This window comes from Suncus etruscus, chromosome 9 (genome assembly GCF_024139225.1).
Source record: "Suncus etruscus isolate mSunEtr1 chromosome 9, mSunEtr1.pri.cur, whole genome shotgun sequence".
Classification (NCBI taxonomy): domain Eukaryota; kingdom Metazoa; phylum Chordata; class Mammalia; order Eulipotyphla; family Soricidae; genus Suncus; species Suncus etruscus.
In genome coordinates this window covers 98,098,947-98,171,035 of record NC_064856.1, presented here as the reverse complement: position 1 = coordinate 98,171,035, position 72,089 = coordinate 98,098,947, and the positions used below count along the sequence as shown (strand labels likewise).

Here is a 72,089-nt window from a genome sequence, read left to right as displayed (position 1 = left end):
GAAAGAAAGAAAGAAAGAAAGAAAAGAAAGAAAGAAAGAAAGAGAAAGAAAGAAAGAAAGAAAGAAAGAAAGAAAGAAAGAAAGAAAGAAAGAAAGAAAGAAAGAAGAAAGAAAAGAAAGAAAGAGAAAAGAAGAAAGAAAGAAAAAGAAAGAAAGAAAGAAAGAAAGAAAGAAAGAAAAAGAAAAGAAAGAAAGAAAGAAAGAAAGAGAAAGAAAAAGAAGGAAGAAGAAAGAAAGAAAGAAAGAAAGAAAAGAAAGAAAGAAAGAAAGAGAAAGAAAGAAAGAAAGAAGAAAGAAAGAGAAAGAGAGAGAGAAAGAGAGAAAGAGAGAAAGAGAGAAAGAAAGAAAGAAAGAAAGAAAGAAAGAAAGAAAGAAAGAAAGAAGAAAGAAAGAAAGAAAGAAAGAAAGAAAGAAGAAGAAAGAAAGAAAGAAAGAAGAAAGAAAGAAAGAAGAAGAAGAAAGAAGGAAGAAAGAAGGAAGGAAGGAAGGAAGAAGGAAGGAAGGAAGGAAGGAAGGAAGGAAGAAGAAGAAGGAAAGAAAGAAAGAAAAAAGAAAGAAAGAAAGAAAGAAAGAAAGAAAGAAAAGAAAGAAAGAAAGAAAGAAAGAAAGAAAGAAAGAAAGAGAAAGAAAGAAAGAAAGAAAGAAAGAAAGAAAGAAATAAAGAAAGAAGAAAGAAAGAAAGAAAGAAGAAAGAAAGAAAGTAAAGAAAGTAAAAAAAAAAAATACATTGGATTAAAAGACATACTGAAGAGTCGTGGCTTTGAAGAATCATATCATAAATCATATCCTGGATTAATAATTATTTCATAAATTTTAATTTCAACAGATTAGTGGTTATCTATGAAACATTGTTTCCCTTGATTTATAATGTGAGTTCATGTTTTTAATTTTAGTCATTGGTCCATTTTGAATTGACTTTTGTGTATGGTATATTTAACTTGGCATATTGTCAATCAGTGTTGCCAATGAAATTATTTATTGGATATCCTTTCCTTAATATAATCAATATTCAAAAGCTTTGGTAATGTATTATTATAAATTTGGGTATTTATTTCCTTTTTTATGGGACTTTTTGGGCTACATCTGACAGTGCTGAGTGTTCAGTGCTCAATGTTCACTCCTGGCTCTGCACTCAGGAAAATTACTTTTGCAGTTATTTTTGTGGGGGTGTCACACCTGGCAGCACTCAGGGGTTTTATTTCTGGCTCTATGCTGAGGAATCGCTCCTGGCAGGCTTGGGGGACTATATGAAATGCTGGGATTCGAACCACCATCCTTCTGCATGCAGGCAAATGCTCTACCTCCATGCTATCTTTCCAGCCCCTGAAGTAAATAGAGGAAAGAACACAATAAAAATTGGAGCAGAGATAAACAGTATAAAATTATAAAAACAATGCATAATATTTGATGTATAAACACTATTATTATATTTAATATAACACAATATACTATAAATGATATCATATTATATATAGTATATCATATTTTGTATATATTTTGTATATAATTAATATATATTCTGTGCTCCAGTGAGCACAAATTTGGTGATTAAATATCTTAGTAGACAATTGTTCATTACAGGTAATGTTGGAATTATAATTTTAAAAAAGTATCTTACAGAAACTTTACTGTCTCATTTACTTCTCAGGTATATATCCTTTTCACTTCCATTTCCCAGCAAAGCTTCTGAACCACCTGGGAAGGAAGAACCCCATTACAACCCCCTATTTTTCTTGAGTTCCCCCAAAAGAGCCTTGCTTCATCATACTACTCTGCTTCAGATCGCACATGAAACACACTTGGGGCTCCTGCTTTGACCTTACAGACTCTGGAGTAGCCTACTTGTTCCTAACCACCTCATGCTAATCATAACTTAAACCTTGGTCCACCAACCACTTGTTTTCTCAAAAATTTACAAAATCAACCCTAGTAATAAGAAAATATAAAACCCTAAATTATACCTGGAGAAAGGAGAGGGAGGACCAATGATATTGAAAGTTGCTCAAGAGCCCTCATACTCCAAATAATTAAAAACTACAAAGTTGGCTCTGATTATTCTGACAAAGAGGAAGAGAGCAATATTTATCTGAGTCCCTGAGAGGTCTCCCTGTCTAGGGGCATGCATTGTGAATGAGAAAGACTTTCCCCCAGACTACAGCAGATGTAATGGAGAAGCAAAAAAGCACTGCAAGGAGCTTAGTGAGTGAAGGCAGTGGCCTACAAGACTTGATCAGAAGACTTCTAACCAGCACTATAATTTATCAGATAAGGACTTTAGAGAGAACATATTGAGGATGTTACTATGCCCAAAGAAGTAATTATATACAGGAATAAGAAAGCATGGCGGGGCCGGAGAGATAGCATGGAGGTAAGGCATTTGCCTCTCATGCAGAAGGTCATCGGTTTGAATCCCGGCGTCCCATATGGTCCCCCGTGCTTGCTAAGAGCAACTTCTAAGCATGGAGCCAGGAGTAACTCCTGAGCAACTGCCGGGTGAGACCCAAAAAAAAAAAAAAAAAAAAAAAAAAAAAAAAAAAAGAAAGCATGGGGCCAGAAATGAAAAAAAAAATGATAGAGAAATGACAAAGCTTATTAGGTGAAATTAAAAAAAAAAATCCCGTGGACAGTCCTGAGAAGCAGAGTAATAGCAGTAAAGATAAAATCAGGATAAAATCAATAATCTCCAAGATGGGATTCAGGAAACATCTAGAAAGCATCAAATAATGATAAAGACCCAAAATAAATGATGGCACATAAGAAGACTATTGGCTAAGTTAAGGACGAGTAACATCAAAAGCATATTACATTAAAAAAACTCTTCTTGGTACCATAATAAGATATTTTTATTGCTGTGCTATAAATACTTTTTAAAATTCAGTAACAAAGCAAAATTGTGACCTTAAAGATTATTTCCCTTTTTTCATTTTTTAAAAAATTTCTGGGCCAAACCCAATGGAGTTCAAGAATGTGCTACTGGGAGTCAAATTTGGGTTGGATACATACAAAATAAGGTCCTATATCTCTGTCCTATATCTACAGCCTCATATTTTCCTATTGATTTATACATTATTTATTTTTGTTTTTGGGTTATATCCTGCAGTGCTCAGGAGTTAGTCCTGGGTTTATATGCAAGAATCACTCCTGGTGATATTCAGGGAACCATATGGAATGATGGGTATAGAGCCCAGGTGGGCCATGGGTTCTATATCAAAGGTGAGGCAAATGCCCTAGTTACCTAAATACCTTTTTGTTTTGTTTTGTTTTTGTTTTTTGTTTTTTCTGCCACACCCAGGCAGGGGTTACTCCTGGCTAAGCGCTCAGAAATTGCCCCTGGCTTGTGGGGACCATACAAGACTCCAGGGGATCGAACCATGGTGCTTCCTTGGCTAGTACTTGCAAGGCAGACACCTTAACTCTAGCTGCACCTTGCCGGCCCCCCTAAATACTTTTTTTTGAGCCAAGGTAATTTTCCTTTAAAAATTAATTCTAGATAATATTAATCTAGGTATTAATTTATTAGAGTGTTCAACAGGATGGGTATTCAATGGTTTCTTATCCATATGAAAACAGTGTTTATTATGAGTCCTTGGTAGTTTACTCAAGTAGGTTATTTAATCCTAATACATAATATTGAAAATTATACTTTATGACCATATTTACAAAAAGATAGCTATAACCTAACTTGAATAAGATGTGGGCATATTTTTCTTATTATTTTAAAGAAATTAACTCATTTCAGTGTCTCCAAAAATTGTCCTAGACACTAACACTAACAGCTCTTGGCCCAATTCTGTGATTCTAAAGAAAATTAATAAAGCAAAGAAATCTCTCATTAATATCACTAGTTTGTCTATTCTTTCTTCAGTCAACAGATTTATATTCTGAAGTTCACATTACATTCCCCCAGAGTTTCTTTGCAGTGTTTTTTATTTCTTTATTTCTAAGGGTGTAGATTAGAGGATTCAGCATAGCAGTTATTAATTACAAAACACAGTCACAGCTTTGTCAGTGAGGAAGGAGGTCATAGGTCTTAGATACAAATGTGAACACGGTACAAAGAATAAGATGACAACAGTGATATGAGCAGCACAAGTAAACAGAGCTTTGTGGCACCCTTCAGCACTATGGTTCCTTAAGGAGTACACAATGATGATATAGGAAGTAACCAGCATGGAAAAAATCAGGAAGCACAGAGACCCACTGTTGGCAGCAATCAGGGGCCCCAATGTGTGAGTGTCTGTGCAAGCTAATTCCAAGAGAGGATCAAGTCACACATGAAATGGTCAATGACATTGGAGCCACAAAATGGTAACTATAGCATGCATATAAGCTGGATTCCTGCTTGTATAAACCCCAAGATTCCAGCCATTACCACCAGGAAACTACACACAAGGTGGTTCATGATAGTCATATAGTGCAAGGGCTTACAGATGGCCACATAACAGTCATAGGCCCTGGCCATTAACAAGATAATTTTATCTTCAGCAAAAAATGTTCAGCAAAGAGTTGCGTCATGTAGCCATTGAAGGATATTGTGTTCTTTTGAGATATCAAGTCAAAGATCATTTTGGTTGCTATGGAAGAATAGAAACCACAGGTAATAGACTAATAGCACTGAAAAAAGTACATGGGAGAACCCAGGGTTGGGCTGATGAAGATGATGATTGAAATGTGAATAAGAAAGTTATTAGAAATACAGTAAACAAGAATTTCTGTAGTTCTGGATTCTGAGTTAGGCCCAGTAGGATGAATTCAATGTAATTGTTCATCATTTCTATAGGTTCAGCTTGTGTCTTGAGAATGTGGTTGATCTGGAAAGATCATACTTATTTTAAGTGATGCATTTAGTTAATCTAGTACTAAAATATTTACAATCACTTTAGTCCTGGTCTGTGAGATTGGTTGGATAGTATCTTCCTTTCAACCCTGCCATTTTGTTAGTAATTGTAGAAGATAATGCAAATGGATCAGTTTTTTTATTCATTTGAATAGACTAGTGATAATATCTTACCAACATCATAATAAAGCCAGGTATTTATGAATAGTTTCTTATTGTTGATACCAAACATTCTATATCTAAACATCTCTGAAACATGTTTCTTTGATTTGAAGTTTTTTCAATATTAATTATTTTGAGGGGCCAGAGCGATAGCACAGATGTAGGACATTTGCTTTGCATTCGACTGACCCATGACAGAACTGGGTTCGATCCCCGGTGTCCCATATGGTCCCCTAAGCCAGGAGCCATTTCTGAATGCATGGCGAGGATTATCCACTTTGCATCACCAGGTGTGGTTCAAACCCCCAAAAACAAACTAAGTATTTTGAAATTATAATTGCATTGTAGCTCATATTATAAGATTCTAGCTCAATTTTTAATTTTCATTTTATTCATTAGTTTTTTGGGCTATACCTGGCAGTGCTTGGGGTTTTCTCATGCTTCTACACTTTGGAATCTCTTCTGTCACCTTTCTTTTCAGCTAGAAGCTCAGTTTTTTTAAAATAAAGTCAATGATGAAGACCACAATTATACTACAGTGGGTAGTGTGCTTGACTTTCATGACCAAAATTCTATCCTCAACATTCCATATGGCCTCCCTAGCCCACTAGGAGTAATTCCTGGGTGCAGATTTTGAGCATAGCTAGGTGTGCCTTATCTTCAAAAATTAAAAAATAAAAAAACAACAAAAACCCTGGTGTATAATGTACAAATGTGTCATGCATTAACATATAATTCTCAGAAAATTTTCTAAACACATGTAAAGATAGTGTGCAACAATATTCTGCTTCAAAATCAAATGGTACTGACAGTATTATAGTCAATGACAAATATTTACTCAGAAGCCCATATAATGTGTTATGTTCAATAAGATACTCCTTTCAGCACTTAAACCATATCTAAACATATATTTAGTACAAAATTCCCTGAAAAGTACTGAACATTTATCAAGATGATAGTTTATAAATCCATCAAAGGATATGTACAGAAGAGTTACATTAATTAGGGGTCTCCAAAGAAACAGGAATTTGGATTGATGATTATATTGATTTATTATAATAGATAGATTGGCTAGTTCCAAGGCTGATAAGTTTCAAAGTCTGTAGTCAGTAATATAGATATCCAAGATGGTTGATGTGGTAGTTACAATTGTACTGAACATTCTTAAATTAATCTTTTGCACAATTGTCAAATATAGAATTTCAGAGATTTTTATACAACTAATCATATATAGATATTGTTATAAATGAAATATATAATACTACTAATTTTACAAATAAAGGTAATAATGATCATGATGTTTTCCTGAGTTTTTTAACTGAACAGAAATATTAGGATCACCTAAGATAATACAATTATTATTTTTGACATGTGTCTAATCAAATAATTAAAATAAATATGACCTTTTAAGTACTAATTGGTATAATATAAATATACAAAATGTTTTGAATTAGTTTATAGACTTTATATAGATAGCACATGTTGCATAGATAATATTTTAATTTATTCTCTTCTATTACTTCTTTTTTATTATTATATAAATATAACCTGACATTTTTACTCAAAAAACCTGTACACAAAGGCCAATATAATGACTTTTCAACTTCAATTATGGCAATAATAGAAGCTTTAGTTTTCTGTAATATTCAGTACCATGTTTTCATCTTTACTAAATACTAATAAAATGTGAATAGAATCTGAGTATACAAATTTTTGTCTTTGTGATTAGTAATAATAAATTAAGTTTCCCAGTTTTAATCTCACTGTGGTGATTTCAAAGCTATTAAATGAGAAAGAATTTCAAATAATTACAAACAATCAAAATTAATATCAACAACAAGATTTAGTAGTTTCCAATAGACTTTTATATGGAGATGTTATAAACAATATTATCTACTGATTTTTTATGACTTTTGTCCAAAATCATTTTCAGCCACAGAAGTACATATTATATGTACAGAAAAATAATTCAGTGAAAATAAATTGTTTAAACGCATTTATTCTTCTTTGAATTTGCGGGTTAAGATTTAGTTATGAATGACCTGGATCTAGTTGACTGTGGATTCCTCATATTTTATGTTGAGCCCAGTCATTATTGGCAGGGATCCCATAGCTCAAATAGTCTCCATAAAGTTTGAGCAGAGCAGTTGAATTTTTGTCTCTCCGGACAACTCTTCCAGTCTTGGACATTTAAGTTTCTAAAATACATAGTATAACTCTAAGCAGTGCTTCTCAATTATTTTCTGTCATGCCCCCCTAGGAAGAAAACATTTTTTGCACCCCCAGCGCGACTGTAAATAGTATCTTTATTAAAAAAAAAAACTTTAACCTGCAAACCAAAAATATATAAAATAATTTGAGCTGATTTTTCAATCAGAGGTGATGTCTGGATTAATGGCTACAATGAGCACGTTTTGCAATGCATAGCTTTTCGAAGCAGGGTTTGAAGCAGGGCACAGCAACTCTCAGCTCCAGAGACACACAGAAACATAAACACTGGGCTTAGCTTGTTATGACAGTGTTTGCCAAGGTCAAACGCACCCCCCTTTATGGAGCCTCGGCCCCCCCCCCGGGGGGGCATGCCCCACTACTTGAGAAGCACTGCACTAATGACTTTATACATGATCATTACCGCACCATAGGTCTTTTTTGCGGTGCCAGGAAACTTTCCGCTTAGTTGTGGATGATAAAATCAGGCCCATGTAGCTAGAGACCTTGTGTTTGCACAGGTCTAGGATAGTCTTTACGGTTCTAGTAGTTCTGTTTCATCATTGATGTAGTCAGTCTTCTGTAATAAGTGGACATGTTTTTTTTTCTTTATTATGGTTCCAGAAGTTCTGCTCAGTCGCAGTTGTCAAAGTCGGACCTCTAAGATCTGGATTTTTGCACAAGTCCTAGGCTAAAGCCTAGGGTAGAGTTTTTCTTATTGGACCCAGGATAAGTTCTGCCCAGTCATGGTTGTCAAAGTCAATCTTCTGTAGTCAGAGCTCCCGGTTTTTGCATAGATCAAAGGATAACATATTTTCTGATTTCATCTCACCATTAGGTGATGTGATAGGACAACCTATTCTCAGATCAAGTTGATATCGTTTATTCATTGTCTGGGTGTTGTATCAGAACTGGTGCAAGTTGGTGCCAGAGTGGTGTTAGAAATTTCCCAAGGGAGATTTGTTGTTGCAGGGAACTATATCAGTTCCACGTCTGGGATCTGGGGTTCAGAGTTGTCCAAACACAGTCCAACCTCATGGAGACTGATTTGTGTCCACCTGACACATGTTCAGGATGGGAGGGGCCCCTGCATCATAAAAAGTATGAGTCCTTATCCCAAGAAGACAAGATCTTGTTTCTGTGCACAAGGTTTCCCCTTTTTTACTGTGCCTATACAAAATCATAAGGTGATATATTGCTGGTGCATTTGGGAGTAAGAATGACAGGCTATACAGTCTCTGTGCTCTGGTTTTTGCCTGAGACTTTATCCTAGGAAAGACTTTTTTCTTCTTGGTTTTTTGTATCAGGCAGAACCAAAACCAGTAAGGTTAAAGAAATTATGTATAAGTATATATACTTATATATACATATAAAATAGAAGAAATAAGTAAACTGAATTTAAAAAAGTAGTTAAAGAAAAAAGTGATAGAGAAGGCTACCTTTACATTTGGGATACACACCCTAAGATGCATTATTAAAGATATAATGGAAATATAAGCATCCCAGTTAAGTCATTTGAGACATTCTTGTGGGGATGAAATCCAAGGCACATTTTCATCACAGATCGTGGTCTTGAGTTTGAGAAATGATTTATAGCATTACAGTATCAGGTAATGTACTTGAGCTGGGGGTCTTTCTGAAGCTGAATCTGATACCATGCAACAGTCCACATTTTGAGAGGGGTGAGAAGGCCACATAGGATGAGTCAGCAGGTGTGTGACTGTAGTTTCTTGCCAGGGCACAAGAATTGGGTTGAGAGGGTGTCTTTTCGTTATGGAGATCAGTGGTGGTTTGCTGGGCAGGAAGTCATTTTCATGGCTAATGAGTTAAGAACTGAGGGTAAAGAGGGTTAAATAAGAAGAGATAACAGATCAGGATATAGTAATGAGTGGATAAAAGGGTGTATAAAGAGGGAAGAGGGATACTATAAAAGAAAGGCTATATACACTATATACATGGATTGTTTACAGTTTAGGTTTGGCAATCAGAGAGGAACAACTGTAAAGAAACTCAGGCCCGCATATAGACAGATTTTAGAGATCTCTTCAAGTATTATTCTGCAGATATTCAGCATTCTATTTCCCTTAAAAATATGAACATTGGGCCAAAGAGATAACATGAAGGTAAGGCATTTGCCTTGCATGCGGAAGAACTGTGGTTTGAATCCTGGCATATCATATGGTCCCCCGAGCTGCCAGGAGCAATTTCTGAGCACCACTGGGTGTAGTCCAAAAAACAAAAACCAAGAGCCAATGAGAACAAAAAGACTCAAACTGCGAATAAAACTGAAAATTCAGAGACAGACCCACAGGTACACGGTCAATTTGTCTTCAAAAAATAGAGCAAAAAGTATGAAGTAAAGCAAGGAAAACCTCTTCAATAACTAGTTTGGAAAAACTAGTTAGTCACATGCAAAATAATAAATTAATCATCACAGAGAGATGCAAATCCAAATAACAATGAGATATCATCTCAAACCACAGAAACTGACACAAAGAAACAAGAACAACGTGTGCTGGCATAAATGGCGGGGAGCAGAAGGACTCTCATTTACTTTTGATGAAAATGTAGATTGATCCAGCCTTTTTGTATATCAATATAAGTATTCCTAAAAATCTAGAAATTAAACTCCTATATGATACAGCACTACCACTACTAGGAGTATAATTTATGAGCACAAAAACAATACAAATATTCCCTCTGCAGGAAATTTTTTTATCGCAGCACTATTTACAAATAGTCTGAATCTGGAAGCCAGAACCCAGGTGCCCAAATGAGGAATGGCTAAAGAAATTGTGGCACAGCTACACAATGTAATACAATGTTAGAAAAATTGTAGTAATGAAATTTGCTTATATATGGATAGATGTGAAGTTTATTATGCTGAGTAAAATGAGTTCAGTGAGAGAGGGATAGACATAGAATAATCTCACTCATTTGTGGGATATAAAAAAAAAAAGTATGTTAATAATATCCAGAGACAATAGAGATGAGGTCTGCAGGGCCAGTACATGGTGGGAAGCTTGCTACAAAGAGTGTTGAGTGTAGTTGAAGTAGACTATGGACCACATTGTCAACAATAATTAGAACTGATCACTCTGAACAATTTCTGGATGTTGAAAGGAGATATTGTGAGATGCATAACACCCCTTCATTAACAATAGTACAAACCACAGTGTCATAAAGAAAAGATAAAAGAGGGAGAGAGAAGAAAGATGCCTGCCCCAGAAATTGGTGGGGCTGAGTGGAAGTTGAAGGGAACCAGAGGCATGGTAGTGGGAAAAGTGCACTGATGAATGAGGGTGCATATTTATGACTGAAACCCAACTATGAACAACTTTGTATCCACGGTACTTAAATAAAGCAATAAAAAAAAAAACAGAGAACTAGTTTAGCCTGATAGACTTTTAGTACCTTTCATGCTCTCAGTTTTGAAAAGAATAAAAAATCTTGTACATCACAACCGTAAGCATTAATACTTTTGGTTCACAGTGAGGCCTGGCCTTAGTAACTATTCCTAAGAAGGAATGACTTCTATGACTTCTGGATGACTTTCATTTGATTTGTTAATGAAAAGTCAAATTTGTTGGAGGGAGGGAGTGAGAGAGAGAGAGAGGTGGGGAGGGAAGGAGGAAGGGTGGGGAAAGGGAGAGAGAAAGAGAGAGAGAGAGAGAGAGAGAGAGAGAGAGATCTAAGGTGGCCAAAAAGAAATAGTTCTTTGAGTCTTTCTGTGGTTCAATACAAAGAATGCGTAAAAACTTGTGCCACTTCCGGTCTTTCTCTTCCTGTCTTCTCAAGAGCCTCATCCTCCACTGTTTAGTAACCTAAGTTCTGCAGTTTAGGGAATAGTTTCACTAGATACTGTTCACAGGAATATGTTTTAACGAAGCTCTCTGTTCAAATATTGGTGAGTAGGTTATAACTTTTCAGCTTCTTGGTACAATCGAGCACTTCAAGAAACTTCCATTACTTATTTATCTTATTATATCTATATATTTGATTATATATACATATAAATACTTGATTATATATATATAATACATTCTAATGGGCACTTCCCTAATAAGTTTAATATAGGACCTGGTATATAGCACCCAGTTACCAATTGTTTTTATCAAATAATCCAGTACCTGGTAAATTGTAGGTATTCAGAATTTTTTTTTTTTTTTTTTTTTGGTTTTTGGGCCACACCCGGCAGTGCTCAGGGGTTACTCCTGGCTGTGTGCTCAGAAATAGCTCCTGGCAGGCACGGGGGACCATATGGGACACCGGGATTCGAACCAACCACCTTTGGTCCTTGGATCGGCTGCTTGCAAGGCAAATGCCACTGTGCTATCTCTCCGGGCCCAGGTATTCAGAATTTTAAAGACGAATAGATAATCAAGTTCTGATCATGGCCCCAAGATTATCCCCCCAAGCCAGGAGCTATTTCTGAGTGCATAGCCATGAGTAACATCTGAGCATCAAAGGTTGTGACCCCCAAAAGCAAATTAAATAAAAGATTATCTAAGATCTAGATGAAGTTTACACTTTGTCAGAAATGCCATTCTCTGACCAGAGGGAACAACAGTAGAAAGGGAGAATGTTGGTTGCCAGTTGGGCCATTTTCTAAGTGTAATTGCTCTTCCCTTGAGAGGACAGCAGAAGTGAATTGCCCATACAATTACAAATAAAACTCGTATCCATGTACACTGAAAAGTGGAGGAGTTGAGAGGTGAAATTAAAAGATTTTCTTGGTAGAGTCAATCATAGAGGTAAAATCTCAGTCTGAACCCTATGTGTGATTAGATCTCATGTTCTAGTGAAAGAATATGCATCTTTACTGACTGAACACACTCAGAAAAGGCTGGGAACAATTGACTTAAAGAAAGTCCTCTTTCAGGAGATCTTTAATCATTGTGGATATTCTGGTAATTTGATTTGTTTTACTGGTTTAAAATAAATGGCTATCATATTCTTATAGCCCCTATTGAGGCCATCAAGCCAATATTTATACAAAGAACTAATAATTTACCCTTAAAGGTTTGTGTGTTTCGTAGGAAGGGAGATGTGCTAGGACTGCTAAAATCTTCAGCTTCCCCCAAATCCAATTTTTTTAAAAAGTACAAAGTGATGCATCAATAACATGGAATAATTTGATACTTGAAAAAGTGAGTTAAGGGCAGAGAACTGGATATAGGTGGGTTGAATGTAAGGTTCTTATTTTTTATTTGTTTGCAAAGTTATTTTTTTTAAGTTTTCTTTAGGACTTAATTTTCTGTAAGTACTATTTTTTCTGACTTGATCTGCATAGTAAATGAATATAAACATTGTTTCTGTTTGCCCACGTTTTGGATTGATTAAAATATAAGAGACTTTAAGTATTATTGAATATGCAAAGAATTTGATAACAACAATTGATAACAATTCTTGAAAACAATTGATAAAAATTGATAAAGAATTGATAACAAGTCAGTAGTTTAATACTTTCAAGCCTGAATTGGAAAAATTACCTTTTTACTTAACTTTTTTTTTTTTGTAAAAATAACCTACAATTTATTTTCTATTAATTTTTTCTCTGATGTTGGTTTTAAGTAACATAATTACAATAAACTTGATAATAAGTTTATATTTCAGTGGAAGCACTTGAAGGAAATATTATGACAACCCACTTTAAAAAGGCCTTTCTTGTTTGATTGCATAATGTTAAGCTTTTTTTTCCCCCTTTACTTACCTTTATTTCACATTTTGTCCTTTTCCATTTCATTTCTCTCCTTCCTACTTCCTTTTCCTTTCTCTTTTCTCCATTTTTCTTTCTCCTCTTTTTTACGTATTATTTTGTATTTTACATACATAATATTTTACATATTATTTTGTCCCTTCAAACAATTACTCAGAGGAGCACTTCTGGCAATGTGTCTTAACTCCTGTATTGTCTATCTGAACTTTCTCTTTAATATTTAAAATTGTTTCCCAGGTTCTATTTCTCTTTACTTAATTTAGCTTAACATATCAGAATATTTTCCTGAGATGTTCAAAGACGATGTTAGAAAAATTTAATGATATTCCTATAAAGTAAATTAATATCATAACAACAGTATTTGTTTGAAACTCAGTATTATCATTATAGATATGAATAGCTCATAATGCAACATTCAAGTGTTCTATAATGTTCTACAAAGCATTTAAAGTTTTCTGAAAGATCCCATTACTCAGACATCAGAATCAAATTAGTAAATAATAACTTTATAAAAATTTTATTTTATTTTATTTTATTTATTTTGAGTTTGGGGACACACCTGGTGGTGCTCAAGGGTTATTCCTGGCTCTACACTAAGAAATTACTCCTGGCAGGCAACAGGGATCTTAGGGGATGCTGAAAATCTAACCCAGGACCATCCCAGATTGGCTGAGTGAGAGGCAAATGCTCTACCACTGTGCTATCACTCTGGCCTCAGGAATAACTTTTTTAATAATTTACATTGGATTATGGCTTTAGCAAAGTGGATGGGTAAATTAAACCAAGTGGTAATAAATCACACAAACAAATGTGGGCAAATTGACTATTTTAAGAATTTTCATTTTAGTTTATTTTAAGGATTTTTAAAGCTTTTAAAAATAACAATAATTTTTCTCTTTTATTAGTGTGTGTGGCTTTTTTATTTTTTAGAGGCCATCCCAAATAGTACTCAGATGGCTCAGAGGAGCACTTCTGGCAATGTGTCTTAACTCCTGTATTGTCTATCTGAACTTTCTCTTTAATATTTAAAATTGTTTCCCAGGTTCTATATCTCTTTACTTAATTTAGCTTAACATATCAGAATATTTTCCTAACTGAGATGTTCAAAGACAATGTTAGAAAAATTTAATGATATTCCTATAAAGTAAATTAATATCATAACAACAGTATTTGTTTGAAACTCAGTATTATCATTATAGATATGAATAGCTCATAATGCAACATTCAAGTGTTCTATAATGTTCTACAAAGCATTTAAAGTTTTCTGAAAGATCCCATTACTCAGACATCAGAATCAAATTAGTAAATAATAACTTTATAAAAATTTTATTTTATTTTATTTTATTTATTTTGAGTTTGGGGACACACCTGGTGGTGCTCAAGGGTTATTCCTGGCTCTACACTAAGAAATTACTCCTGGCAGGCAACAGGGATCTTAGGGGATGCTGAAAATCTAACCCAGGACCATCCCAGATTGGCTGAGTGAGAGGCAAATGCTCTACCACTGTGCTATCACTCTGGCCTCAGGAATAACTTTTTTAATAATTTACATTGGATTATGGCTTTAGCAAAGTGGATGGGTAAATTAAACCAAGTGGTAATAAATCACACAAACAAATGTGGGCAAATTGACTATTTTAAGAATTTTCATTTTAGTTTATTTTAAGGATTTTTAAAGCTTTTAAAAATAACAATAATTTTTCTCTTTTATTAGTGTGTGTGGCTTTTTTATTTTTTAGAGGCCATCCCAAATAGTACTCAGATGGCTCAGAGGAGCACTTCTGGCAATGTGTCTTAACTCCTGTATTGTCTATCTGAACTTTCTCATTAATATTTAAAATTGTTTCCCAGGTTCTATATCTCTTTACTTAATTTAGCTTAACATATCAGAATATTTTCCTGAGATGTTCAAAGACAATGTTAGAAAAATTTAATGATATTCCTATAAAGTAAATTAATATCATAACAGCAGTTAATAGTAAGTTTAAAATCATTTAATTTTCATTATAATCCTAAAGATAGATATAACTATGAAGGCATAAATATAGGCATGTTCTTTTCTTAGATGAAAAACTTGATGCACAGAGAAACAAAAATTTGATATTATATAATTAACATTATTTTATTGATTATAGAATTATATTCTGGCCTTGAAATTAAGTCGTTGAATTTTAATCCTATCTTTTCCTTCAGTATTGAATGAACTAGACTTTATGCTTTCTAACATACTTTTTTCCATGTTTCTTTATTCTTATGTTTCTCTTTTTTCTCCTGCCCTCTCCTTAGAAAACTTTTTATGAGTAATTACTTTTTTGAACATCATGGGGAATGAAAAAATGAATGAGATTTTAAGTATAGTAAGGAACATTTTTGCCTTAAAGAATCCAGACTGTTCGGGAAGGAGACGTAAATATGAGACAATATGATGCAATCATGACATTTATTACCTTCTCTGAGATCAGAAGGAAGTCATATGAATACTTTATTCATCTTAAGGAAGTGGAGAATCTTCCATATGGGTAAAGGAGGAAAAGGTATGGCTCATGAGAGAATTTGCATATATCTTTGAGTTTTTTTTACGTGATTGATATAATGAAGTAAACTGAATATTTTAGTAGTGTATCTGTCTATCTTGCATTATTCAGTATTTGTGACTCTGCCATAGATGGCCACATCTTGTATGAATTTAAACCTTTTTCATTACTAATTTTAGAAGATATATATATTAATATAGAATATTAAAAGCAGCCCTGGGCATCATAATAAATGAATTTTCATCTGTAATGTTACTATAAATGTGAATATAAAAGTAAAAGTAGATCATTTTGTGCTTGTTTTTACCTTTTATAAATTGTAGAAAAAAATAAGTGCATTATAGACATATTAAGTAAAGATTCAGTGATTGGAAATATCTGTAATTTTCTTTTCAGACTTTATTATCACAGTAATTACATTGATGGAGAATATGCGTAATGTGACAGAATTCATCCTCCTGGGCCTTACACAGAATATGGAGCTTCAGAAAATTGCCTTTGCTGTCTTTTTAATTGTATACTTGGTTACCTTGGCAGGAAACCTGCTCATTATGATCACCATCAGCATAAGTAGGGATCTGGGGTCTCCAATGTACTTCTTCCTGTCCTACTTATCCTTCATAGATGGCTGCTGTTCTTCCTCCATGACCCCCAAAATGTTAGCTGACAGTCTTAATGTGAGAAAAGTTATCTCTTTTAATGGGTGTATGACTCAAGTCTTTGCTGAGCATTTCTTTGGTGCTGCCGAAATTATCCTTCTCACGGTGATGGCTTATGACCGCTACGTGGCCATCTGCAAACCCCTGCACTACTCAACCATCATGAGCCAGCAAGTGTGCAGCCTCCTTGTGGGAGTGGCCTGGACCGGAGCTTTTGTCCATGCAACTATTCAGATCCTCTTCACAGTGTGGCTCCCTTTCTGTGGCCCCAATGTCATAGACCACTTTATGTGTGACTTGAATCCTTTGTTGAAACTTGTATGCATGGACACGCAGACCCTTGGTCTCTTTGTTGCTGCCAACAGTGGATTCATCTGCTTACTAAACTTCCTCCTTTTGATCATTTCTTATGTGGTCATCTTGTACTCTCTAAGGTCTTATAGTGGAGAAGGAAGGCGCAAAGCCCTCTCCACCTGCGTCTCTCATATTACAGTGGTTGTTCTATTCTTTGTGCCTTGCATATTTGTGTACATGCGCCCAGTGATCACTTATCCCATTGATAAAGCTGTGGCTGTATTTTATACAATGATAACACCGATGTTAAATCCTTTAATCTATACTCTTAGAAATGCAGAGGTAAAAAATGCTATGAAGAAGTTCTGGATTAAAAGATGATTTTAACAGAAATAGAACTATAAGGGCCCGGAGAGATAGCACAGCGGTATTTGCCTTGCAATCAGCCGATTTAGGACCGAAGGTGGTTGGTTCGAATCCCGGTGTCCCATATGGTCCCCTGTGCCTGCCAGGAGCTATTTCTGAGCAGACAGCCAGGAGTAACCCCTGAGAAATGCCGGGTGTGGCCCAAAAACAAAAACAAACAAACAAAAAACAAACAAAGAAATAGAACTATAAAAATTATCTTTTATTCATTTTTTTATTTTTGAGACAAACCTGCTAATGCTTTAGGAATCACTCAGGAATTATTCTTGGTGGTGCTTCTGAATATATAGAATCTGATGACCAAACCTCAGATTGCAAATCAAATGCCCTACCTACCCACTGTGCTGTCACTCAGTCCCAAATTTTATCTCTTAAATGACAGAATTCTTATCATGTATGAGTCAGGGCTTAGAGACTACTATATGTTAAAATATTTGAATGTTGCCATATTATTTTTTCAAAGTTACTTACTATTAAAAGTAATAAGACTATCTTTGATCACTTTTCTACAATGTTCTTGGAATTTTGTTTCATGGTAGGTATGCTATCTAATCTGGTAGGTATGGTATGATATGACATGACATGGTATGCTAAAAATAAAAAAGCTCATTTCATATTTTCTTCTACTTTCTGTCTGAGCCTCAATTCTTAAGACAAATCTAGGGACAATATAGCGCAAACAAGCACAGTTGTTTTTATCATCTTCCTAGACTTATTTTATATTATAAGTACAAAAAAATTAAAGACGTTTTATATTTGCAGATACTTAAACTGAAAGTGCAGAAAACTAATGTAAAAACTTTATTCTATACCTTTCCTATCCCAGAAATCCTCACTATTAGGTAGTTAGGGATGTTTCTAAGTGCATAGGGACCATGTGACAATTTTCTTGTATAAAATGTTCTTTGGCCCATTGAGTCATTTCTCTTTCCCCACAAATCTCTGTAACTGCAGTTTCTTCTGTTTTTCCTGTTTTATATTATTTTCTAATCACAATAAATTTGGCCTTGAACATACCAAATTCATTTCAGTACTGAAACGTAGAACTTAAAACACATGGAGCAGAGTTGACATAGTTGATCATAGTAGAGTTATGTCCAGTAAGTGGCAAAAAATTATTTAAAAAGTAAAAAAGGAAGAAAAAAAATAAAGGAAGTACAAGAAAAATTTTGAAAATTATTTATTTACAATGTGCCATTACATTATTGTCAGAAGGTTTAGTAAGCTCTTTATACCAGTTGGTCGTTCTGATACTTATTTTGTTTCTGAACATTAGGTGGCTTAAGATACATATTGGTGTCTAAAAATGTATTCTTATGGATGACAGTATTTAGTGGTCCAGGAATTACATCCACTATGGATATCACTGCTCTTGTGGGGCTGCCAAGGCTTCCAGAAGTAAGAGAGAGTGGAGGTGATGAGGATGCCTGCACTCAGTCAATAAAATGTTCTGGATTTTAAGCCCAAATATAGGCATACCTGGAGTTTTGGTCAGAGTGGTGCCTCTGCAGAATACTGTAGATGTGAAGCAGCGAAGTGGCAAAATGATGATTGTGGGTGATGGTTCAGAATGCCTGGCTTTGGCAGGGCAGTGTCTTCACTCATCCTCTCCTCCCAAAATTGCCAGCTTTCAGCTGCATGGTCAGTGAACCCATAATTTTTTAGGGTTGGTATACATCTCTTTTGAGAACAGAGTGGGTCTACGGAGCTAACTGAATGCAGACATGCCAACTTGACTTGTGAGCATGGTTTTGAAGTGGTAATGATTTTTTAACTTTTTTTTTCTTTTTTAAGCACCATTATTACAAACATGGTTATTTCAGTTATAAAAAAAAGAACACCCCCTTTCACCAGTGCAACATTCCTACCACCAGTGCCCCTCATCTCCCTCTTCCCCCACTTGTTGCCTTTCTTAGAGACAGGAATTATATTCCCCTCATTAACATTGTAGTGATCATTGTTAGTGTACTTATTTCTCTAACTGCACTCACCACAGATTCATATTGTGGGCAGGTCCTTCCATCCCTCATCTCTATTGTCTCTGGATGCTGTTGCAATACTACCTTTCATTTTTCCTAAATCCCATAGATATAGGAGACTATTCTATGTCTATTTCTCTCCCTCTGACTTATTTCACTCAGCATAATTGAGATAACATTGTTACTATAAAGATTCAATATGCTACATTAATAGGGCTGATATATATGTTAGTCCATGCATGCATGAATGTCATTTGACTTGAGAGAAGTCAAATGTCCATACATAGAAATGATCTAATTTGCTTAAAATCACAGTGCTATAGGCTTTATTAATAATTTTTTAGTCATGCCATGTAAATTAAAGTTTTTCATTTGCAAAGAAAAAATCATAATTTATGTTGTAAGTGTTAACTTGTGAAATTCAGATTTCTGTGAGGAAACTTAAATATCATTTGGAATTAAGTGGAATTATTGGGAAGCTGCTGGTGAAGATGTATACACTACTTGTATAAATCGTTTAAAACTGATTTAGTAAAACACCTTTTGCATATGTTCTGATGCAAGTCTTCATCTGAGTGCCTGAGTTCTAAAGAATTAGTTCATTTCCAGTGAGGTTGAGGAGATTACCTTTTCTGAAAGACTTGACAAAATGAAACTATTGTATAGACATTTTTCAATAGAATGAGTAAATACAGTTTATGTATAATGTCCTACACTATTTCAATTATTTTATAATGTTTTACAATATTTAAAGATTTCTGATTCTGAAGTGAACGTCTATAAAGGAACCTAATAGAAGAAATGTATTTTAGACATTTAAGAAATAACACACCAAGAATTTTAAGATATCTTACTAGTTGTGATTTGAAGAAGTAAAGATCTAAATAAGAATGAAGATTATTTGTGTGATTTCAGAAAAATGTTTATGAAATAAATTAAAAGTTGCAGTAGTCTTTTGCAATAGGTCATAAAAGTAATGAGAATAGTGATAATAATAAAATTTTTGACATATTTCAACAGGAGAGCCAAGAGAATTTACATATTGCTAAGCAACATGTGATAAATTTGAGTATGAAATCATGGTCAGATATTAAGTTTGAAGAAAACATGGAAGATGCCACAAATATTTACCTGCAGATGCTTAAGACAAAATAGGTTTCTATAGAAATAAATGTTCAAGTTTAAAGATGCTGAACTGAGGGCCTGTCTTTATTCCAATACCATGCTGTTTTGATAACTATTGCTTTGTAGTAAAGTTTAAAGTTGGGGAAAGTAATTCCTCCCATATTCTTTTTCCCAATGATTGCTTTAGCTATTCGAGGGTGTTTATTGTTCCAAATAAATTTCAAAAGTGCCTGGTCCACTTCTTTGAAGAATGTCATGGGTATCTTTAGGGGGATCGCATTAAATCTGTACAGTGCTTTGGGGAGTATTGCCATTTTAATGATGTTAATCCTGCCAATCCATGAGCAGGGTATATGCTTCCATTTCCGTGTGTCCTCTCTTATTTCTTGGAGCAGAGTTTTATAGTTTTCCTTGTATAGGTCCTTCACATTTTTAGTCAAGTTGATTCCAAGATATTTGAGTTTGTGTGACACTATAGTGAATGGAGTTGTTTTCTTAATGTCCATTTCTTCCTTACTAGTATTGGTGTATAGGAAGGCCATTGATTTTTGTGTGTTAATTTTGTAGCCTGCCACCTTGCTATATGAGTCTATTGTTTCTAGAAGCTTTTTGATAGAGTCTTTGGGGTTTTCTAAGTAGAGTATCATGTCATCTGCAAACAGTGAGAGCTTGACTTCTTCCTTTCCTATCTGGATTCCCTTGATATCCTTTTCTTGCCTAATCGCTATAGCGAGTACTTCAAGTGCTATGTTGAATAGAAGTGGTGAGAGAGGACAGCCTTGTCTTGTGCCAGAATTTAGAGGAAAGGCTTTCAGTTTTTCTCCATTGAGGACAATATTTGCCTCTGGCTTGTGGTAGATGGCCTTAACTATATTGAGAAAGGTTCCCTCCATTCCCATCTTGCTGAGAGTTTTGATCAAGAATGGGTGTTGGACCTTGTCAAATGCTTTCTCTGCGTCGATTGATATGATCATGTGATTTTTATTTTTCTTGCTGTTGATGTTGTGTATTATGTTGATAGATTTACGGATGTTAAACCAGCCTTGCATTCCTGGAATAAAACCTACTTGATCATAGTGGATGATCTTCTTAATGAGGCATTGAATCCTATTTGCCAGGATTTTGTTGAAGATCTTTGCATCTGCATTCATCAGCGATATTGGTCTGTAATTTTCTTTTTTCGTAGCATCTCTGTCTGGTTTAGGTATCAAGGTAATGTTGGCTTCATAAAAGCTATTTGGAAGTTTTCCTGTTTTTTCAATTTCATGAAATTGAGCAGTGGAATAAGCTTGAATACTCAGAGAATGTTCCCCAGACATACAATCATCTAATTTTTGATAAAGGAGCAAAAAATCCTAAATGGAACAAAGAAAGCCTCTTCAACAAGTGGTGTTGGCAAACTGGGTAGCCACTTGCAAAAAATTGAACTTAGACCCCCAGCTAACATCATGTACGAAGGTAAAATCCAAATGGATTAAAGACCTCGATATCAGCCCCAAAACCATAAGATATATAGAACAATACGTAGGTAAAACACTCCAGGACATTGAGGCTAAAGGCATCTTCAAGGAAGAAACTGCACTCTCCAAGCAAGTGAAAGCAGAAATTAACAGATGGGAATATATTAAGCTGAGAAGCTTCTGCACCTCAAAGGAAGTAGTGCCCAAGATACAAGAGCCACCCACTGAGTGGGAGAAACTATTCACCCAATACCCATCAGATAAGGGGCTAATCTCCAAAATATACAAGGCACTGACAGAACTTTACAAGAAAAAAAACATCTAATCCCATCAAAAAATGGGGAGAAGAAATGAACAGACACTTTGACAAAGAAGAAATACAGATGGCCAAAAGACACATGAAAAAGTGCTCCACATCACTAATCATCAGGGAGATGCAAATCAAACAACGATGAGATACCACTTCACACCACAGAGAATGGCACACATCACAAAGAATGAGAATAAACAGTGTTGGCGGGGATGTGGGGAGAAAGGAACTCTTATCCACTGCTGGTGGGAATGCCGTCTAGTTCAACCTTTATGGAAAGCGATTTGGAGATTCCTCCAAAAACTGGAAATCGAGCTCCCATACGATCCAGCTATACCACTCCTAGGAATATACCCTAGGAACACAAAAATACAATACAAAAACCCCTTCCTTACACCTATATTCATTGCAGCACTATTTACCATAGCAAGACTCTGGAAACAACCAAGATGCCCTTCAACAGACGAATGGCTAAAGAAACTGTGGTACATATACACAATGGAATATTATGCAGCTGTCAGGAGAGATGAAGTCATGAAATTTTCCTATACATGGATGTACACGGAATCTATTATGCTGAGTGAAATAAGTCAGAGAGAGAGAGAAAAACGCAGAATGGTCTCACACATTTATGGGTTTTAAGAAAAATGAAAGACATTCTTGCAATAATAACTTTCAGACACAAAAGAGAAAAGAGCTGGAAGTTCCAGCTCACCTCAGGAAGCTCATCACAAAGAGTGATGAGTTTAGTTGGATAAATAACTACATTTTGAACTGTCCTAATAATGAGAATGTATGAGGGAAATTGAGAACCTGTTTAGAGTACAGGCGGGGGTCGGGTGGGGAGGAGGGAGACTTGGAACATTGGTGATGGGAATGTTGCACTGGTGATGGGTGGTGTAAAAAAAAAAAAAAAAGAGAGTTCCTAAAAAAAAAAAAAAAAAAAAAACTAAAAAGACTAGATACTCACTCATTGTTGAGTGAGAGTTATATTTAACTGATTACCCAAAAAAAAAAAAATTTCACAAACACATCAAATAGTTATGGAAAGATGATACAAAATTCCATGATAGTAATATCACTGTATGTTAATTAAAACAATTAAAAACAAAACAACAACAAAAAAAGAAACAGTAGCAAATGAATTACAAAATTGAATCCAACTTCTGCTGCTGACAAGAAACCGATTTGATAAAGACAAATAAAGACTCAAAGATAAAGGTTAGAAGACAATATTTCAAGCAAACAACACTCATATAAAGGCCAGATTGCCCATACTTTTTTCAGACAACATCAACTTAAAAAAAAATAAATAAATAAAGATGCTGAACTGAGATAAAAATAGAGATGTCAATGAAGTTGCACATATTGTTTAAAATTGTAGAAGAGATACAAGCAGAAGGTACATAACTTTTGAGTGTAATGGCATCTTATAGGTTAAAATAGAAGCATCTTCGTGCATATACTGTGTTTAGTGAGTTTAAATGTATACTGTATAATGATTTATTTTTTCAACATATGAATAGATGATACATTAATGGTCTCATTTTGCCTTCCCCAAATCACATGTCAAAGTCTACCTACTATCTCAGAAGATCTCATTTGGGGACAAAGTCTTCTACAGGAAATCACTATTCAAGGATAATTAGGGTAGGTCATGATCCAACATAGCTGGTTTTCATTTTGGATTAATATACAGATTTAGGAGAACAGGATGTGATCAAAAATATAGTGATATACAAACCAAGAAAAATTCCTTTCTGTCTTCAGAAGAAATCAATAATATCCTTATCTAGATTTTGATTTTATAACTATAAACCCATATTTTTTTAAATTTTAAGTCAATAAGTTTGCCCTAATTTGTTATCACAGTTGCAGAAAACTAATATTTTGGTGTGAGAAGTAGTGTTGTATTGTGTTAAATTCCAAAAATTGTGGAAATGAATTGGGAATTTTGTAGTAGTAGATACTGAAAGAACTTGGAGTGCATGATAGAAAAGTCACTGTTAACTTTGAAAAGACTATTGGTAAGGCTGCACACTTGCTAATATAAACAATTTCCAAGGATATAGCTCAATAGAATAAACATTTGTCTTGCATATTTGCGGTCCTAGATTCATTCTCAGGCATCACAGCACAGGCAAATATTAACAAAACAAAGGCCTTGAGGAAATTTGGTAAAAATTAAAAGGTTAATCTTTTACTCCTATGCTATGGTTTTTACATTTTTACATGAAGACTTCATTATTTACCTGCCTTTCTATTTCTGATTGACTTCACTCACCCCTGGTAGCCAGTTTTATTCATATAGCATCAAATTATATGATTTTTATTCATTTCTTGTTATAGCTGAGTAGTATTCCATTGTGTTTCATAATGTTTTTGTTCACTTATTTGTTCTTGGACATTTTAGTTGTTTCAAGATTTTGGATTTTTTGAAGAGTATTAAAGAGAACATCTGAGCACAAATATCTTTTCTGAATAGAATTTTGGCCCATTAATGTCGATGTCAGGAAATGATATTGCTGGGTCATATGGAAGCTCAATTATTAGTATTTTGAGAAGTGTTTTTCAGAAAGGTTGAATCAGTCAACTATCCCACCAGAAGTGAATGAGGGTTTATTTTTCTCTACATCCACACCTATGTAACAAGTGGCCCAAAAAAGCAATGGAATCTAAAATTTGCAATATAAAATGGAGTTTTCCAGTGAAATGACAAAGTGTAGGTATGTATTGTGAAGTAGATAGAGGTCAGCAGATGATGAAGGGGAAATCCTGAGGCAAGGGTAGAGTGTAATAGGTACTTCGGTGTTGAATCTGATGTTGGAATGTTTTATGGATAAATTGATACCATTGATGGTAATATAAATCTGTTTATTATGGAGGCTAAAGTAAAATAGAAGTTGTAATAATAAAAACAAAGGTGATTAAAATTATATTTTAGAAAGAAATTAGAGACACTGAAGAGAAAACATTTATTGCCTGAGATATAGTTATATCATCATGAGCAAGTGCTACCAAAAAATCACATAGTCAATGGTAGATTTATGGTAGATTAGTAAAATAAAAATTTAGACTGTTTGGAGTATGTTAGTGGAAACTTAGAGAAAGGTGAACCTTATTCTAAACTAGTAACATTAATAATCATACAGTGGATTTTTGTTCTTAGTCAAGTCATGAAAATATTTTGAATGTATAGGTTATCTTAATATTGTTATTAATATTAAATTTTAATAATTTACTTTCACTTTTTTTTAAATATTTTAAATTATTAATTTGTATTTAATTATACCTGCTTGTATGATCTAGTGTATTTCTCTACAGAAATCCTTGGAAATACATATGAGTCCCCTGAAATCTTGCTACAGTGTTTAGTCATTGAGTATTTTATTTACAATTTACTTTTAATTCTTTTTTTTTGTTTTGTTTTGTTATTTTTGTTTTTAGTGTGTGTGTGTGTGTGTGTGTGTGTGTGTGTGTGTGTGTGTGTGTGTGTGTGTTTGGGTTATGTTTTTCTTCTTTGTTCTCTTTCTTCTTCTTTTTTTTTTTTTTGTGTAGCAATGTTGACCATATGTAGGAAGGATTACCAAAGTACAGAGCAAATCAAAATATATAGGAAGAAAAGATGAATATGAAGTGGTTAAGTAAAGAGTATGCTAGTGTTCATAAGTTTATACTGTGCATGTGTAATTATACTTGTTTATTGATTCCCTAGAAAAGATAAAAAGACTTTTTCTTTTTTACATAAAATAAAAGATCTTTTTAAATGTTCTAATATCAGTTTCTTCACCAGAATGTCTCTATTCTCATCCAAAACTCCCATGCCACCCCTCTCCCTCAGTTCTCAAGATTTGTTGAAAAAGAACTATTCTTCATTTGAAAGTCTGTACTCATAAATTCTAATGATCTAGATTATGTTCTAAACAATTGTTTGCTTAATGAATTCTTGTTTTTTTTTTCTTTTTTTTTTAACACCACCCATCACCAGTGCAACATTCCCATCACCAATGTCCCAAGTCTCCCTCCTCCCCACCCGACCCCCGCCTGTACTCTAAACAGGTTCTCAATTTCCCTCATACATTCTCATTATTAGGACAGTTCAAAATGTAGTTATTTATCCAACTAAACTCATCACTCTTTGTGATGAGCTTCCTGAGGTGAGCTGGAACTTCCAGCTCTTTTCTCTTTTGTGTCTGAAAATTATTATTGCAAGAATGTCTTTCATTTTTCTTATTATTTTTTCTTATTATTTTCTTATTATTTTCCTATACACCAATACTAATAAGGAAGAAATGGACATTAAGAAAACAACTCCATTCACTATAGTGTCACACAAACTCAAATATCTTGGAATCAACTTGACTAAAAATGTGAAGGACCTATACAAGGAAAACTATAAAACTCTGCTCCAAGAAATAAGAGAGGACACGCGGAAATGGAAGCATATACCCTGCTCATGGATTGGCAGGATTAACATCATTAAAATGGCAATACTCCCCAATGCACTGTACAGATTTAATGTGATCCCCCTAAAGATACCCATGACATTCTTCAAAGAAGTGGACCAGGCACTTTTGAAATTTATTTGGAACAATAAACACCCTCGAATAGCTAAAGCAATCATTGGGAAAAAGAATATGGGAGGAATTACTTTCCCCAACTTTAAACTTTACTACAAAGCAATAGTTATCAAAACAGCATGGTATTGGAATAAAGACAGGCCCTCAGATCAGTGGAATAAGCTTGAATACTCAGAGAATGTTCCCCAGACATACAATCATCTAATTTTTGATAAAGGAGCAAAAAATCCTAAATGGAACAAAGAAAGCCTCTTCAACAAGTGGTGTTGGCAAAACTGGGTAGCCACTTGCAAAAAATTGAACTTAGACCCCCAGCTAACATCATGTACGAAGGTAAAATCCAAATGGATTAAAGACCTCGATATCAGCCCCAAAACCATAAGATATATAGAACAATACGTAGGTAAAACACTCCAGGACATTGAGGCTAAAGGCATCTTCAAGGAAGAAACTGCACTCTCCAAGCAAGTGAAAGCAGAAATTAACAGATGGGAATATATTAAGCTGAGAAGCTTCTGCACCTCAAAGGAAATAGTGCCCAAGATACAAGAGCCACCCACTGAGTGGGAGAAACTATTCACCCAATACCCATCAGATAAGGGGCTAATCTCCAAAATATACAAGGCACTGACAGAACTTTACAAGAAAAAAACATCTAATCCCATCAAAAAATGGGGAGAAGAAATGAACAGACACTTTGACAAAGAAGAATTACACATGGCCAAAAGACACATGAAAAAGTGCTCCACATCACTAATCATCAGGAGATGCAAATCAAAACAACGATGAGATACCACCTCACACCACAGAGAATGGCACACATCACAAAGAATGAGAATAAACAGTGTTGGCGGGGATGTGGGGAGAAAGGAACTCTTATCCACTGCTGGTGGGAATGCCGTCTAGTTCAACCTTTATGGAAAGCGATATGGAGATTCCTCCAAAAACTGGAAATCGAGCTCCCATACGATCCAGCTATACCACTCCTAGGAATATACCCTAGGAACACAAAAATACAATACAAAAACCCCTTCCTTACACCTATATTCATTGCAGCACTATTTACCATAGCAAGACTCTGGAAACAACCAAGATGCCCTTCAACAGACGAATGGCTAAAGAAACTGTGGTACATATACACAATGGAATATTATGCAGCTGTCAGGAGAGATGAAGTCATGAAATTTTCCTATACATGGATGTACACGAAATCTATTATGCTGAGTGAAATAAGTCAGAGAGAGAGAGAAAAACGCAGAATGGTCTCACACATTTATGGGTTTTAAGAAAAATGAAAGACATTCTTACTTTCACTTTTAAGAATAAATTGAAAAATAGGCCAGAGTGATAGTTCAACAGTAGGGCATTTGCCTTTCACGTGACTGATTCAGGACAGACCTTGGTTTGATCCCTGGTTTCCATATGGTCCCTAAGCCAGGAGTGATTTCTGAGTGCATAGCCACGAGTAACCCCTGAGCATCACCAGGTGTGGCCCAAAAATTAACAAACAAAAAGAGTGAGTTGAAAAATTATTTGTTCTTAGAAGAACTCCTGTATACTAATTAGATTTATATGTTTGTAGAAAGATATATACATATTTGAGGTAACATTTGTTTAATTATATTGACCTTATTATCTATCACTATCAATAGGGAATTGTATAATTTTCTCTTTTCAATTTTTTTATTAATTGAGATTCTATGATTTCCAATGCTGTTGACTACATGCATTAATATTGCTATATTGCATATAATTCCAACACCATTCCTATCACTACTCTATTTATTACCTTTACCCAAGAGGGTAGTCTCAGTAGCTGTAAGAAAGTATTTTGACAATATTTCAAAGACATTTTTGGAAGTTAAAAATTTAACTAATTTACCTTCAAAGATATTGTTGTTGTTTTGTAGGTAAATAGCTTTTATATCTAAAATCATCATGTATATAAACAGATGGATACATGGACGAATATGACTCACTTTGTCTTCTTGGGCCTTACACAAAATGCAAAGGAGCAGAAAGTCCTCTTTGTTCTGTTTTTGCTCTTCTACATTTTTACTTTGGAGGTTAATCTGATCATTGTTGTGACTATAGCTGTCAGTAAGAGCCTGGATTCTCCAATGTACTTTTTTCTGGCATGTTTATCATTTGTGGATGCAATTTATTTCTCCTCTAGTCCCCCTAAATTTATTTCAAATCTATTCTTTGAAAAAATACTAAATCCTTCAAATTTTGTATGGTTCAGTTCTTTATAGGGCACTTTTTTGGTGGGTGAGGTCTTTATTCTGTTGGCAATGGCCTATGTAACTATCTGTAAGCCATTGCATTACTTGGTTATCATGAGACAGTGGGTATTTGTGGTGTTGTTGAGAATGTAGTGGATTTGGAGGTTTTCTTTACTGAGCAATTCAACTTAGCACAATTTATGGACCTCCGTTCTGTGGCCCCACTGTCATTGATCACTTCATTTGTGATATATATCCATTATTGAAGCTCATCTGTTCAGACACCTATGTCATTGGTATCTTAGTGGTGGCCAATGAAGGACTCATCTGAAGTATTGTATTCTTGCTCTTACTCATTTCTTATGTTATTATCTTACACTCTCTAAAGAAGTTGAGTCAGGAAGGAAGGCGGAAAGCCCTCCAGACCTGTGGTTCCCGTATCATTGTGGTTGTTCTCTTATTTGTTCCATGTATTTTTATGTATGTGAAGCCTGCTAAGACCTTCCCAACTGGTAAATCATTGAGTGTATTTTATACAGTCATAATGCCCATATTGAATCCTTTAATTTGCACTCTGACAAATTCATAGATGACAAATGCTATGAAGAAACTCTGGAGCAGAATTGTATCTCTTGGTAAATAATCTTTATATTAACTAGGAAAGGACTCTTTTTGGGAGCATACACAGAGATTATCAGAAATCACTTCTGTCTCTGCACTCAGGAATAACTATTGATGGCCTCAGTGGACCATATGGAATACCAGAGATCGAACCTGGGTTGGCATCATGCAAGGCAAGCACCTTACATGTTGTACTATTTCTCTGGTATTGGAACACAATTGTTTGACTTTAGATCTTACCTCCTTAGAGTTCAAGTGTCTTCAAATTTATTTACATGTACCTTTGTTTTATAGCATATATAATAATTGTAAGTAATTAAGCATATTATTGCTATATTAATAAGATTTCCTGTCAGAATGCACTTCCATATTACCATGAGTAATGCACCATGAGGATTCTAATGCATGTATAGGAGTCAAAAAATAAATAAAAATTTTATAATAATGAGCATTTTTAGTCAGTTTATGCACTTATTTACATTGTCTTGTGACTGCTTTTCTTATACTAGCCATAGTCTTTAATTTTTGTTCTTTATATTTATTGTTAAAATTTAATTATGCAAACTTTATAGCAATTTATGTTGTACTACATATTTACTATTATATCTAATAGAATAAAAATGCATATTAAAAGAAAAATTATGCATAATTTTAAATGAAAAAAGATTTTTATTTTATCCTTAGTGTTTCCAATATTCTCCAAAGTGGTCACCCAGTCTATTCTGAAGATTATTCACATATTAATCTTTGAAAATACTTATTTACGTTTAGCTATTCGTATTTATGTTTTACTAGTATTTATGTTTTACTAGTCAATATGGTGATATTTCTGAGTCTCTACTGGGCTAATTCTAGTATCAGTGAACTTAGTTTTTTTATTTCTGATCTTCCTTTGTGACATATAATTTAGAGTTGATATATGTCTTTTGCATATATGTCATTATAAGCAGCTCACAGACTATTAGGCTTAGTGAAATGAGCCAAAGGGAGAGAAATAGACATAGAATAGTATCACTCATCTGAAGGATATAAGAAAAATAAAAGACAATATGGTAATAATATCCAGAGACAATAGAGCTGAACACTGGAGGACCAGCTCATGACATGAACCTTGCCACAAAGAGCGATGAGTGCTGTTAGAGCACTAACCATACTGACGACATGACAATGATAGTGCAGGAGAGAGGCAGAATGCCTGTCTGAGAGACAGGCCAGGGGATTAGGGTAGGTATGGGAAATGGGGGAACATTGATAGTAGGAATATTGCACTGGTGAAAATGATATTAATTTTATGATTGAAACCCATGTATGAAAAAATTTTTGTAATCACGGTGTTTAAATAAAGAAATAATTAAAATTAAAAGGAAAAATACAGTTCATAGCAGCAGAATTAATTTCTTGGCCAGAAATATATTAGGAATTGTGTATGTGTGTGGGTATGAAGAATCAAATGGAGAATTTCATTTATTCTACTACTGAAGTTAGATCCCTGGCCCAAGGACATGTTTTGATTGCATAAATGAAATATTAGACCAATATATTTCAATTGTTGTTCTTTTGGTTTATAGGTAAACTATTTATAACATCTTTTTTTTTTTTTTTGGTTTTTGGGCCACACCCGGTAACGCTCAGGGGTTAGTCCTGGCTATGCGCTCAGAAGTTGCTCCTGGCTTGGGGGACCATATGGGACACCGGGGGATCGAACCGCGGTCCGTCCAAGGCTAGCGCAGGCAAGGCAGGCGCACCTTACCTTTAGCGCCACCACCCGGCCCCCTATTTATAACATCTTAACTCAGCACTTGTAAGGGATAGATGGAACCTGGGTAATGGAAGCTAGAAACAACGTGACTCATTTTGTTCTCTTGGGCCTCATACAAAATCCAAAGGAGTAGAAAGTCCTTTTTGTTTTTTCTTGCTCCTCTATAGTTTGACCATGGTGGGAAACCTGCTCATTGTTATGACTGTCATTTTTAGTAAGATCTTGGGCACACCAATGTACTTTTTTCTTGCTAGCTTATCACTTATGAACGTCACTTATTCCACATCTATATCTCCCAAGTTGATTACAAACTTGTTCTTTGAGGAAAAAACCATATCCTTCCAATCTTGTATGATCCAGTTCTTTTATTGTGTGTGTGTGTGTGGGGGGGGGGTTTACACCTGGCAGCTCTCAGGGGTCACTCCTGGCTCCACGCTCAGAAATTGGTCCTGGCAGGCTCAGAGGACCATACGGGATGTTTTCGAACCACAGTCCTTCTGCACTCAAGGCAAATGCCCCACCTCCATGCTATCTCTCCGGCCCCTGATCCGGTTCTTTACAGAGCACTTCTTTGGTGGATCAGAGGTCTTCTTCCTTCTGTTGGTGATGGCCTATGACTGCTATGTGGCCATCTGTAAGCCTTTGCATTACTTGATTATCATGAGGCAATGGGTATGTGTGGTGTTGCTGATAGTGTCCTGGTTTGGTGCATCAAAGCACTCAATAATTCAGCTCAGCACTATTTACGGACTTCCATTTTGTGGCTCCAACATTATAGACCATTTTTTCTGTGATATGTACCCCTTATTGAAACTTGTCTGTACTGATACCTATGTCATTTGTCTCTTGGTTGCGACCAATGGAGAAGTCATCTGCTCTATTGTGTTTTTTCTCTTGCTTATCTCTTATGTAGTCATCTTGCACTCTCTAAAGAACCTGAGTCAGGAATAGAGGCGGTAAGCATTCCAGACCTGTGTTTCACACATCACAGTGGTTGTTCTCTTCTTTGCTCCTTGCATTTTCGTGTATGAAAGACCAGCTAAGACCTTCCCAGTTGACAAATCATTGAGTGCATTGTATACAGTCATAACACCCATGTTGAACTCTTTAATTTACATCCTGAGAAATTCAGAGATGACAAATGCAATGAAGAAATTCTGGAAAATAAAAGTAAATTTATGTAGTCAATAGGTCCACCAAGAAGTAACTTATTTGATATTAGGCTTGATCCTTTCAGTGCATAAATCTTCTTAAATACTATGCAGAATTTTTTCTTTTAGAAAAATTTAAGTGGAATAATATTATTGCTATTAAAATATTTTCCCTCTCTCTTTGAATATAAAGTTTATAAGATGTGTATGATTACATCCAGAAATGTCTAATACCTACAGGCTTACAGATCTTTTTAAATTAAATTAGTGCGGACATTTTTATACAGTTATACTAATTTTAATTACTTGATATATGTAGTAGACAGCTATATTTTTTTCATTACTTTAAAAGTTATTTGCATAACATTTTTCAAATATGCTATAATTATTATTAACTATAGCCGCCATGCTGTACAATATATCACCAGGATTTAATGATTATATAACTTCTATTTGCACTTTAAGCCCTTGTACTCATTTTATTTCACCCAGCCCTTCATTAGCATGTCCTCCATTTTGTAAGCACCAGTCAGTCCTCTGTGTCTAAAAGCTTGTTTTATTTGTTTGGTTTTAGGTTATAAATATAAGTGAGATACTAAGCATTTGTCTGTCTGCCTTATTTAAATTAACATAATGTCCTCAAGATTAATTCATGTCAAAGAAAATGTCAGTATTTCATTATATCTAAACAAATAAATACACCCAATGTATAAGTAATTTTCTAACATACTTCATTGAGATATTTGGTATATTATGGTGGTCTGCAATTAAGCCAACTATATTTCAGAGCTGTAATGGTATATTTATTAGGCTAAAGTTTATAGCTGTATTATGTATCTCCTACTGAGAAGACTAATCTGAACACTAGAAAGAATTTTTATAAACTAATAAATTGGAAAAATTTACAGCCTCCATGGACATTATTGATGCTTTGTATCCAGGTTATTTTTTCTATTTTTTTTACCTACTTTTGTTTTTGTTCTCTTGTTTTTGGGTCAAACCCGGCAGTGCTCAGGGGTTACTTCTGGCTCTACGCTCAGAAATCGCTCTTGGCAGGCTCAGGGGACCATATAGGATGCCGGGATTCGAACCACTGACCTTCTACATGAGAGGCAAACACCTTACCTCCATGCTATATCTCCAGCCCCCAGGTTTTTTTTTTTTCTAATTTATCCTATGTCTCCAAGTTCTTGGCAGTGATCAAATTTGTGTGTTTTATATAAGTGGTCAATTGCAATATAAAATTATTTATTGTAACTTATTAGTGAATTGAAATAAACAATCATTATATAATTTCATACCAGTAGAGAAGATATATACATATATACATACATATATATATATATATATCAAAAATACATGAAAAATCTTTGTTGGTTGGGATGTGGAGTAAAAGAAATTCTCAAGTCCCTTTTCAGTGGTTCAAGGTCAGTTGGTTTCAAATTTAAAGTCAAAAAAGAGGGGGTCAGAGTAGAAATATAAAATAAAGGGAGACTAATGTAATTACCAATTACTTATGTAATGCCAAATAATGATGTGATTAATGATATGATTAAGAGCAAGTTCTGGAGGAAGACTTTCTGAGTTTGAATGAAACTTAGAAACAGTTTAAACTACCTATCCTACATTTTCTTTATTTGTAAAATATTAGTAATGACTATACTGGGATGCATGAATGAATTAATTTTGTGGTATGATTGCAACAGTAACTCATCTAGTCATTTCTTTTCATATATAAAGGGAAATATTCACCAATTCATATTTGGAATGATGTTTCTTGACAGCCCTACACACTTCAGCCTCTGTTATTTTTTCTTGAGATAGAACTTCTTTCTGTTCTTCAAATCTTTGTGGCTCCTGCCCTGTCTTTTACTTCATAGGAGATGATGATGCTTTCACAGCAGGCAATCATTGTTTCATGTCTTTTTCTCCCATTCAGTCTACTTAGCTGTTTGTTGCCTTTTAGGTTCATTATTTGGTAGCTTCTAGAATTCCTGCAAGCATCAGTGTTTCAGTCATGGTCAAAACTTTTGGAATTCTGAAATCAGCAGGGTTATGTTTGTATTTATCTGCCTTTTAATATGACATTGTACTCATATTCCAAATTCAGAGACTGATTTAATCTCAACTCTTAACTCTAATGAAATTATAGCACTTTCCTCTAGATATATTTTAAGTCTTCATTGAGATAATGTATCTAAGTATTCAGATCAATGGCTGGTGCTTAGTGGGGCTGAGTTAATGCCTATAATTGATTCTATGTATTTTATCTTCATGGGATAAATGATAAAATTTACTGGGTATTATATATATTTATTATTTAATATTATGTTAGAAGACATGAATGACTTCTAGAAGTAAAGCAACAAAAATTAAAAGCGAGATGAACTATGCATAATTTAATTTAAAATTGAATTTCATAAATTAACATTATAGTAAGAAATTTTATATGTAGATTTATAGAGAAAAAATATATTAATTATTGCTGGAAAGTTATTATACCAGATAGAGTATTTGTCTTGCAGGCTGCCAATTCTGATTTTATTCCTGACACCCCATAAGGATATTAAGCATCTCCAGAAGTCATTCATGAGTGTAGAAACATAAGTAAGTGCTGAGTATTTCTGGGTATGGCCCCAAAATTAAACCCAACATGCAGATTATTTAAAAATAAGACTTATACAAATGGTATACTTTTTGTACTACAATTTTGCAAATACTATAAAATTATTATTTATTTCTTAAAATCTTTATTTAAGCACAATGATTACAAGCATGATTGTAGTTGGGTTTCAGTTATAAAGAGAACACCGCCTTTACCAGTGCAAGATTCCCACCACCAATGCCCCCCTTCCTCCCAACCACTGCTGTATTTAAGACAGACATTCTACTTCTCTCACTCATTAAGATTGTCATGTCTCACTACTCTGTGGTGTGCTTCTTAATGTGAGCCAGTCCTTCTGGCCCTCATCTCTATTGTCTGTGGTCATTATTACAATAATGTCCTTAATTTTTCTTAAAATCCATAGATGAGTGAGACTATTCTGTGTCAATCTCTCTCCCTCTGATTTATTTCACTCAGCATAATAGATTCCATGTACATCCATGTATAGAAGAATTTTATGACTTAATTTCTCCTGACTGCTGCATAATATTCCATTGTGTATATGTACCACAGTTTCATTAGTCATTCATCTGTTTGAAGGGCATCTTGGTTGTTTCCAGAATCTGGCTATTGTAAATAGTGTTGCAATGAATATAGGTGTGAGGAAGGAATTTTTGTATTGTGTTTTTGTGTTCTTAGGGTGTATCCTAGTAGTATATTTGGATCATATGGGAGCTCAATTTCCAGTTTTTTGAGGAATCTCCATATTGTTTTCCATAAAGGATATATTAGATGGCATTCCCACCAGCAGTGAATAAGAGTTTCTTTCTCTCCACATCCTAGCCAGCACTGATTGTACTTATCTCTGTGGCATGAGATGGTACCTCATTGTTGTTTTGATTTGCATCTCCCTAATGATTAGTTATGGTATTGGAATAAAGATATTCTAGAATAGACTTGAGTATTCCAAGAATTTTCCCCACATTCAATTAACTAATTTTTTATAAAGGGGCAAGAAATCTTAAATGGATGAAATAAAGCCTCTTCAACAAGTGGTCTTGGCACAACTGGTTAGCCACTTGCAAAATGTGAACTCAGACCCCCAGCTTAGGCCATGTACAAAGGTAAAATCAAAATGGACTAAAGACCTTGATATCAACCCTGAAACCATAATGTACATTGAACAACACGTAGGTAAAACACTACATGGCATTGAGACTAAAGGAATCTTCAAGGAGGAAACAGCAATCTCCAAACAAGTGGAAGCAGAGATAAGCAGATGGGATATATTAAGCTGAGAAGCTTCTGCACCTCAAAGAAAATATTGCCTATGATACAAGAGCTACCAACTGAGTGGGAGAAATTATTCACCCACTATCCATCAGATAAGGGGCTAATATTCAAAATATAGAAGATACTGACAAAACTTTATAAGGAAAAAAACATCTAAACCCATCAAAATTGTGGAGAATAAATGAACAGACACTTTGACAAAGAAGAAATACAAATGACAAAAGACACATAAAAAAATGCTTCACATCAGCAGTACCCAAAACACATGAAAGAAGAACAACACAAACTCTTGACTATACATTATACCACAAAGAAACCAGCAACAGCAGAAGCAGCAGAACAGAGAGAACAGGTACGTAATCAGCCTTCTACTACAAAGGCCCATAATAATCCCTTAGGGATCTTATACAGGATTACAGGTAAAGAATACCATGGGAAATCACTGACTCCAACGGGAACATTTCATAACAATATGTTTTAATGCCTTAATCTTACTATATTTAAAATAACCTCTCATCTTTTCTGTCCACAGGCGTTCTTGGATACAAAGGGTGGACAAACTAAGATGGCATCTTGGGGCCCAGTCACACGAGATACCAAACCCAGCTTGCACTACGAGAATGTCCTGAGAAAACTCTTTAACATACACTTTATCTCTAGGTTATACCTTCTTTTAGGACTTGAAGCATGGGACCAGCCAGAACACTGAAGCAGCAACTGTGACCTACAGACTTATTCTACAGGCCCTACTCATCGAACATATTCAAGCAAACTAGCATTCTCTTGCCCTTTTCTCCTTTCTTCTCACTACTTTATTTTTTTCCTTTCTTTTTCTTCTTTCTTCTTCTCTTTTTCTTTTTAATGTATTTTCTCTTCTCTTCTTTCCTGCCCCTTACATATACTTTCCCCTTTCTCCCCTTTGGAAATCCGACTATCCCTTCACCCCTCAATCCCATCAGATTTCCCACTTTATTAAAACTCTTCACCCTCAGTTCTTAATCTATTAGGCATCAAGACTGACCTCCCACCCCAACAAACCAGTACCCAGCACCCAAACGAAGGGGCACCAAGTTAAACCCACACCTCGTCCCCAGCAAGAAAAGGCAACCAACTCCCTTGCTGTCTCATGCTGCGTGGCCCTCCTTACCAACTGTTCCTAACGTAGACTGTTACTTGAAGCTGGACTTAGCTCTAAAAGTATCCCCAAAGCAAGAACTCTTCCCAAGACCTCCCTGCCGCAAAGATTTTGCCAATCTCAAGAAGGTCAGGGTGTGTGATGAAAAGGTGCCCGGTAACCCACACACCACAAGAAAATCTCAAAAGACAATGGGGAAACCTATAGTTCCATCATAAGTATAAGACCTATATTGCACTACCTCTTTACCTGCAATACCCCAAATGTTAGATAGTCTCTTACACCATTTTGTGCCTTTAATTACTTTATTATTTCATTTTTTAAATCTTTTTTCTTTTATATATATACATATATATGTATGTGAGCACATATGTTTTTATTTCTTTTTTTCTTTTAATTCTTTTTTATTTTTTTATTTTATTTTATTTAAACATCTTGATTACATACATGATTGTGTTTGGGTTTCAGTCATGTAAAGAACACCACCCATCACTAGTGCAACATTCCCAATCACCAATGTCCCAAATCTCCCTCCTCCCCACCTGACCCCCGCCTGTACTCTAAACAGGCTTTCCACTTCCCTCATACATTCTCATTATTAGGACAATTCAAAATGTAGTTATTTCTCTAACTAAACTCATCACTCTTTGTGGTGAGCTTCCTGAGGTGAGCTGGAACTTCCAGCTCTTTTCTCTTTTGTGTCTGAAAATTATTATTGCAAGAATGTCTTTCATTTTTCTTAAAACCCATAGATGAGTGAGACCATTCTGTGTTTTTCTCTCTCTCTCTGACTTATTTCACTCAGCATAATAGATTCCGTGTACATCCATGTATAGGAAAATTTCATGACTTCATCTCTCCTGACAGCTGCATAATATTCCATTGTGTATATGTACCACAGTTTCTTTAGCCATTCTTCTGTTGAAGGGCATCTTGGTTGTTTCCATAGTCTTGCTATGGTTCAGCAAGACTATGTTTTTATTTCTATCTTTATCTTTTTTGGAGTGTGTGACCTGTTTCCGTTTTCTTCTTTTTCCACCCCCAAATGCACCGACAATATATTGTAGCACCATTTCCCTCTGCAAAGACACACTAAAAAAAGGGAAATATTACATATAAAAACGAGCTCTTATCTACTAGGGATAAGAACTCATACTTGTTTACAATACAGGGACATCTCCCACCTTGAAAATATGTCACATGGACCCAACTTAGACCCCAGGTGATTAGACACCATCTGTCCAGCCTTGAACCTTGAATCCCAGACGTAGAAACGCCACAGTTGTTCACGACAGCTACAGGAAACAAATCCCATCCGGGACATCCTCAGTACTGCTCGGACACCAACAAGTGACAGCTCTAATACAATATCCCAACAACGAGGAAAATGGGAACAACTTGACCTAAGAGCAGGTTATCCTACCCCTCCAGCTGACGATAAGACAAAATCAGAAGACTTGTCACCCTTTGGTCAGTCCAAAAGCCAAGAGCGCGATTTACAGATGACTGGCTGATAGAACCATGACTGAACTATATGTATCCTGTGACCAATAAAAAAGCCCTAGTCTAGGGTTTGAGCTAAGACCTGCACAACAACCATGATCTCCAGTTCCAAAGGTCCATCTGAGACAATTGCAATGGAATGGGTCTTCTGGAAACACAATGAAAGACGCTAACCTAGGTTCCATCCTAAGATCAGCGCAAAGACCAAGACCACCAAACACAGAAGATGGATTAAAATGACACTGAAGGAACAGAACTTCTAGAACCACAAAGAAAAGCTTCATCATAAGTTCCACCCCTTGACCTGTGCAGATACCAAGATCTCTAGATACAGAGATCTGATCTTATCACCCAGGACGAAGCAGAAGTCTTCCAAACACCACGAAAGCACCAAAGGGAGAGTAAATGAACCTGAACGGAGTCTATAGTTAATCCTATGACAATATACTCCAAGGGTGGAGAAATCCTGTATCTCTTAGGCCACGGGAATTCCTTTTCGAATGAACCCAATATTTACTGTGCCTGTGCAGGAAGGGAAAAAAAACACAAAACAATTTTTATATATATCTAGGTTTTGTCGATTTCTTCGTTTTGGTATGGTTACTCAAGTTGTCTCCATTTATATTTATTTATTTTCTTCTTTTTTTTTTCTTTAGGTGCTATGCCATGTTTTTTATCTCAAGACCATGGCTTTTATGTGGTGCTTATCTTTATTGTTGGAGTGCTCACTGGATATTTTATTTGACACTTCTTTTTGTACTGTTGAGGTGTTTCACCTTCTTTTTCCCCTTCATCTCTCAAACTGATGATGAGAGCCTCTAGAAGGACTCTGCCCAGTTTTGACATATTTGATTTTTACCCCAGTTTATTACTTCTCTTCTTCAAACAAAACCACATAACTGCAACTATCTAGTACCGCTTCCCAGTTAGAGGAGGAAACAAGGGAGGTACCAAGACCAAAACAGGTGTTGGACCACTAAGTAGTAAGCTAGGCTCAGAAGGGACCACGTATTCTAGCAGCCCTGGGAGTGAGGGAGGAGGATATGGGATGTAGGATGTGAATGGAGGTGTAGGGAAGATAATTCAGTGATGGGAATCCCCCTGATGTTATGTTAATATGTACCTAAAATATTATTGTCAACAATATGTAAGCCACTATGATCAAAATAAAAATTATATTTAAAAATGCTCTACATCACTAATCATCAGGGAGATGTAAATCAAAACAACAATGAGGTATCATCTTACACCACAGGGACTGGCACATATGACAATGAACAAGAATAATCAGTGCTGGAGGGGATATGAAGAGAAAGGAACTCTCATTCGGTGCTGGTGGGAATGCCATCTAGTCCAGCCTTTATGGAAAACAATATGGTGATTCTTAAAAAAACTGGAAAATGAGCTCCCATAAGATCCAGCTATACCACTCCTAGGGATATATTTTAGAAACACAAAAATACAATTTAAAATTCCTTTCTCACACCTATATTGACTGCAGCACTATTTACAATAGCCAGAATTTGGAAGCAACCAAGATGTCCTTCAACAGATGAATGACTAAAGAAACTGTGGTATATATACACAATAGAATATTATGCAGCCGTCAGGAGAAATGAAGTCATGAAATTTTCCTATACATGGATGCACATGGAATTTATTTTGCTGAGTGAAATAAGTCAGCTGAAGAGAGATAGACACAGAATAGGATCACTCATCTATGGTTTTAAGGAAAAAAGACTTTTTTGTAATAATTCTCAGAGTCAGAGAGATGAGGGCTTGAAGGTCCAGTTCACGACTGGAAGTTCATCACAAAGAATGGTGAGTTCAGTTAGAGAAATAACTACACAGACATCTAACATAGCAATGTGAATTAATGTGAGTAGAAAAGCCTGTCTCAAATACAGGCTGGGGGTATAGAGTTGGGAGATTTGGGGCATTGGTGATAGGAATGTTGCACAGGTGAAGAGGGGTGGGTGTTCTTTATATGACTGAATCCCAACTACAATCATGTTTGTAATCAAATTGGATAAATAAAGATATTTAAAATGACTATATTGGCCTAGGATATTTTCTATATTCTAATCAAAATTCTTTACTAATCAGCTATAAATTGTCAATAAAACTATTTTTGTGCTTTTAAAAATAAAAATGTTTTTATTTTCAATATCCAATTATGTGATATGAAAATAATAAAGCTAAAAATTGAACTGTGGTATATTTTTACTCATGATGTGACAAATATCTGTTACTTTTGCTCATCTCAACTTTCTGTAATGATACTAACCTAAAATAAAATATGTTTTGGTTTTTAAACTTGATTAAAAATGTTTTGATTTTTTTAACTATGGGTAAATATTTCTTTTTTTAAGTTTTATTGTGGTCAAAGTGAATTGCAAATATTTCATAGTAATATTTAAAGCACATAGTGACAATGAATGAGGGGCATGCCCACCACCAGTGTTGTCCTCACTTTATCCCTATTCCCAGTATGCATCCCATATCTCTCTCTTTTACCCCCGTAATGTTAGTGCAACTGTTTCCCACTTGTACAGCTTGTTGTAGATTGATTTTGATTCTGCTGTCATTGACTTTGGTCTTAGTATTCAAGTCTGATCATTTTTTATTTCCACTAAATGTACATATCACTGTCTGGTCTTGATACCATTCATTTTTTTCGCTCTCAAATTACAAGACAGATAAAGGTGATTTAAGTAATATGGTTTTGTTGAAAATATAAGAAAAGATATGTGAGAAGAAAAGAAAGAAAGAAAGTAGGCAAACAATAAAAAGAGAAAATCTAGGATGAGTCAGTCTAAGTGTTATAAATAACCATTTAGAAAAAGAAAGGTAAAAGAGAAGAAAAAGGTAACAAAACAAGACCAAAAAAAAAAAAATCCAATAAGGGAGTAGCAATAAAAGTATAAAAAAAAAAAAGAACAAACCAAAAACCAAAACTAGCAGCTACGAAAAACAAAACAAACCAAACAAACAAACCAGCAACTTCTAACTTCTAAAAAAGGGTTATCATTCTGCTTCTTTTCTAGGTAAATATTTCTTTTTTTTTTTTTTTTTTTTTTTTTTTGGTTTTTTGGGCCACACCCGGCAGTGCTCAGGGGTTACTCCTGGCTATCTGCTCAGAAATAGCTCCTGGCAGGCACGGGGAACCATATGGGATGCCGGGATTCGAACTAACAACCTTAGGTCCTGGGTCAAATGCCGCTGTGCTATCTCTCCGGCCCCTAGGTAAATATTTCTAAAGAATCCATTTAAAATAACTAATTTACAGACCTCAGGATTTATTGCATGTTAGTTGGATTATAACAGGCAAACATTACCTATCTGAAAAACACATTCTTATTTAACTACTAGTTAACTCAGAATTTTGCAAGGTATATAGTAAAGAATTCAACAATGAAGTTCCCGGAGCTGGAGCAGTGTTGCAGGCAGTAGGGTGTTTGCCTTACATGTGCTAACCTAGGATGGAATGCAGTTTGAACTTTTGGCATCCTATATGTTCCCCAAGCCAGGGTGATTTCTGAGTGCATAGCCAGGAGTAACATTATCAGGTATGGCCCAAAACAAAAACAAAAAACAATAAAATTACCATAGAAACACCATTATAGGTTTATAAATAGACAAGGTGAAAGCAAGTCTAACAAACATGAAAATACAAGAAACAAAATAGAGAACTACCACAGTGATGTGGAAATCACATGTAGAAATGACTTTGCACCTGTCTCCCAGGCTGTGACTTTTCAGGGCATTTAGAATGATGCCTTAGGATATTAGAAGAAAAGTCAAAATAATAATGAAGATGGCTCCACCATCAGCCACCACAACTGTCCAACATAGTAGGTGTCTCTACCGGCAAGTTCCAGTAATGGGTATATATCACATTGGTCGATGACATTGGGTTCATAATATTGGTCATTGGGTTCATAATATTGGTCGGTGACAGTGGTTGATAACATTGGGGCAACAGAAGTGCAAATTATACAGAAAGAAAAGTTGCACAATGAAGTGCTGAAAACCTCCAGTCCAGGACACCACTAAGTGCAGGATGCAAACTTGCTTGTTCATGATGGTCAGATAGTGCAGTGTCTTGCAGATGACCACATATTGATCATAGGCCGTCATCATCAACAGAAAGACCTCAGAAACTCCCCCAAAAAGTGTTCTATGAAAAGTTTGGCCTATGCATGCTGGGAAGGAAATGGTCTTTTTATCATGAAGCAAGTCTGCAATCATATACAGCAGTATAGGTATATATATATATATACATATATATATACATATATACATATATATATATATATATATATACAGCAGTGGTATACAGGGCATCTATGATCAACAGATAGGCGAGGAAGAAGTACATGGGGGATCCCAGGATGGTCTGAAAAAAATAGTCATAACAATGAGCAGGTTACACACGATTGTTTCAATATAGATGAAAAATAATGCTTTTTATACCTCAAGATACTGAATGAAATATAGGGAAACAAATTTGATTACATTGTTTTTAATGTTACTTTTACTCTTCTGGACTTTTCAAGGAGAAATTGACTTGCAATAATTTTTTGAACAGGACTGTGAGTTACCCATCATGCTATAAAGAAATATGTTTTGAGTTTATCTTCTTCAGAAGTATACCAACAATAAACTTTTAGCAAAATTTTGTTTGTTTGTTTGGGGGCTATACCTGATGACGCTCAGGGGTTGCTCATGCTATGGGCTCAGAAATTGCTCCTGCCTTGGGGGACCATATGGAATGCAGGGGAGATGGGTCATCCTCATGCAAGGCAAATGCCCTACCACTGTGACACTGTTCTGATCCCAACATTTAGCAAATTTTTTCAGAGAATTACTCAATTTTGCCTTAATAGTCTTGATTCTTGTGAAATAATTTTATGGAGATTGCAAATTAATGGTTATATCTCCAATCATTCCTGCATCTTATTGAGAGTAATCAAGTCATTCATATGATTAATTAAAGTCTTAGAAAACTTACTAGCTGAGACATTAATGATGACAGAAATTAGTTGTTCTCAACTTGATCCTGTGAAGACAATGACCACAAAATTTGTTGGCCTAGAGTAAGTCCATAGAATTGGTAATATCTGTCTTGAGGAATTTTACAACTTGTTCTATGTAGGTCCAAAAATACTGTCTTTCTCAGAATAAGTATGTTAATTATACATTCTACAAATTAAGGTCTAGTACTTGTTGAAAATATTTACAGTTTTCAGGAATAAATTTTACGACTTTCCTTCAAATGCTAGAAAATAGCAATACAAATTCTAATTAAATTTCTTTTGTAGAACTTTTTTATCAAGTATTAAATTCTTCTAATTAATATTTTCCTATTCCACAGCTTTTAGATATGCTAGCTATATTTCTGAAACAACTGAAAATTACCCTTGAATATTGTAATTTATCAGATTAGCAGTTATTCATATTTTCAAACCTAGTTTCTGAGGTGAATCAATGCCAAACTGCATATGCTCAGACTGAAAAGAGCACAGTATAGACTAGAGGATAAAGTCCAAATCTAGCAGTAGAAGATGTGAGATGAATCCACTATATGTAATGAGATGTCATTCTTGGTTTGTAAACTCAAAGGCAGAGGGACTGATTCACAGCATCAGAATTCTTTCTATTCCAACTATGATTCTCATCATAAAACATGTCTTTGAAAATGAAGGAAAAGAACTTGAAAAAATTATGAAGAATACAGAAAAATCCTCTATGTTTGAAAATAAAAAAATACTCTTTAAAATAATGCATGAGTGTAATAAAACACAATACAAACTAAAATATATTGAACTAAATGTTAATGATTTAAAAATATCAAAATGCTGTGCAAGTCAGTCAGCATTTGGCAGGGAGAGGTTAGAAGGAGGGCCACAGAGCATGAGTCAGTAGGGGTGTTGGTTGTAGATCCTTGTTGGGGGACGAGATTTGGGGCTGAGTGGGTGTCCATTTGCTTGGGAGCTGGGTAATGGCTTGTTGGCTAGGAGGTAGGCCTTGATGCCTAATGGGTTAAGAACTGAGGGTAAAGAGCATTAATAATGCGGGATATCAGCTTGGGATTGGGGGGGTGAAGGGATAGTAGGATTTCTGAAGTGGAGAGAAGGAATAGTATATAAGAGAGGCTATATAAACTATAGGCATGAATTGTTTACAATTTAGGCTTAGCTCTCATTTTTAAAAATGCATAAAAGTGTTAAGTATAATGAAAGACTAAATTGACTAAATTAATTTGAGGAGGATTATTTTCCATAGGGGAGAAGGTGAATGCTGTCCCCCACTACCATATATTACACAGTAGAGTTTTCCACATTTTGGGAAATTGCAGGGGATAGCACATCTGGAATGCAATAAGTAGACATCACTCCCGGGTAAACCACCTTTTTGATCATGCAATCTCCTTTTCCAGGTAAGTAAGAGGAGGATATGTTAATACCATGATCACCTTGCCTACAGAAATAATACAACAAAACTTTCATCATATTTCATCATATTTCCTGGTGTTTTCAAATGAATATAACTTAAAATATTTTTAATTTAACTCTAGACTTCATTGAGCTCAGCAACAAATTACAAATAAAAGTGTCAAGTTGGGGTTAGAGTGGTGGTGCAAGTTGTAGGTAATTTGCCTTGCTACATGCAAACCTAGAACATACTGCAGTTAGATCTCCTGACGTCCCATATGGTCCCCCGAGCCAGGAGAGATTTCTGAGCACATAGCCAGGAGTAACCCCTGAGCATCATTGAATTTGTCTCAAAAACCAAAAAAAAAAAAAAAAAAGGAAGCTCAAGTTATTGGAACATTGTGTAGTAAACCAACTCCCTCTACCAAATTACAAGTCTATGAATTAAGACATGTATTCTCCATATTGTGAATCTGAGAAGCATATCACAAGAACACTTTCCACCATTTATAATTCACATAATAATGGACTAATGTAAATATTTAAGGTTTAAAAGGAAAATTGTGATAAGAGTACACAAGTAGGACTGCAGCACAAAAATTAAAATAAAGAAATAAACCTCAACTCAATTGAACCTCAACTCCATCGAATTGATTGACTTAGTTAAAACAGAATAATTCAACTATATGAATATTCCTCAAAAAAGAGATCATGAACAGGGGTTATAAAGATAATACATGGGGCAAATCACTTGCTTTGCATGCAATAACCTATATTTTATCTTTACCACCTGTTGCATTAAGTAATTAACGATGGATGCTGGATGGAGGTGGATGGATGGAGGGATTTTTCTCTGCCATCCCAGGCCATGTGGCTCTGCAATCCCCATTCAGTTGGCAGGTCCCAGGTTTAGATGAACGGCAGAATCACTCATCCAGAGACAGGCATCAGGAAGCATCAACTTTATTCATGCCCTATCCACCACATGTGTGGCCTATATCATAATCTTTAAAGCATTTGCTATTCTTAGCTAGCCCTGCATCTTAACTCCTTTCAGCCATCTTCCATTTGACCTCCATGCTGGCAAAAGACCAAAAGGGGCAGACTTACCCCTGGGTCAAAGGCTTTATCTACCTTTTCCAAGACACCTCCCAGGAATAGGAAGGGTCTTGCAGGAAGGTCAAGTTACCTAGGAATAAAGGAGGGATGAGGCTTCATCTCCCCCTTCTCTGAAATATAAAAGAACCATTTGTAATCCTGACTCCACCTTTAGCCAAAGGTGGGTTAATATTTTCATGCAACAACGTAATAAAGTGAAAATTAACATACCAGCCCTTTTCAAAAACATAACATTTCTGCAAAATATACTATACACCTGTAACTTAATATTTTCTTAATGCTTTTCTACCAAGCACTATTCTGGAACTTTCATGTTCCTATACTTTTAAACTATATTGGAGGAACTTTCTGTTCCTATTAACCTTCCCTACACACAAGTACTACAGCATAAATACATAACATACATTTTAAAAACAGGCTAAGTACATTAAAATACACACAGTAAAACATTTTGCAATTGAAAATATTAACTATGGAAAACAAAACACATTTAAATTATTAAGAAAAAGACTTAAGACAAAGATGCAGGCGGTTAGAAATCAGATCTTTAAAAGGGCTAAACTGTTATTACTCCTTTTTTTAAATTTTTTACACTACTACCTAATTTTTTCCCATTACCAACACCAATTGTGAAATTCCTTCACCTAAAGCCAAATGTCCAGATGATTAATTTGTCCCACACTGTTCTCACCACATGGTTTACTTTCATAGTCCCAGGCCCCGCAGATGGTTTGCTCACGCTGTTGTTGACCATGGGGTCCCAGGTCCCACAGCTGGTGCTCGTGCTGTTTCACTTTTCTGATTTGGAGGGCGGATCCCAGGCTCGCCATCTTGGGCCGGATTAGGCACTTTTCACCACTTTTCTGCCACAGGGTTGGAGTTCTTGGCTGATTACAGCTGCCTTTTCTCCCCTCCGGGCGGTACTTTGCAAGCAGGTTCCGTGGCCACAGCTTTTTTACAGGGGACTTTTGGATGTTCAGAGTACTAAAAGTCCAGTCCGAAATTTTCTCACATTTTTTTTTGTTTTTTTGGGGGCCACACCCATTTGACACTCAGGGGTTACTCCTGGCTATGCGCTCAGAAATCGCCCCTGGCTTGGGGGGACCATATGGGATGCCGGGGGATCAAACCGCTGTCCATCCTACGCTAGCACTTGCAAGGCAGACACCTCACCTCTAGTGCCAACTTCCCGGCCCCTAGTCCAAAATTTTCGAAGTCGAAATCCAAATTCAAGCCAAAGGTTGTTCTCAAAAAATCAGTCCACTTTCAATTGGTGTTGGTAATGGGAAAAAATTAAGTAGTAGTGTAAAAAATAAAAAAGGAGTAATAACAGTTTAGCCCTTTTAAAGATCTGATTTCTAACCGCCTGCATCTTTGTCTTGATTAAGTCATTTTCTTTATAATTTAAATGTGTTTTGTTTTCCATAGTTAATATTTTCAATTGCAAAATGTTTTACTGTGTGTATTTTAATGTACTTAGCCTGTTTTTAAAATGTATGTTATGTATTTATGCTGTAGTACTTGTGTGTAGGGAAGGTTAATAGGAACAGAAAGTTCCCCCAATATACTTTAAAAGTATAGGAACATGAAAGTTCCAGAATAGTGCTTGGTAGAAAAGCATTAAGAAAATATTAAGTTACAGGTGTATAGTATATTTTGCAGAAATGTTATGTTTTTGAAAAGGGCTGGTATGTTAATTTTCACTTTATTACGTTGTTGCATGAAAATATTAACCCACCTTTGGCTAAAGGTGGAGTCTGGATTACAAATGGTTCTTTTATATTTCAGAGAAGGGGGAGATGAAGCCTCATCCCTCCATTCTTCCTAGGTAACTTGTCTTTACCTGCAAGATCCCGCCCATTCCTGGGAGGTGTCTTGGAAAAGGTAGATAAAGCCTTTGACCCAGGGGATTAGGCCGCTCTTGGTCTTTTGCCAGCGTGGAGGTCAAATGGAAGATGGCTGACAGGAATTAAGATGCAGGTCTAGCTAAGAATGGCTCTATGCTTAAAAGGTTATGATATAGGCCACACATGTGGTGGATAGGGCATGAATAAAGTTGATGCTTCCTGATGCCTGTCTCTGGATGAGTCTGATTCCGCTGTTCACCTAAACCTGGGACCCACCAGCTGAATGGGGATTGCAGAGCCATGTGGCCTGGGATGGCAGAGAAAAATCCCTCCATCCATCCTTCACCATCCATCACCATCGTTAATTATTTAATGCTACAACCATCTTATATGTTCCCCCAGGCATGCCAGGAGTGACTGATAAGCACAGAGCCAGGAGAATCCCCGAGCACAGCCATATGTTGTTCAAAAACAACAACAACAACAAAAAATTAAAGATAATAAGCAGAAAAATAGCACTATATCTCTCATAAATAAGAATAGATTCTTCTTTAATAGAAAGTGTTATATCTAACATCCTGAGAATGAAGAAATGGATCAACTTTATCTAAGCAGGTTGTCCTATCTAATCACCTAATGGTAAGATGAAATCAGAAGACATGTCATCCCTTTGATCTGTGCAAAACCCAACTTAGCTAACTACAGATGACTGACCCTGACAACCATGACTGGGCAGAACTTATCCTGGAACCAATAAGAAAGATCCTAGCCTAGGCTAAAGCCTAGGATTTGTACAATAACCAAGATCTCAAAGTCTAGATCTTTAATTTGACAACTGCAACTGAGAACTTTTGGAAACAATTAAAGATTCTATCCTAGGCTTCCTCCTAGGATCTGTGCAAAAACCAAGACCACCAATTACATATGACTGATTACAACAACAGTGATGGAACAGAAATTTTAGAACAGTAAAGAAAGACTCTATCCTTGGCTTCATCCTATGACCCCTGAAAATACCAAGATCTCTAGTAACAGAGGCCTGATTTTATCATCCACAACTGATCCAAAAGTTTCCTGGCACCATAAAATGACCATGGGGTGTGAAAATCAGCGTGTATGGAGCCTGTAGTTATACCCATGACAGTATGCTTTAAGGGAAGAGAAATCCTGTATCTCTTAGGCTAAGGGAATTCCCTTTCTGAGTTCCCCAATTATGCCTATTTCCTCAAATATGCCTATGGGGGATAAAAAGGAAGAAGAAGCACAAAACCTTTCCACACCTGCTCTCCTTCCTTTGTTCTCTCTCTTTTTTTCTTTTCCGTGGTTATTGTTTGGTTGTCATCTTTGTTGTTGTGCTTTTTTGTAGTTGCTGATTTGGGTTTTTTAATTATATTTTGTTCTGTTTTGTTGTTTAATTTTGGTGTTTTTGTTTCTTATGTTTTTGTCCTTTTTTTCCCTTTCTTCTTTTAAATTGGTATTTATAACCTCTCGGAGGACTCCTCTCTGTTTTTTGTTTGTTTGTTTGTTTTTTCATTTATTTTAAACAGAACCACATAACTTAAATTATCTTGTTATGCCCTATAAATTGAGGGGGAAAATTGATGGTACCAGGACCAAACCATCATTGAGTAGAAATAAAATATGATCAGACTTAAACACCAAACTCAAATTCAATGACCACAAAATTGATACTCACTCTACATCAAGCTATACATGTAGGAGACCAGTTATACTTGCTATGGGGGGGGTGGAGTCAAAGTATGGGGATGCTGGGAACTGGGGTGGAGGAAGGACAAAACTGGTGGTGGGAATGCCCCTCATTCAATGTCACTATGTACCTTAAATATTACTGTGAAAGATTCATATATTTACATTAGTCAAAATAAAAATTATTTTAAAAAGTAAAGAAAATAATATCAAAGGGAACCTGAGTTTCTGGGACTGGCCAGAAAAAGTGTGTAGAGGTTGCCAACCGGAGCACATGGAGGGTGCCCATTCAAGGGAACCTGAGATCCCAGACGGGCCAGAGGGAGTGTGTAGAGGTCACTGACCAGAGTGCATGGAAGGCACCCATTCAAGAGAGTTGTGAGTTCCCAGGACACGCCAGAGGGAGTGTGTGGAGGTCACCAAATGGAGCACGTGGAAGGTACCCATTCAAGGAAGCTGAGTGAACCTGCACTGTCTGGCAGGAAGTGGGTGGCGATTGACCAGGCTTGTCTGGAGGATGAGGGAAGGACCAAAACTCAGCGACATCACCCAACATACTCACATAGAGCCACACCCCAAAAAGGGACCCAGCCCCACGCCACAGGAGGGAAAAGTGGGCTGAAACCTGAAGGCACTGCACTCCAAGTCAAGCCAATAAATGCAAAGAAAGATGGGTAAACCAAGGAAAACATTAATAACAGGGAATATGAAAAGAAATCAGAACAAGTTTTCAAGTCCACCAAAATGCACAGACCCAAGAGAGGAAGACCTAAAAGCAGCCATGAGAATAGAATTCCAAGCCATGCTTTAAGAAATGAAAGACACACTGGCCAGAGATTACAAGAAATTAATAGATGAGAAAATAAACCAAATTAAACAAGAATTGCTACAAAATATGAAAAAGTCCGTACAGAGTTAAAAGAAATACATAAAACTGTAGAAAGCCAGAAGAACAGAATAGCACAGCTCAAGAATCACATAGAACAACTCAAATATAAACTGCAAACAAAAGACAACAAAGAAGCCAACAAAGAAATAGAAGGAAAAGCACCGGAAGTAAAAGTCCAGTATTTAATGAACAAAGACAAAAGAAACAATCTAAGAATTGTAGGCATACCAGAAGGGGAGGAAACAGGGAAAGGGGAAGAACAATTAGTCAGGGAAATAATAATGTGGAAAATTTTCCCACCCTCTGGAAAGACGCTTTTAAGCAAATCCAGAAGATGAAAAGAGTCCCCAACAAAATAGACTCCAACAAACCAACTAAAAGACACATAGTAATTAAAATGGCAAGAAACAAAGAGAAGGGTGACCTACTTAAAGCAATAAGGGAGAAAAAAAACCCTCACATACAAAGGAAGGGACATTAGAATCAAATCAGATCTCCCATATGAAATACTTCAAGCCAGAAGACAGTGGAATGACATATTTAAACGACTGAATGAAAGAAATTTTCAACCTAGAGTCCACTATCCAACAAAACTCTCATTCATATGGGAGGGAAGACTAAAATTATTCTCAAACAAAAATGAACTCACATTATTTTTACAAACAAAACCTACCCTAAATGACCTACTCAGAGATGACTTACACAATCCAAATCCCCAATTGTAAAAACAACCATGCTAAACAACACAACTGCACAACAGCCCTCTCTGTCAATAATCTCCTTAAATGTTAATGGACTAAACTCTCCCATCAAAAGACACATAATAGAGAACTGGATTAGAAAACATAAGCCAGATTTTTGCTGCCTACAAGAAACACACCTACAAGTACAAGATAGGCACAGGCTTAGAATAAAAGGATGGAAATCAATTATCCAGCCCAATGGAAATCAAAAAAACGCAGGGACTGCCATTCTTATATCAGACCAAATTGCATTCAACCTCAAGAAAGTGATCAGAGACAAAGAGGGTCACTACTTACTGATCAGGGAAACACTAGACCAAGAAGTGCTAACACTGATTAATATCTATGCACCTAATGCAGAGCCAGCAAAATACATATGGCAACTGCTCACAAAACTGGAGAAACACATGAAAGGAAATGTGATAGTAGTAGGAGATCTTAATACTCCACTATCACCACTGGACAGATCCACCAGACAGAAAAATAACGAAGAAATAAGAGCCCTAAATGAAAAATTAGAAGAAATATGGCTAATATACCTATATAGGGCCCTCCACCCCCAGAAAGCAGAGTACACATTCTTCTCAATTCCACATGGAACCTTCTGAAGAATAGACCATGCCTTAGGATACAAATCTAACCTGCATAAAATCACGAAGGTAAGGATCATTACAAGCACCCTGTCAGATCACTATGCAACAGAGGTCAAAATTGACTGTAAAATGAAGCAATGGAGAAAATCCAACACCTGGAGATTAAACAACATGCTGCTCAAAAACAGCTGGATCAAAGAGGTACTCAAGGAAGAAATAAAAAGATTCCTTGAGACAACGCATATAAAGAAACAACTTGTCAAAACTTGTGGGACACATCAAAAGTAGTAATCAGGGGAAATTCATAGCAATACAATCCTATGTCAGGAAAGAGGAAACTACAAAATTAGCAGCTTAAAGGACCATCTTAAGGATCTGGAACAATAGCAACAAAGAAACCCAAACACAACCAGAACAAGACATGAAATAATAAAAACCAGAGCAGAAATAAACAACATAGAAACTAAGAAAACAATTCAAAAAATCAATGAGACCAGGAGTTGGTTTTTTGAAAGAATAAACAAGATAGACAAACAACTGGCCAGACTCACCAAAAAAAAAAAAAAAAGAGGAATAACACCCAAATAAGCAGGATCACAAATTAAAGGGGAGAGATTGCAACAGTATCCCAAGAAATCCAACACATCATGAGGACATATTATGAAAAACTATACTCAGTTAGGCTAGAGAACCCAGAACAAAGTGACAAATTCTTGGAAAAATACCAGCTTCCAAGACTAGAAAAGGAGGATTTAGAAAGCCTAAACCGGCTAATCACCATGGAGGAAATTGAAATAGTAATTAAGAAAAACTCCCCAAGAACAAATCGCCAAGACCACGTGGTTTTACAGGTGAATTCTATCAAACATTCCAAGAAGAATTACTTCCACTGATCCACAGGCTCTTCCAAACCATTGAAAAGACAGGAATCCTCCCCAATTCCTTTTATGAAGCTAATAACACTTTGATTCCCTAAGAGGGCAAAGATATCACCAAGAAAAAAAAAAACTACAGACCAATCTCACTAATGAACATAGATTCAAAAATACTCAACAAAATCTTAGTGAGCCCAATCCAGCACTACACCAAAAATATTATACACCATGATCAAGTGGGTTTCATCTCAGGAATGCAAGGGTGGTTCAACATATGCAAATCAATCAACATCATATACCACATCAATAATAAAAACGACAAAAACCACATGATCATATCAATCGATGCAGAGAAGGCATTTGACAAAATCCAACACGCATTCACTCTGAAAAAAACTAAGCAAAATAGGTCTGGAATGAACCTTTCTCAAGATAGTAATAGCTATCTATGAAAAGCCCACAGCCAAAATTATCCTTAATGGTAAAAAATTTGAAAGCATTTCCACTAAATTCAGGAACAAGGCAAGGATGTCCACTCTCTCCAATCTTATTCAACATAGTCTTAGAAGTCCTAGCAATAGCAATAAGACAAGAGACGGGAATCAAAGGAATTCAAATAGGAAATGAGGAATTCAAAATATCTCTTTTTGCAGATGACATGATGATATACATGGAAAACAATAAATAGTAAAACTTCTAGAAACAATAAACCAATACAGCCAAAGTCAATACACAAAAGACAGTAGCATTTTTCTATACAAATAATGAAGTAGAGGAAAGAGAGATTAAGAATACAACTCCATTTAAAATAGTATCAAAAAACATCAAGTACCTAGGAATCAACCTTACAAGGGAATTGAAGGACTTATACCAGGCAAAGTTCAAAACACTTCAGAAAGAAATTGAAGAGGATCTAGGGAAATGGAAGAACATCCCATGCTCATGGGTAGGTAGAATCAACATAGTCAAAATGACTATCCTACCCAAACTTCTATATAGATTTAACACAATCCCCATCCAAATTCAGGTATCATTCTTTAAAGACTTAGAACAATCAATCATAAAATTTATCTGGAACCACAAAGGACTCAGGATAGCCAAACACATACTAAAAAACAGAATGTTGGGGGTCATCTCTTTACCTAACCTGAAGCTATACTATAAAGCCATAGTCATCAAAACAGCATGGTACTGGTACAAAGACAGAGCCTCAGACCAGTGGGTTATTACAGAATTTCCAGACATAATCCCCCAGATATACAGTTAACTAATATTTGACAAGCGAGCCAAGAACTTGAAATGGGACAAAGAACATCTTTTCAACAAATGGTGTTGGTACAACTGGAAAAATCATTTGTAAGAAATTTAAAATTGACCCATACCTCACCCCATATACAAAAATCAACTCAAAATGGATTTAAGACCTTGAAATCAGACCCAAATCTATAAAGTTTATTGAGGAAAAAATAGGCAGAACACTCAAATACCTATATATCAAAAAGGTCTTTGATGATAGAATGCCAATGGCAAGAACTTTAGCATCAAACATAAACAAATGGGACTACACCAAACTAAAAAGCTTCTGCATGGCAAAAGAAACCCTACTTAACACAATGTGATAAAATCTTTGCACTCAACATGTCAGATAAAGGGCTGATATTCAGAATATACAAAGCACTCAGAAAGCTGAACCCCCCAAAACCAAATAAAGCCATAGAAAAATGGGGAGATGAAACAAATAGACACTTTTCTGACGAAGACAAAAAGATGGCCAACAAACACATGGAAACATGCTCACCTTCACTCATCATTAGAGAAATCCAAATCAAGACAACAATGAGGTACCACCTTACAACAGAGAGGATGGCTCACACCAAAAATAATGGAAACAATCTCTGTTGGTGGGGATGCAGTATGAAAGGCACTCTCATCCGCTGCTGGTGGGAATGCTCCCTAGTCCAACACCTATGAAGAACAGTCTAGAGAGTGCTCAAAGAACTCAGAATTGAGCTGCCATTTGACCCAGCAATTGCTCTCCTAGATATCTACCCCCAAGTTGGAAGGACATTCATCCCAAAGTATGTGTGCACCCCACTATTTAACTCAGCACTAAGTATAATAGCCAGGTCTTGGAACCAACCTCAATGTCCAACAACAGATGAATGGATCATTAAGATGTGGTATCTAGGGGCTGGTGAGGTGGCTCTAGAGGTAAGGTGTCTGCCTTTCAAGTGCTAGCCAAGGAAGGACCGCGGTTCAATCCCCCCGGCATCCCATATGGTCCCCCAAGCCAGGGGCAATTTCTGAGCACTTAGCCAGGAGTAACCCCTGAGCATCAAATGGGTGTGGCCAAAAAATTAAAAAAAGATGTGGTATCTATACAAAATGGAGTACTACATGGCAGTCAGAAATGATACAATCACAGACTTTGCAGCAACCTGGATGGACATAGAACATATTATGTTAAATGGAGTAAGTCAGAAGACATAAGATAAACACAGAATGATAGCACTATTCCGACGCACCTAGAACGTACACCTATATATAACTAATAATAAACAATCAACTAACAGGGTTAAACAGGGTAGAAACTCCAAACACTGTAACAGTCAACATATACCGGGGAGCGGGGCACAAAACAAATGGAAAAGGAAGAACACAAACTCTTGACTACACATTATACCACAAAGAAACCAGCAACAGCAGAAACAGGAGCATAGAGAGAACAGGTATGTAATCAGCCATCTACTACAAAGGCCCAGAATAATTCCTTAGGGTTCTTATACAGGACCACAGGTAAAGAATACCATGGGAAATTACTGACTTCAACGGAAGCATTTCGTAACAATGTGTTTTAATGCCTTAATCTTACTAAATAAAATAACCTCTCAGCTTTTCTGTCCACAGGTGTTATTGGATACAAATGGTGGAAAAACTAAGATGGCATCTCGGGGCTCAGACACACGAGATACCACCATACCCAGCCTGCACTACGAGAATGCCCAGAGAAAACTCTTTAACATACCATTTATCTATAAGTCTTTAGGACCTGAAACATGTGACCAGCGAGACCACTGAAGCAGCAACTGTGAATGACTAAAGAAACTGTGGGACATATACACAATGAAACATTATGCAGCCATCAAGGGATGAAGTCATGAAATTTTCTTATACATGGACATGGATGTATATGGAATCTATTATGCTGAGTGAAATAAGTCAGAGGTAGAAAGATAAACACAGAATGGTCTCACTCATCTATGGGTTTTGAGAAAAATGAAAAAACATTTGTGTAATGATTCTCAGAGACAAAATAGAGAAGGTCTGGAGGGTCTAGCTCCTGACATGAAGCTCACCACAGGGATCGTTTAGTGCAGTCACAGAAATATTTACACTGAGAACTATCATAACAAAATGTGACTGAATGAGGGAAATAGAAAGCCAGTCCAGAGTACAGGATGGTGTGGGGTGGGGAGGAAGGACACTTGGGATATTGGTCATGGGAATGTTGCACTGGTGAAGGATTAGATAGATAGATAGATAGATAGATAGATAGATAGATAGATAGATAGATAGATAGATAGATAGATAGATAGATAGATAGATAAAGATATAGATATATTTAAAAAATCAAAATAAATAAAATAAAAGATAAGGCCTCCCAATCCTTACCACAGGCTGTGTTCATTACACTGACTGTATAAAAAGAGGAGGTACAGTAAATGCACCCCATATATACTTCAACCCAGGCCCTTTTCCTGGTCTGTGTTGTGAATTGGAGAACAAAATAAATAGCACTGTAAGACATTTGCCTTGAATGCAACCAATCTAAAAACAAGAGAAAAACTAACAAAAATCTTGGAAGATTAATATTTTTCTGGAAATACTATGTCAAAAACGCAGTAACAGTCAGAGTGGTAGTGCTGTGGTAGGGCATTTGCCTTGCACATGGCTAACCCAGGACTGACCTTGGTTCAAACCCTGGCATGCTATATGGTTCCCCAGCCTGGAGCAATTTCTGAGTGCATAGCCAGGAGTAACCCCTGAGTGTCAGAGTGTTATTGGGTTTTCACAAAAATAAACAACAAAAATAGCAGTAGCAAGATACATTTTGAATTTAAAAAGTCAATAATATTTATTTTTATACAATTTGCCTTTATTCATTTCACATAATATACTTACTATATCTATAATTAATATTAAAATCTAAAGCATGTTAAATTGTAATGGATTAAGCAACGTGGCCAAAATCAGACATTATTAAATTATCTAGAATATACAAAAATAAGAAACAATTTAAGTGACACAATAATAACTATAACATAATTCATCATAGAAATAATACATGGTCTCAACAGATTTTTATACAAATGTAAAATTTTAACCTAATATGAATATTAAAGTCATTGTAATAAAATTCATATTTAACTGAAATATATATTTTAAATATGTTTAATCAATGAAAGTGTTCACATAAAAATATTATTCCTAGATTATTAACCTACAAAAAATTACTACTAATACTTTGTCAGAGAGAGTCACAGGGAGAAGCAATTCATTACTGAGTTCATATGTTTTTTGTTTGAAGGCTCAATTTCGTTTTCTGGTCCACAGCTTCCTCATGGCATTTTTCATTTCTGCATTTCTCAGAGTATAGATAAGTGGATTCAACAAGGGTGTGACAACAGTATAAAACACAGTCAAGGATTTATCAATAGGTAAGGTAGTAGGAGGTCTTACATACATAAAAATGCAGGGAACAAAGAAGAAGACCACTACAGTAATATGGGAGCCACAGGTAGACAAGGCTTTACGTTTCCCTTCCTGACTAACGTTCCTCAGGGAACGCAGAATGACTCCATAAGAAATAAGTAAAAGTACAAAGATACCCACACAAATGGTTCCATCATTGGCAATCACAGTGAGGCCAATAATGTAGGTATCAGTGCAGGCAAGTTTTAATAAAGGGTACATGTCACAGCCAAAATGGTCAATGACATTGGGGCCACAGAAAGGAAGTTTGTAAACAGAAAAGAGTTTAACTACAGCATGCAAAAATCCTCCAACCCAAGACAACAGCAGCAATAGCGTATACATCCGTTTACTCATAATTGTTGAATAATGCAAAGGCTTACAGATGGCCACATAGCGGTCGTAGGCCATGGCCACCAAAAGTAAAATCTCAGAACCACCAGATAAGTGTGCTATAAAAAGCTGACTCATGCAGGCATGAAAGGAAATGGTTTTCTTCTCATAGAGTAAGTCTATAATCATATGTGGTGTGATTGCAGTGGAGTAAATAGAATCCATGAATGATAAATTACCAAGAAAGAAGTACATAGGGGAATCCAGGGATGGACTGATTATCACAGTCACAATAATGAGCAAATTCCCAGCCATTGTCACTATGTAGCACAGCAAGAAGACAACAAATAGTATCTTCTGACCTTGGATGCTCTGAGTGAGTCCCAAGAGGATAAATTCAGTCACATTGTTCCTTTGATCCATTGGGTCTTCTATTTGTAGAGTTCAGGAAAAACTTAACTGTAAATATAATGATTGTTGGTAACATTCTGAAATTTTAAGGTAATTTGTTCTTGCACTCAAAAAATAGTACAATGTTCTACTTAGCTATATGTAAAATAAAGAAGTCATGCAATTTGCTGCTATGTGGATGGATCTGGAGAATATTATGTGAGTGAAATTAATCTGAGAGAGGAGGTAGGTTAGAATTACCTTTCTTATCTGTGGGATGTAATGGAATTGTAGAAGAATATTAAAAACCCAAAGGCAATAGAAAGAAGTACAAGACAACAGGCTTTTAATAGAAATCTAGCTACCGGGGTAGTGAAGACAAGTTTGGGGTGCAAATACCAGGACAGTGGTGGAGGAAAAAATGACTGCTATTGGTGGGAGCAAATCTTGGGACATTGTGGTGGGTAATGGATACTGGTGAAAAGATTGGTGCTGGGTTATTGAATGTCCAAAGTTCAATCATAAATATCTTTGTAACTTCAAAAAACAATAGGTGATATAATTTTCTTGCAGTATACGCAGACATTATAGAATTCAAAGATGTATTTGCATATACACATCTATGTTATATATTTGTACACACATAGAGAGAGACCGCAAAGAGTTACAGTTGCATTTAGTTTTAAGAATTAAAACTCATGTGTAAGGGTATAGATATATGATTTAAGTCTTGGTCTGAAACTTGCTTTGCAGGTGTGAGATTCTGGTTATTATCCTTGAAATTATTTGGCCCCTAAGTGCTGCAGAGACAGCCCTGGTTGCCACTGAGAACCTCACTATAGGGAGTTGAAACCGCAATAATAAAAGGATAGAGATATATTAGAGAAAGAAAAATTAGAATATAAAAATAACCAAAAGAGTATTACAAAGTTAGTCAATTGTCATTTATTTTAGTAATTCTTTAGACATTTATTTTATGAATTTTAGTAATCCTATATTTTAAAATCTTACCAGATAGATCATCATTATTATAGCTTTTGAAGGAACTGAATTCTCAAATGCCAGATTTCTCTTGGAAAACATAAAACTTAGTTTAGAAACTTATGAATTAATAAAAGCCTGTGACTCTATGATAAATCAAACATTTCACCTACCTGTAGAATGATAGGCTTCTCCCTTGCACTTTGAACACCAACACCATCTCTGTACACAGAGAGAAGGTAAAAGCAGGCACTGTCAATCTGTTTCCAGGTGAACAACTTTTTCCATAAGCAAAGGAATCTGAATTAGTTTCAGCAGTTGAGCAATAGATCAACTCTAGATTACCAGAATTTGCAAAATAAATGCAAAGAGTTCACAACCTCACAAAGGATCTGAACAAAGAGATGTAAAATTGTGTGGCCATAAGGATTTTTTCTGATAAGAAACAAATGATAACAACATTTTTAGTTAGAATAAAAAGCCTGCTTTTATATAAAGTGAGGTAAAATTGCATTATTTAGGAAATATCAGGGAGGAATTGTTGTTAGCAACTTAGAAAAGGGGGAAGTGAAGGAGGTAGACTCCAGACTCCTCCTTTCTTCTGAACCCACCTTGGCCATCTGCACTCTGGGAAATACTTGGTCCCAACCTCTACTGGTCCCTTGCCTTTCCTCACTGAAATTCCAGAAGGAGGAAAATAGATTTTATTGAACAAAATAAAGTAGCTTTGAACAAAATAACATAGTTCATATTGAACGATACATGTTTAGAAAGATGTGATAGGAAAAAAATGAAAAAATATGTTCAAGAGAGAACACAGACTTCTCCTGAATGGAAATAAACAAAGAAACAGAGATACAAGCGAATTAAATACATGTTCAAGGTAAAACACAGGCTTGAAGAGCAAGCCAAAAAGTCTTCTGTGAAATAAAAGAAAGTTGCAAATTGTTTTGGATAAATATCTGGAGATTTATATTTTTAACAATTAAAAGTTCAAAGAAAGGACTTTGGAACTTTTGTTTTGAAAAATATTATAATGGCTGGCTGCCATAACACAGAGATGAATTTTGAGTTGTCTTAAAATGAAAAAGTATCAAATGTATTGTACATATGATTTGTTTTGAATTTATCATTTCATTTCTTCAAAAACCCAATCATGTAAATACTGATAAATGAAACTGTCTCTACTACGGTAAGGAAAAAGGTCTATAAACAACTTCTCTACATTTGAACTAGAGGATGCACTTTAGAGTAATTCACTTGGCTCATTTCCATGGATGACTCTTCACTAATTAAATTCATTGGGACCTAATTTTAATTCTAAGTTTACACTGCACCTCCAGAGATGCCATCAAGAAAATTATCATGTAAAAAGGACTTTAATGTCCTCTGGAGAGGGGAATCACAAAAGAAAAACTAGCTCAATCACTCAACCCTGCAAAAGGAAAATTCCAATGAATAGAAATTGAAAAAGATAATAAAACTATTAAACTTCAAGGGCAGGAGTGATGGCGTAATGGTAGGGCATTTGCCTTGCACACAGCTGACCCAGGATGCATCCCATATGGTCCCCCAAGCCAGGAGCGATTTCTGAGCTCATAGCCAGGAGTAACCCCTGAGCATCACTGGCTGTGGCCCAAAATTAAAAAAAAAAAACTATTACACTTTAGTCAATTACTTTCAAAGAAGAAATTGTTTATACCATGTTATAACTGACATCTAATTTAGAGAAGATGATGGTAATTAATTTTAGAATAACTCTTTTGAGACAATTCAGATGCAGATGAAGCAATGTTCATCAAAAGTCCCACCAGATTTACATTGGTCATCAAAATAGTGTTATATGCTTCAAATATTTAAAATAACTAAAAGCACATATAATACATAAGAAATAATAGAACATGGAAATTACTTAAAACAAGGAAATACCAATGTAAATTATAATGAAATAAATGAAGCATCAATAAAATTTTAAATATATGTAGTCTAGAGAAATTAGTCACATATAGTATCAGAAAGTGAAAAGAAAATAAATTAGATTAAACTTCCATTTCAGAAAACTAAAAACAAGAAAGGCAAGATAATTCATATTTCAACAAAAGTTCCCATTAAAAAATAAAAACACAAGAAATTTTGAAAAAGTGTGCATTTGTTTCCAAACAATAGAAAATTAAAAATAATTTTGAGACTTGTTGGAAACATTCTCTTTTATGTCTTACATTTATTTATTTATTTATTTATTTATTTATTTTGCCTCATTGGGTATTAAATCCAGGTCCTCATGTACTACGAGCAAAGCTTGCTCTTTACTATTGAGTTAGATCCTGGCAGGGGGAAAGTGTGCATTGTGTTTTGTTTTGTCTTGTTTTCTTTATTTATTTGGGAGCCACATCTTTCACAATAATATTTGAAAACAGACATACTTAAGAAAAAATAACTGTCATCACTACACTAAGCAACATTTCTATAATATTTTCAAACACCAAAATAATTTGGTACCAGGAATTAAAAAATTCAACATTTTGAATTTTGAGTCATTCACTTCAAAATTATGTTATTATACCGCATGCCCTTTTGGAGATGTAGGAAAATGTACTTTCCACAACTGAATACTATCTGAATTCCTACCTGCTATTCTTTAATTTGACTTTGCCACACACACCCCAACAAATGTCAGCATCTAGTTTACTCTTATCTCAAATATGAATTGTGGGAGTAACTAGATTTTATTCTATTCAGGATAATTCTTTATTGCTTGTTCTTGTCACTCATGGTCTGGAGGTACTTCTGGATTGGTCCCCTACCCCTGGGGGTGACTTTCTTTTCCCAATAAAGACTTCAGGTCAGAGAAACTGCTTGCAGCTTCGACTCTACAACTAGCCTGTCTGCCTGCTGATATTTTTGCCTATTGATGGTTTGTGGTGAAAGTTTTATGAACTGTTTTATCTCCATAACCTTGTTTGGGTTATGTCCTGTGTTATTGTTGCTTCCAAACCCAGATTCTCCAATTCGTCTGGGACTGGGGGATGAGATTTAGCCTACACCTAGTGTCTAGAACAAGGGTTTCATCTACAACTAGTGAGATGTTCCCTGAGATGATTTTGTGATTACTCAAGTGAAAAAAATTGATCTTGAATAAAGACTCTTGTGGCTTGGTTTTGGGTCAAAGAACCCTGGCATTTATTGATGCATATTGATTGCTACTTTATTTATTCCAACAATCAATATAAAATACACTTAAGTAGTAATTTACATATTGGTCATTCTGGTATTGATCCTAATAGGCATTATAATTTATATGTGCAGTGCAATATGGGGTGCACAGTCTAGGCTTTCCAAAATACCTCCAGCTTAGAAAATTAAAGCCACTCCCAGTAATGACAGATTGCTCAAGTCAAAAACCAAAGGCCAGTAACTCACCACCCTCTACTGGAGCTAGGCCAGAGGAAATGCCAGCTGCTGAAATTAATATACAGATTAAACAGATGCTGAAAATGAACCAGCAACAGCCACCTTGAATAATAAGTTCGAAAGTGGTTCTGTAATATTACTCTGTACACACACATAATCCTCCTCTGCTACAACTCTGTGGAGAGTTTAGACAGTGAGGGATGAGGGACAAGTGCAGGTCCAGAGTCAGCTCCCTTCCATCAGGGAAACAACCAAAATCCAATCTATGTGGGTTTAATCATGAAATCACTCAGTCAATTTAAGAAGGCATGCTCACAGAATGGTCCACTTTCTCCATTTTGTGTTGAAATTCTTATTACCTGGAGAAAAAGTGGGTGCTGAACCCCTCATGACTTTAATTCAATAGCTAAGACTTGCCTAAGTTCTCCCCAATAGATGTAGAGGAATATGTGGTTTTTAGATGGAGCTAACTGATGTAAGAAAACTGTTTCTAATTTCTATACACCCCAAACAGGAAATTTGTTTCACTCTTTCACTTTTCTCAAAAATAGAGCTCCCAAGTAACAAGTTTCAATAGACTGTTTTACCTCAGGACATGGAAATTTCACCCACAAAGTATCAATATTTTGTTGATATGGTCTTTCTCCAGCATTCAAATTATTCCCATAGGCATATTTATTGCATTATATAGATATCAAATTATATTATATCAGATACCCTGATGGCATGTCCTATGGACAAAAAATTACAATGTTTATAATGTGAAAAAATGTGTCATCACTTGCCTGTCTGCAGCTGGTTAAAAATAGCCACAGAAAAATTCATATTTTGCACACATTTTAATATTTAGATTTCATTTGGAGAATATCTTAGTACTCCCCCATAAGTTCTCTATATATTAGAAAAATTTGAGAACTCTCAATGATTTTCAAAACCTTTTAGATGACATAAACTGGATCCATCCCTTCCTGAGTATTCCAAGCTCTGAACTAGCAATTTAGCTCCCTGGAATAAAGCAGTTTAGTACCATGGAAAGAAATTCATATTTAAATACCCCCAGGTATTCAACTCAAAAATCCCAAAAGGAATTAGATTTCTTCGTGTAATGGCTTCAAAAGTCCTATATTTCCATATTTGTGCCTGGATATAAAGTGTTGTTATTAATTTCAATGACTGCTCTATCTCAAACAGGAGTCATTGCTCAGTTATCAAGAGCATTAGGATAGGTTTACTTAAACAGCAAACAAACTTTCCCATTGTGTTCTACTTAGAGCTAATTGTTCCTCTTGTCTAAGCAAGGCTCAGAGGAGTTTCTTTGTTAAATTTTAGTCATGAAATAATAGTCCTGGGGCCGGAGAGAAAGCATGGAGGTAAGATGTTTGCCTTTCATGCATGAGGTCATCGGTTCGAATCCCGGAGTCCCATATGGTCCCCCGTGCCTGCCAGGAGCAATTTTTGAGCCTGGAGCCAGGAATAACCCCTGAGCACTTCTGGGTGTGACCCAAAAACCACACACACACACACACACACACACACACACACACACACACACACACACGAAATAATAGTCCTGCCAATTTAAAAAAAAAAAGTAGAATTAATATTACCTCTCAGTGAGCCCCTTCAAAGATATCAAATCAGATATCTCAGGTGAAATATCCTCCCATTATCACACTGGAAGCTTGGTATTTTTTCAGAAGGACACATTTTATAATCTCTTCAGCAATCCATTTCTCTCCCATACCTGAAGGCACTAGTTTTACATTGACGGACCATCATCAGGAAAAGGTAGTATCACTGGCCCCTCACTGACCACTAGAGTTTCTACAAATTACAAGTTCTCTCAACAAGTAGAATTTCCTACTTTAACACACCTACTCTCCCGAGTTTCAGAACCATGCAACATAGTGTGTGATTCAGTTTATATTGTAGAATTATTTTCAGGAATCATCACTGCCTCTTTAAATTCTTATAACAAGGTAGTTCAAGATTTGCTCAGCGACTACAAGCCTTTTTACCGAAGTGCTCCAAGACAATTTTCATTACTCATATAAGATCTCATTCGGACCTCCAAGACCAATGGTTCAAGGATTTGAAACTGTTGACAATTTGGCTATGCCAATATTTAAGTCACGTGCAGTAAAACATGCAGCCCTGATGATGTAATGCCAGTTGGACATGGTCATGTCCTTAAATATCCCTACTATTAGGACAATTGAACTTGGACACGCCCCCTTGACATGTCCTTAGATAATCCCCTTGTAATGCCAGGTATAAAAGGAAAAACTTGGACCTTTGTATAAAGACCCTGGATAGTTACCAGTGTAGCACCTCTTGGTCCATGGAGGGCCGAGATAAAGCATCAAAGAGATGCTGCCTGTTTTGTATCTATTTCTTTATTTTTTTCTTTATCTCTCCCTCTCTCTCAGAAACACTTTGGAGCAGGCTTCAGACTCCAGGAGGAATAAAAAGTATACTTGTTTTCTACTTCTCTCTCTCTCAGGCTTGGACAGATAGTCCCTTCAAGCTGGCATCCTTGGGTGAGCAAGAAGCCTATCTGGCAGCAGGGCTTCATGGGCCTCTACAGCATTGCAATAGCCAAGCATAGGCAGACTTGTAGCTTACTGTAGTAACCTGCTAGAAAATGACAGATTTCTACACAGCCTTACATACAAACACTTATCATCTTCAAATGAACTCAAATATTCCATGGATGCAAGCCAAACATATCGTTGATATGTTTGTGAGCCTTGCATAAAACAGCACATGTACATAGGGCCAAGCTCCAAGGTTTTCAAGCAAATGAATTGTAGCAAATGGATATTACAAATGTTAACTTTTTTTGGGGGGGCAACACCTGGTGACACTCAGGGGTTACTTCTGGCTATGCGCTCAGAAGTCACTCCTGGCTTGGGGGACCATATGGAACACCGGGAGATCGAACCGTGGTCCATCCAAGGCTAGCGCAGGCAAGGCTGGACCCTACCTCTAGTGCCACCGCCCAGCCACACATGTTAACTTTTTTCTAATGAAATTCTATCTCTATGTGGCTATTGACACTCCAATTTTATGTGGACCATACCAATGACTTCTGAATAAGATAAAGCTTTTTGTACCTTCTTGCTATAGATGTTTTAATGTTTTTCTGTCATAGGTGTTACCAATCCATAAAAACAGGCAATGGCCCCACCTACACTAGTAAAACATTTCTGTTATTTGGCAAAGAATGTCAAATTAAACACATCACTGGAATTCCATATATCCCTTAAACACGAGGTATAGTTGAAAGAGCTCACAGAATCCTCAAAACTCAATGATTAAAATACAGAGAAAAGGGAATGCCACCAATGGACTTTTATCCTTAACACTGTTTTCACTAAATTTTTTTAATTTACCCAAAATAGAGCCCTACACAGCTGCAGAAACATGCTTTAAAATGATGCACAGGTACAAAAATTAATTCAATTATTTAGGTAAAAATTGATAATGAATGGATTGCTGGTAATCTCATTTGAGGAAAGGGATATGTTTATGGTTTCATAGATGGCAACCCTACTCTGAGTCCTACTACTCCTTGTCAGAAGAAGGATTCTCACAAATGATGAAACTCAGACACCAGAGCATGATAAGGAACACCCCAAATCAAAGACTGCATGCCTTCCTCTAGACCCAATACAGACTACTTGAGAGAGCAAGAGTAGGAAACCAAGAACAACCTTAATAGGTAAACAGAACAATAAACTAACACCTACACTAAGGCAGACACTACCAGGATTGGAAATTACCAGTTCCAGAATCATGTTTTCTGTAGATAAAGAAACTGGTTTGGCTATCACAGGACTTCACGATTTAGAATAATGTGTTATATGAGCTCAATATTACAATGCCTGTGTAATAATATTCCAAGTTTGACTAATTATTTTAAACATGATCATTACAAGGAGGATACTAACACGTCAAATTCATTGGGAAACAAAAATCAAAGTGTCAGAAGAATTTGGTAAAATTATGAAAGCTTATGGACGGAATAAATTATTATCCGTTTTGAATCCTTATGATGAACTGAGCAAAGGCCATTTCATGGCCTATTGTAAAAGCAGCAAGACAACACTGGTTTAAATTCAATGATCAAGAAATTTCTGAAATCTCCACCTTGTCTGTGAAATCTCTAGCAGCTTATTTATTTTTTTTATACATCAAAGAGACCTACAGATGCTTAGATTAAAGCATGTATTTAACTAACTGCACTTTATATATATCTTTAATAATAATGTTCTACTACTTTTACCCAAAGAAGCAGCTGCAGATTGTGTTTGGGAGTCATGGACCCCCACTACAGTGCTCAATATAAGACTGTTTTAGTGTCTTAATTTTAAAATTAATTTTATAATATGTTTTAATGTTTTTGTTCACAGTGGTCATTGGAGAAATAGATTGTATGCCCTAATTTTGCAATACAGTGCTCTATTCTGTTAGACTCCTAATATAGTGCTCATTATGATAATGTCTTAACTAATATTCTATGTCTTAAAATATTCATTTTATATTTAATTATTCCTGATAATATGATCTAATGATTCTGCCCTCAAATAGCTTTGGAAAAGGCATCTGTATGCCATAGGCTCTTGCTACAGTAATTGTTCATTGAGTTTGTTTCACAACTTATTTTCAATGCAATACTTACCTGAAAGTATATAATATACATATTATATAATAGACTCTTATATATTAGATAATGTATATTATATATAGGTATTATATAAGATATACAAGGTACTGACAGAACTTAACATAAAAAATATCTAATCTAATCAAAAAATGGAGAGAAGAAATAAACAGACATTTCCTCAATGAAGAAATACAGATGGCCAAAGGCACATGAAAAAAATGCCCCCATCACCAATATTAGAGAGATGCAAATCAAACATGAAATATCATGTCTTGCCACCGAGACTGTCACACATCACAACAACAGCAACAAAACAAAAACAAACAAACAAACAAAAAACCAAGAACAACCATCGAGTTCAACCTTTCTGGAATACAATATGGATATTCCTCAAAAAACTTTTAAATCAGAACTTTTTTCCTTGTAAAAATTTTAAAATTATTTAACTTCTAAAATGTATGTACTGAGAGAATACATAAGGGAAGAACAAGAGGAAAAGTATGAGTGAAGAAATGGAGAAATAAAGAAGGAAGATAAGAAATTATAACCCATCTAATTTCACCTTCTAGATGCATGAAACTTGAAACCTTAAATAGAAAATCTAAAATTATTACCGAATTATACTGTTGGATCATATTCTTGCTTTGGGAAAATATAACTATAGTTTCTCATAATGAAAATTCTACATGGAACAAAAATAATGTTTTAAAATTCATTTTTGGAAACAAAATTGAGATTTGAAGAATCAAGGCTGGAGAGATAGAACAGCAGGTAGTGTATTTGCCAACCCAGGTTAATAACTCAGGGGTACCCATATGGCCCCCCAAGAACTGCTAGGAATGATCTCTGAATAGAGTCAGGAGTAAGCTCTTAAGCAACAAAGGTGTTGCTCAAACATCCAAGGAAAAATATATTGCAAAATCATAGAGAGGAAGTAAAATTTTACAAAAGTTTTTTTAAAAGTTTCTAAAAGTTTAGATTTAAAAAAAATTGGAATAATTTTGAAGCAATAGTACCATGAGTGTGGAATTAGCTTTGAATGCAGCCAACCAAGGTTTGGTCTATGGCATTCTTTATGGTTTCCTTAAACCCATCAGGAGTAATTTCTTAGTGTAAAACCAGGAGTAACCCTTGAGTACTGCCAGATGCCACCCTAAAACAAAATAGATAAATAAATAAATAAAGTAAAATCATATTTCAGTATAACAACTTTATGTAAAAAGAAACATAGGTAATGATGTGGGACTAGTTATAGAAAATACCAATAAGAATAAATATTCATAGCAGTATATATGCATATATATGATTTTATACTTTAAAACATAAATATTTTATTAAATTTCACAAATAAAATCTCACTTTATTACTTAAGAATTTAAAAATATAAATCCAGATAGCAGAGAGGATAAAGCACTTGCTTTACACAAGGCTGACTCCACTTTTGGTACAGCATATGATACCAGATCTCCAGAGAGTTGGCAGAAATTATCTCTGAGCATAGAACCTAACAATAACAATAACAATAATAATTTAGTAATATATTTGACAACATTTATGGGAGCATTCTATATCCAAGGCATAATACAAGGAGCAGGCAGCATAAGGACTTTCCTTAACTTCAGAGAGCTTATAAACCAATAAATAAAAACAACTAATCAAAATCTTTATCTCACCCTATGAAATTAATGTGGAATTTAACTAAATGTATGCATTTTTAAATTCTTATGCTAGAATAAAATATCAAAGGTTGATACTTAGAAGAAATCATTTATTTCTCACTGTTGCATTGAACAAGGTCCAAATTGACATAATTGGTAAATCTTGTTCTGTTGAAGAATTACAATCAACATTCCCATTTTGTCTTCACACAAATAATTCAAGTAAATTTCCTAGGGTCTCAAATTTTAATGCCTAAAATAATTTTCATGATACAGTCATTGGAATTGCATTTTGGATTATACCATTATAAACCAACATTTATAGAGAGCACTAAAGTCATTAAGATCTAATTCTTCCACAATTATATGATTTATGTCCTTCATCCAATTTATTTGCCTAACTACATTTTTCACTTGTGAAACATCTTTTACAAGAATAGAGAATTAATTCCATTTTATGGGCTCCATCCTTATAACATAATTCCTTACCAAAAGAACCATACTTCTAAAATACCATATTTATAAGTGATTAAACTTGGGAATTAGGATGTACCCAGATATTAGGATTACAGATATATCCAAAGCTAGAGTTCTTAATTATGCCCACTCTGTTTTCATCAAACATATGACATTAAGTAGCATCACTTGGGTAAATAACAAAGTAAAATAATAAATCACCATGTTATCACAGGGACAATAAGATAAAAATTTCTAACACAGTATGATTTTTCAGTGAAAAGACTCATATAGTAACATAACCTGGGGCATTTATGACTCTAAATTAAATGAGGGGAACAATATCAGAACTTATTTATTATGTACTTCTATCATATTGAAGGCAATAAATATTTTATTTCAAGTTTTATAAAGTTATTGAAAGGATTCTGTTCATGAGGAATTATCACATAAAACATAATATTATAATTGACTTAAGATTTAATTACCTGCATTCTCATAAAGAGAAGCAAACATCACATTGTCTGATTCTTTCTTGGAATTCACATCAAAGAAAATCTTTGGTGCTTTTATTGCATATAGAAAACTAATGTATTCTAAATCATACTAAATTTATATGTGAAAATCAGATTGAAGAAATATGGAACATCAATTTAAAAGTACATGTGATTATATGTGAAGAAGATATATTACCAGATTTTTAAAATATAAAATAATAATATGAAATAACAACAAAAATGATTGTTAAAATTAGAAAGAAGGCATTCCAGTAAAAAAAATTCAGTACTATTTTACTCTTTTAATGTGTATCTTCACTGTTCATTCCTATAATACACTCATGATATTTAGAATTGGTATTAGAATCCAAAATCATTCCTCTTAAATTTAACGTATTTAGCTATGGTAAAACTTATAATTATAGCATATAATTTTAAAAGATGCATGTCTTAAAATTATAGTAATTAATATATCAATGAAAAATATTATTTTAAGAGGTATTTTATGCAAAAATAACCAATTTACAAGAAGTTATGACAATATAACAACACATTTGAAAAAATACTCTTCTCTACGAAAATATAAGCAATATAAATATATTTAATCATGACAAGTATTCAAATAACAAATTCTATTATGCCCATAATATAACCCCTTAGGAAAATATGCTAAAGATACTTTTAGAGAAAAGGAGCAGCTCTTAACTAAATTAGACTATATAATTATCTTCTGCACCCTCAGTTTCTTTTCTTGGTCCAGAGCTTCTTCATGGCATTTTTTATTTCTGCATTTCTCAGAGTATAGATAAGTGGATTCAACAAGGGTGTGACAACAGTGTAAAACACAGTCATGGATTTATCAATAGGTAAGGTAGTAGGAGGTCTTACATAAGTACATATGCAGGGGACAAAGAAGAGAACCACCACAGTAATGTGGGAACCACAGGTGGACAAGGCTTTATGTCTCCCTTCTTGACTAACATTCTTCAGGGAGCGCAGAATGACAGCATAAGAAATAAGTAACAGCACAAAGATGCCCACACAAATGGTTCCATCATTGGCAATCACAGTGAGGCCAATAATGTAGGTATCAGTGCAGGCAAGTTCCAATAAGGGGTACATGTCACAAACAAAATGATCAATGACATTGGGGCCACAGAAAGGAAGTTTATAAACAGAAAAGAGTTTAACTACAGCATGCAAAAATCCTCCAATCCAGGACAATAGCAGCAACAGCGTACACTTCCGTTTACTCATAATTGTTGAATAATGCAAAGGCTTACAGATGGCCACATAGCGGTCATAAGCCATGGCCACCAAAAGTAAAATCTCAGAACCACCAGATAAGTGCTCTATGAATAGCTGACCCATGCAGGCATTGAAGGAAATGGTTTTTTTCACATAGAGTAAGTCTATGATCATATTTGGAGTGACTGTAGTTGCATAAATCGCATCCATAAATGACAAGTTGCCAAGAAAGAAGTACATAGGGGCATCCAGGGTTGGACTGACCATCACAATCACCACAATGAGCAAATTTCCTGCCATTGTCAGTAGGTAACATAGTAAGAAGACAACAAATAATATCTTCTGACCTTGGATGCTCTGAGTGAGCCCCAAGAGAATAAATTCAGTCACATTGTTCCTTTGATCCATTGGGTCTTCTGTCTGTCTATTTGTAGACTTTAGGAGAAAATTAGCTGCAAATATGATGATTTTAGGGCCTGGAGATGTGTCCTCAATTCAATTTCTGGTATCATTACACTGATAACATCACTACACTACAGGAAGTGGGACTCCAACACACAAAAATAACACTTACTAGAGAAAGAAATGTGATGATCAATAATTAGAGTATGAAAACATTCAAAAGATCATTATAAATTTACATCAATTTCCATTACTCAGGATCCTTTCATCAACATAATCACATGAAACTTTTTCAAAAACTGTGGATCTTAGAAAATAAACATAAAGCCTAGTTAAGAAGTTTACAATTAGTTTAAAACTCTCTGGAACACTTGTATGATTAGACAAACATTGCACCTACCTGCTGATTGATGGACTTCTGTTTTTTCACATTGAACACTGATAACATCTTCCCAGTAAGAAAAGATAGATACTTAATGAAAGTCTGATTCACTTCA

The 72,089-nt window shown here is 35.4% G+C and overlaps 3 protein-coding genes, 2 non-coding genes and 4 pseudogenes across 5 annotated transcripts; 4 read left to right on the top strand and 5 right to left on the bottom strand.

Moving 5' to 3' along the window:
* Window positions 1-3,888: 3,888 nt before the first annotated feature.
* On the bottom strand, window positions 3,889-4,772 carry LOC126017895 (olfactory receptor 4C45-like; annotated as a pseudogene).
* An 11,107-nt stretch (window positions 4,773-15,879) lies between these two features.
* Window positions 15,880-16,794, top strand: LOC126017893 (olfactory receptor 4C12-like). The gene has a single exon (XM_049779958.1). The coding sequence runs from the start codon at window positions 15,883-15,885 to the stop codon at window positions 16,792-16,794; it is 912 nt and encodes a 303-aa protein (XP_049635915.1). The 5' UTR covers window positions 15,880-15,882.
* Window positions 16,795-28,245: 11,451 nt separating this feature from the next.
* Window positions 28,246-29,161, top strand: LOC126017813 (olfactory receptor 4A47-like; annotated as a pseudogene).
* A 1,804-nt stretch (window positions 29,162-30,965) lies between these two features.
* LOC126017815 (olfactory receptor 4A47-like) lies at window positions 30,966-32,089 on the top strand (annotated as a pseudogene).
* Window positions 32,090-42,188: 10,099 nt separating this feature from the next.
* On the bottom strand, window positions 42,189-46,971 carry LOC126018611 (olfactory receptor 4A8-like; annotated as a pseudogene).
* LOC126019515 (U1 spliceosomal RNA) lies at window positions 44,871-45,035 on the bottom strand. The gene has a single exon (XR_007499192.1). It is a non-coding gene; the product is annotated as a U1 spliceosomal RNA (small nuclear RNA).
* A 9,479-nt stretch (window positions 46,972-56,450) lies between the features above and the next one.
* On the top strand, window positions 56,451-56,583 carry LOC126019384 (small nucleolar RNA SNORA51). The gene has a single exon (XR_007499107.1). It is a non-coding gene; the product is annotated as a small nucleolar RNA SNORA51 (small nucleolar RNA).
* An 802-nt stretch (window positions 56,584-57,385) lies between these two features.
* On the bottom strand, window positions 57,386-58,303 carry LOC126017805 (olfactory receptor 4A15-like). The gene has a single exon (XM_049779860.1). It carries the CDS (start codon window positions 58,301-58,303, stop codon window positions 57,386-57,388), a length of 918 nt encoding a protein of 305 aa, XP_049635817.1.
* Window positions 58,304-70,680: 12,377 nt separating this feature from the next.
* LOC126017806 (olfactory receptor 4A47-like) lies at window positions 70,681-71,598 on the bottom strand. Its single transcript, XM_049779862.1, has one exon. The coding sequence runs from the start codon at window positions 71,596-71,598 to the stop codon at window positions 70,681-70,683; it is 918 nt and encodes a 305-aa protein (XP_049635819.1).
* Between the last annotated feature and the right edge of the window lie 491 nt (window positions 71,599-72,089).

Bases quoted from the DNA above. Each gene is read 5' to 3' on its own strand.
- LOC126017893 (XM_049779958.1), top strand. From the start codon at position 15,883: ATGGAGAATATGCGTAATGTGACAGAATTCATCCTCCTGGGCCTTACA.
- LOC126017806 (XM_049779862.1), bottom strand. From the start codon at position 71,598: ATGGATCAAAGGAACAATGTGACTGAATTTATTCTCTTGGGGCTCACT.
- LOC126017805 (XM_049779860.1), bottom strand. From the start codon at position 58,303: ATGGATCAAAGGAACAATGTGACTGAATTTATCCTCTTGGGACTCACT.